This window comes from Setaria viridis, chromosome 9 (assembly GCF_005286985.2).
Source record: "Setaria viridis chromosome 9, Setaria_viridis_v4.0, whole genome shotgun sequence".
In the NCBI taxonomy this organism is placed as follows: domain Eukaryota; kingdom Viridiplantae; phylum Streptophyta; class Magnoliopsida; order Poales; family Poaceae; genus Setaria; species Setaria viridis.
In genome coordinates, this window is record NC_048271.2 from 44912086 (window position 1) to 44980296 (window position 68211).

Consider the following 68211-nt stretch of genomic DNA (forward strand, 5'->3'; position numbering starts at 1 on the left):
GAAGAGGAGAGAGAGGAAGAAGAGAGGAGAAAATAGAAGAGTATGACATGTGGGTCCGTTCACAAAGGGTAAAATAGACTATTCACAACAAGTGCTCATGTTTTTGGAGCTGGAGCACTGCCATCAGCCAAACACGTGCAGCAGCTCCATGTTTTTTTGGAGTTGGTGGAGTGGAGCTAGGAAAATGTGGAGCTGGTGGAGTGGAGCTGGTTTTTCTGGAGTGGAGTGCTCCCAAACAGGCCCTTAATCTTCAATTATCAACCACTTTGGACCAATAAGAGTATGCCACGTCATTCGTACAAGAGATATTAAACCCGAGTGACACTGCCATGTATTTCAATCAAAAGAAATGAACATAGCACATCTTAAAACTGACTGAAAAAGATATAGAAATCACTCAGATTTCTATCAACTTGGAATCCTTCCTTTCAGAAACAGAAGAGCTCACGTTTCTTCACTTGACCTTGTCTCTCAACCAAACAAAATCACATCTGCGTGACTTGGTGGAGAAGAACAACAGCAAAACCTTGAGAAATCATGCGCGCCTCGCGTCTGACCTTGCAGAGGGCAACGATGAAGATGAAGGGAAAAGCTAAAGCCAACCAGAATGCATGACCATCAGAAGAAGGAGAAGATCAACATGAATTGATCAAGGTACTGAGTACTGACATTTGATCTTGCTCTGTGATCTCTTTCTTATGAGAGAAGGAAAAATGTCTGCTGGTTGATCCTGGATAAAATAATGAAGAATTTAGAGTAAGATCTCTCTGGTGTTTGTTGCAGGCAGTCAAGATTGCATCAATTTTTGATTCAAATGTGAAGGCAACACCAAAGACATATCATGTCTTGAAGCGAAAGGCACCTTTTTGGTTCTGATAAAAAACTTGTTCTCTGAAAGTTATTCTAAACTCTAGATATCAGGGCTGTTTTGTCCTAAAATGATGCAAGAACATCATTATGCAAGAAATCTATCTAGCAGACAGTGTTATCTTGCCATCATTAGATTTCTGGAAAAAGAAAACAGAGAGAGAACAAAAATGCAGGGTTAGCTCTAGTCTTTGTATGTGCAAAATACTAGAGTTTTGGTGATGAGTAACTTACGCAATGTTAACTCTATCTTGCCATCTGAACCACTAATGAATAAAACAAAGAATACATATTCTTTACTGTTAGTGATGAGTAATTTTCAGAACATCATGCCTAATTGATAGTGCCTTTGGGCAATGACTCCAACATTCGATGAATATATGCATAATTGGAAAAGTAGACCAAACAGAGTCGATCCTAAGCCCAAACAGATAAATGGTGCAGCAGAACTAGCAGCATAGGAGTTGCCAACAAAAGAAAATCTATGAAAGCATCAACAAATTTAAAGATGTACCTTCTAGGAAACAAATGCTCAATGATCTACCATGAGAAATGGCAGACATGCTACAGATAAAATTGAACTTATTCAGGAAAAAAGATAAAAATTGAACTTACACATAATGCCACAGAGATCTTTCGCCGTGAATTTCACCATCTTGGGCTCTTGGCTGCCTTGGAATAGCACACTAAGCTAAACATGACAAGGCCTCTTTGGATGCCATCAGACTTGATGGCAGTGAAGGTGCACTCCATCTAGAACCACAGTAGAGGAAATTGTTATTAAGCTTGACACATTGAATAACTATGACCAGTTAGTTTCTAGGAAATCTTCAAGCCGTTATATGGTGGTTTTAGAAAAAAATAAAAAATAAAACACTCTGTATATTCAGAATTTACTGAAGACTCAATTAAAAAAAGAATTAATGAAGATTAATTCAGACCACTGAAACAAGAAAATAATGAATACACTTAGCATTAAATATTCGAAGAACAACAAACATTCAGAACATGGAACACTGAACACAGAAAATACAATACAAATAAAACAATAACTTCAAACTTAACAAAATACTAATGGAAGATTGAAATACTGAAGCAATGAGCCACAATTGGCTGGTGGTCATTGAAGCAACCAAGCAACATCATCCTCACATTTCCATCACAGTGTGCTCCAACAACTCCACCAACATGAACAGGAACTTGAGGACGTCACGTGCACCATCCTGAGTTCCTGACGGTGGCAAAGGCCTTGCTTTTGAAAATCGCCAGCACCGTATCCTAGAGGCATTTTGCCGTCTATTTTGGGAAGGAATACTGGAATAGCACACAGGGGCGGACCTTGTATAAGGACATAGGTGTACAGATGTACACCCAATATTTTTTTGCTAAACACTAGCAGTTTGTATGTATACAATACATATGCATACTCACAGCTTGTCCAGAACGTGTATATTTGAGCCCCAGCACTCGAAATAGCCCAGCAATATCCCAAACTCCCTCCACCCTCTCTTCTTTGTCTCTCGCATGCAACGATGGGCCGGGCCTGGTAGTATTGCCCACATCTGCAGTCTGCACAAAAGCCACCTCATTAAGCAGGGGAGCAAGCACGCGCTGTCCAGGCCAGATGCGAGCAGCAAGCGCCGAGGTAAGGGGTAGACCAACATCAGGGGGAGTGAGGAAACGCTGTCACGGATTGCTACACCGGCGGCCGGTCTTGCTGTAGTCTGTACACGATTACTATAGCTACTCAATAATAAAAACTGCTAGTTTCAATTGTACATCAATAAAAAAATAAATTTGAAAACCCCCTAATCTTCATCTGAAGTAGAGAAACTGGAATTGCAAGGACAAAGTGTTGGGTTGATGGGACAGCACGTGGTGTTGATAATTCATGAACATTAACATGACTAATAAGTTCTTGAAGATGATGGATAATTTATGATGTTGACAAGCTTTTGTATGACCATGGGGGAGATGAGTGCCATGTGCCATGTTAGGTTATGATGATGTCAAGACATATTGCATTAGCGCCTTGACAAGATACGATTTTCCAAGAGAAGTGTAAAATCGTGTAGCAAAGACAATCACCTAGACCTGAAGTATACTAGATTGTAGACTCCCCCCTTCTTTTATGGAGGTATAACGTTTGGAATCTCCGTACAGCTAATTCTAAAATCCTACGTCCGCCACTGATAGCACAGAGATCAAACAAAAGGATCCGAGAGATTGCTAGTGCGGGAAATGAAAGACAATGCTTTATCAAAACTGAGAACCTACCCACAACACAACTACCAATGCAGATATTGAAACCAAATCAACGCACGAAGAACAAACAAAATGAATATACGTGCGCTGAGCTCGCGGGGAGTGATGGAGTGGTGCCGGTAAAGAGGGGGTGACCGGGGACAAATCTTGCTATCACGCACACAAGGTGTTTGTGGTATTGTCTAGATGGGGCTTTGCAATTGTTCAATGTTCACAGTGGACATGGTAGCATTACGTGTATGGTCACGCATCCTCGAGTTCTGCGACCATGAGCGCGATATGTCAATGGACACTATGATCATTCACTATCGCTGAATTTTGGCCCTAGTCTAACCAAAAGCTGGGTCCGCCACTTATCGCAATCCAGCAAACCGCCGACGACGGTGTCTCTCATCGCCGGCGGTTCACGGGAGCCGACCTCTGAGAACATGAAAAACTGTCGAGTGAGCGGATAATAATAGCGAGCTACCGGGCCAACGGAACGAACGGGCCGACAAACACAACAAACAATGGCCCGTCAATTAGAACACAACTAACAGCAGCACAGATCTTGAAAGGATCGTGGCCGTTGAAATCCGAGTGATAAGAAGATATAAAAACACCCGATAGATGGTTAGAAATTCCGTTTTTTTTTTAAAAAAAAAGTGGAGGATGGCAGGGAATATGTACAAATGCACTGCACAGCACAGCCCAACGACCAAACCCATTTCTAGCAAATTTTGGTTAACCAGTTGTGGTCTGGACCAGGCCTGCTTTGATTCTTTCGCGTGCGCGCGGAACCCAAACCACGCACCTCACCAATCAACTGTCGGTGCGGCGGCCATGTCCGGCAAGGAGGGTTTTACGAACACTGTCGCGCTCGCGGAGGAAAGACTCGCCGCCTCTACAGTCTGGAGTATACCGAAAGCAAAGCACAGTGGCTGCGGCTCCCCTTTCCCGGAATCGGAACAAAAAATTGGGTGCATCCGGGATGCAAAACGCATCCTGTGCATACCGACGTTGTTGGGCGACGTGTGGATGCCGAGCCAATCCAACGGATCGCCTGCTCCGCCTGGTCTCGCATGCACTTCCGAGCTCCTGGCTCCTCCTCACAGACAATCTCGGCTCGGGTCCCTCCCAGCCTGGCGAGTGCGATGTGCAAGTCTCAGGTGAAGATCGATACTCAGTAGTTAATACGTACTACCTGTATGCTACTACTAGTCAAACAAACCAACACTAGTTCACATTGGTTCTAGCTATTTTGCACAGAAAGCTTATCGGAGAAGCCTGTTTGTTCGCTTGTTGTGTAAGGATGAGAATGAGATGGCGGCCGAATATACACTTGATACCACTTTGTAGTTTTCTTTTGTTATGTTGACATATGGATCTTACTGTGGCGTAATCATGAATTTTACTTTACATTATGTTGCAGCTGAATCAGATATTAACTTATATTACAAGGGAGAATGCTACTCATGATAATATATATGTGCACTGCTTCTTCAGTTTGCATCAAATTGTAGGATAGACCATAGAAAAATTTAGCATTCCAATAACTATGAAAACACCCCACATCGATGATGCAAACTGTAGATAGACCATAGAAAAATTTACAGCAATTTTCTTAAATTTATAGATGATCTCAATCCTCAATTGTCAATCATGTTACAAAATCAGCAATTTATAATTACAATTTGATATGCCATCCAGCGAGTGGGAGGAACGGATGGATGTTCTCAGGTAGCTCTATCCACAGTTTGTGCCGGATGCCAGCAGCTTCTCAGCTTGTTGCTTACATTTTATTAGACACATCCATTATATTTCAGATTTCCAAGCATCCATATGTATTTCAGAAAAAAGAGATACGATGTACATTGATCCTGTGAGACCATCTACAATACAAATAGGTCTGCACACATCATACATTGACACTTCATCCTGCCAATACAAAAAATCAATCTACACATGTAACTTCATCCCTACACTATTGCCTTGCGAGCACTGCTGGAGAAGGATGTGATGACGTTGAGACACATCAACATACATGACTTTCAACTAGGAGTCTGAAATAAAATTGATTTAGTGACTGCAGACATCTTGAACAACTTGACATATTAAAAAAAACCATCGTCTTCTAACTTGATTGTAGCACCTATGCAGCCATACTTGACACAAGAACAACAATAAGCATGTACTCAAAATACCCTAACCAAAAATGTCAAACTCAATCATAATTTGTGAGTTGTGACTCACTGTCCTGAAGCATTTGGATAAGCCACCATTCCGAACCCAAGTTCTCCGAAATTATCACAGTAACAAGATAAATCATAAAATAAAAACTCCTATGGAACCGCCTTGTCCGGAGCCGTCCCTCCCATCTGTTGGCCTCCCGCCTAGGCAGCATCCCTGACGCACCCCTTGTTCTTCACATCAATGGCCACTTCTACCTCCGCATGGTGTATCAGGTTCATCAATTGATGTTCTGTTCTACAGGGTACAGGCCAAATCAAGTAGCGTCAGAACTATCAGAAGTGGCACCAGAAGATCATCGTCCTTCCAGAGTGATGGCAGAATGTGAGGAACAAGGCTAATATATGTGAAGTGTGCCCAAGATTAATGTTGTTTTTTTATCACGTGAAGCTATCGAATTTGGCTAATAATCAAAGTGATCAAAGCTCAAAACAACATAACAACAGTAAGTGGAATGCGCTCCCCATGAGGCCCTGAATCCATTTTGCTCCATTTTGTGAACAATCCATTTTGCTCCCATTTACTGTTTGAGATCTTGCTGGATAGGTAGTAGCTGCTTGAGCAGGAGCAGCAAATTCTCTATTGGGTGCTAATATGACTATATGAGGAGGATACTTAAGTGTGATGCAGTATCTGTGATTTGGCGATTGTCAAGATTAAGAGACTTTAGCGAACTCAAGCTAAGAATCTTCTTCAAACAAATGCTAGTAATCAACATAAAAGAGAGATTTGTGCTTTCGGAAAATAACGCAGAACTGTAGAAACAGAACATCACAAGAACGGTTTTTCTTCTAAACTAAAATATTGTAACGATTTAAAATCATCCTAGCACGACACCTTAAAATTGGAAATCATTAGGTGTATGGCTACGAAGCATCTATTGAGAATAAAGGTCAATTTTATAAAGGACGGTAGAAACAACAGTGTAAATTAGCAAGCCAACACGGGATCTAAACTGCTCTATGCGCAGAGATTAAAAAGAAATGGGAAAAAAAATAACGCTACATACTCAACGCAACCTGCGCCATGACCTTTTGCAGCATGACCTGCAACACCACAGTCCTGGCTCCCTGGCGCCGCTGGCTCCACGGACCGGCGGACTGCATGAACCGAAGAATGCGGGATCCCTCCACTAACCGCAGGAACCAGAGAGCACGGGGAGAGCTTGTGCAGGACCTCCCCGGAACCGAGGAAGCTGGAGGGGGATGCGGCGGACGGCGGCGGCGGGGGCAGATAAGGGAAGCGGTGGTGACAGATAATGGAGGACATAATGGACCGGACGGCTTCACTGGTCTGTTTTTCAAATCATGTTGGAACATAATCAAAGGTGATGTAATAGTGGCTGTAAACGCCTTCTACAACGCTAGATGCAACAACCTCAATTTAGTCAACTCAGCCAACATCGTCCTAATACCCAAAAAGGAAGGAGCCGAAAGCATCAAGGATTTCAGACCGATAAGCCTCGTACACGCCATTGCAAAAATCATTAGCAAAATTCTGGCAACAAGACTCCAGCCATATCTAGAGAAATTGATATCACCAAGCCAAAGCACCTTCATAAAAGGAAGAAGCATACACGACAACTTCATGTACGTTCGGAATATGGCAAGAAGATTTCACAGACACAGAACGCCGACGCTGCTAATGAAGCTGGACATCTCAAAGGCCTTTGACTCTGTCCGATGGGATTACCTGCTCGAGCTGATGCAGCGCAGAGGCTTTCCCACGTGGTGGCGGGACTGGATAACTGCATTACTGGCCACATCAACTTCCAAAGTCCTGATAAATGAAATCCCATCTGATTCAATCGCACACGGGCGAGGACTACGACAAGGAGACCCGCTATCCCCCTTCCTCTTCATCCTTGCGATAGATCCGTTGTACCAACTAATACACAAGGCGACGGAAATGGGACTACTCAAAAAGCTCGGAGGGCGTACGCCACGCACCAGCATCTCCATGCATGTTGATGACGCGGTCATATTCATAAAACCGACACAAGCAGACGTCGCAAATGTAACAAAGCTATTGAATCTTTTCGGGGAGGCAACTGGGCTTAAAACAAACCTACAAAAGACAAATGTGGTCCCCATCAACTGCGACAACGTAGACCTCGAAGAAATCCTCTCAGAGTGGCCGATTGCTCGCACAGGCTTCCCATTAAGGTACCTCGGACTACCACTTGCGATAAGGCGCCTAAGGAAATTGGACTTTCAGCCCCTAATGGACAAAACAGCACAGAAGCTCTCCGGATGGCATAGTCGCAATCTCTCCCAAGCAGGACGGGTTTGCCTCACCAAAGCAGTGCTTTCAGCGCAGCCATTATACCTACTAACCGTCATAAAAGCACCAAACGAAGTACTAGACGAACTAGACAAAATAAGGAAATGATTCATCTGGGTCGGAGACACAACGCTTACAGGCGGCAAATGCAAGGTTAATTGGATCAAATCCTGCTTACCAAAAGAAAATGGGGGGTTAGGAGTGCTAAACCTACACAAATTCGCTAGAGCATTGAGACTGCGATGGATTTGGCACGAGTGGGAATCACCGCGGAAAACATGGATTGGAACGGAGAAAAACATGGATTGGAACGGAGATACCATGTGACGACTCCGATCAACGTTTGTTCGCGACTTGCACAACGATCACAGTGGGTAATGGACGCAAAACAAGCTTCTGGCATTCAGCCTGGGGACAAGGAACTAGGCCAAAGGACATTGCGCCCAACATATATATGCTATCCAGGGGGAAGCATAAAAAACTAGCAGAAACCTTATATAACAATAGCTGGGTGGCGGACATAAACATTCACGAAGGACTGACAACGCAACACCTCCAAGAATTTGTAACACTATGGCGTCTAGCAACAATGGTGCGGCTGCAAACACAACAGGAAGACACAATTCAATGGAAATTCATGTCTAACGGAAAATACTCAGCGGCATCGGCATACAAGGCGCAGTTCCTGGGATCCACTTATGCACCACACTACAAAACAATATGGCACTGCTGGGCGCCACCGAAATGCAAGTTTTTCGCATGGTTGATCCTCCAAAACCGCGTATGGACAGCCGATCGACTTGTGCGACGAGGATGGCCTCACTCCCCTGCATGCCCCTTGTGCCGTATACAACAAGAGACAGCACACCACCTAGTGGCTCAGTGCAGATACACCAAGCGAATATGGAGCCTCGTGGCCACTTGGGCATCGCAACCAAGCATACAACCCTCGGAATGGTCCCCAACCGACAACGCTCTGGAATGGTGGATGAATATGACTACAAGGACCGAAGCCCCTAGGAAGGGAACATGCTCTATGGTGCTGCTGATAATATGGGAAATCTGGAAGGAGCGGAATAGGCGAATTTTCAACCATCAAGAGATGGCAGCAACCTCATTGCTGGCCAAAATCAAGGAGGAAGCAGGCACATGGATTTTAGCAGGGGCAAAAGCTTTAGCAACCTTTTCATCTAGAGAGTAATCGCGTAAGAGTGACATATTATGAAACACTTCTATAATAATCTACTCTATCAATGAAATAGGCACCGTCACGTGCCCATTCGTTAAAAAAAAAAGACAGATAATGGAGGAGGCGGCGGGGATTTGGTGCTTTGGGTTTGCACTGGGGAGAGCCACGTTGCAACCCTCGCTCGCCTGGAGTTGAGCCGCGTCCTCGCATTGTGGTAGGCTGGCAGCCGAGTCCGCCCATAGACGTCGGATGGAAGGGGCGCCCACGATGTCGTTCATTCAGGGACGGTATGCACCGGATCTTTTCCCCAGAATCCCAGTTCATCACTCGCATTCGCAGGCGTCCCAGGAGTACATGTGTCATCGGTTGCTCAGCCCAGGGCCTCTAGGGTGTCAGGGACCGAGATAGTACAGGAAACACGAGATACATATCGAATTTAATGGCGCCACATGGGCATGCTGGCGATCGGCAAATCCTCAAGAGCTTCCGGATGCTCCAGCGTTTTGACCTACTCCGTGCATGCGCGGTCCAGGAAAGCACTCAGCACTCAGCAGCAAGCTGACAAATAAAGGGCCGAAAGGGGATTAACTAGCTGAAGGACTGCACTAAGAGATGTTTGGATACTATGTGCTAAACTTTAGCAGTGTCACATCAAATGTTTGGATGCTAATTAGGAGGACTAAACATGGGCTAATTATAAAACTAATTGCAGAACCTTGTGCTAATTCGCGAGACGAATCTATTAAGCCTAATTAATCCATTATTAGCAAATGGTTACTGTAGCACCATATTGTCAAATTATGGACTAATTAGGCTTAATAGATTCGTCTCGCGAATTAGACTCCATCTGTGCAATTAGTTTTGTAATTAGCCTATGTTTAATACTCCTAATTAACATCCAAACATTCGATGTGACAGATGCTAAACTTTAGCAGTGGTTATCCAAACGGGACCTAAGTATGAGACTAGGCTACCTCAGTCAAATTTTTTGATACAATGAGTATGAGACTAGCGTGGAGTGAAGAGCTAGTCTCTCTCACTTTTTGATGCAACTCTCTCACAACACGATCTTCAAAGCTGCCATGTACGTAAGATCCACATCAACTATGATCTATCAACTAACTTATACCATTGGAGACACGCTAACTTATGATTAGTTGTTGTTTAAGTGTAAGGACCTCAATCATCAACTATCATGGACACAGAGCACGCGTGAGGATGATAGGAAGATGGTAGGTCTTCGGCACAAAAGGATTGGGTAAATTGCACCCTGATTAATTAATCCATATTTGACCCCTATAATTGGCATCCAAATCCTATAGAAGTAAACAATATACTTGGATCCAAACGACTCCTCTGTTCAATAATGTACATATGGATATACAATTCCGCGCATGCATAGCATCTATGCCTTGGACTAACGTCCATAAGATTTTAATTTTTTGGGTACGTTCAAAGAAGATGCAAACCATATATAAATCCCTTGTTCTTTTGTCCTTATCTGTACCTTATTACGTCAGCTTTTTTTCAAAGCACAATACAGATTGACGTCTGTAGTTATTCGGCAAGGAGTCATAAGATGCAATTGCACCAGATGTGTTTGCTAATTTGAGAGCTCCATGCTAGTTGGCACATGCAAAATAAGGACATTTTTTTGTCGAAAAGAAAGACTTTTGTATCCTAAAAGATAAATATGACCAACAGCTTACGCAAAATCTTATTCAAAAACATGATTGAACCTTTTGAAATCAACACTGGATAGGCATGTAGTACACTCCGGGTTTCAATCGTGGCAGCGGCAGCGCGGCCCACCCGCTCGCAGGATACACATGACGTGTGGTAAGAGTGACGGCCCTCTTGCAACTCCTCCTTTTGGGAGCCTTTTTATGCCAAAGTTGGCATTTGGACTCTCGCACCTTCCCCTAGTAGTCCAGACTCCAGACCCCCTCTATATACACATACCACCACCTTGGCACCTTCAGCAAACACAACCAACCTGGCACTCTCTCATAGCTAGAGAGAGAGAGGCGTAGAGATAATCAGATCGTCAGTCAGAGAGAGGGGGAGCTATATATAGCCTGTATCATTGAGGAGGAGGAGGAGAGAGAGATGGAGCAGGTGGCCATGGCGGTGAAGGTGTTGCTGAGCCTGTGCTGCGTGGGGGCATGCGGCCTCGCCGTGTACCTCTACTACATCCTCTGGCTCGTGCCGCAGAGGGTCCTCGCCGAGTTCAGGCGGCAGGGCATCGGCGGGCCGCGGCCGTCGTTCCCTTACGGCAACCTCGCCGACATGCGGGAGGCGGTCGCAACCGCGAAGGCTGCGCGCGCGTCGGCGCGCCGCCCCGGCTGCTGCTGCGGCGGCGGCGGCATCGTGCACGACTACCGGCCGGCCGTGCTGCCCTACTACGAGAAATGGAGGAAAGAGCATGGTAAGTACGTGGCTTTCAGCTATGCTTTCGTGGCATTTGGTGCTTGGTCATGTGGCATGCACGCGTGGTTTTATTTCTTTGATGCCCAATTTGAGTGTGTGCTATGATTCTTGCTCTAATTTGCACTCGATCTGACGATTATTGCTGGGCTACTGCTGTTAATCTTAATTATGTTTCACTGCTCCATGGAGGGAGATCATGATTCATAAGCCAACGAATCATTAGAAGAAACAGAAACAAATCACACCTGAGATATGTAGTTAGGAGCTAGCAGAGACGTCCATTCATTCTAGCTTTTACACGCGTTCAGTGAATGTGTGTTCTGATATCAGTACGTATAGCCAGCCACCAATGCGAGAAGACAGTGAAAAAGACAAGGTTATTAAAAAACTAAACAATGTTGGTCCATTGAACCACTGGGTAGCAACTGGTGACAAGCTGCAGCAATGGAATCCAAGCCCCTATGTTTTGGTTAAAGAAACCAATGAGTCAGCAGAGGGGTGGCGCTACATGTTATCCCAATAATTGAGCCATCACTAGGCTGGCCACTCCACATGAAGAGACGACCATGTAGCAACAGAAATCCCACCACTACTTCTTTGCTCTTCTGTCACCGAGTGCCATCCTTTTCAAGGACCCGGCGGTACTGATGGCTGATGGGCGCACATCCAGTTGAGCGATACTAAACTACCAAAAATAACTCCGCCATCCCATGTCCATGCTGATCCTACGCTAATTGTAGCTGTTTCAACGCTAACAGCACAATCAACGGGGTCCATCATCTCACGCAGCGTAGGCTAGCTACTTTTGCTGTTGCTGTTACTGTTGTGCAGCAGGATGAATTAGGTGAGCTGGCCATCACGATGGGAAGCTCCCCTGGACGCTAGCGGCACGGAGAGACGTCACGAGAGAACAAACCTACAAAGATCTGAAACCAACAAATCGTAAAGAAAAGCTGGGGTGGGGTTGAGGCGATGATTTTGTTTTTAGATCATGTCCTGTAGTTTTGGCACGACGCAAAGGGGTCAGGGTTGGGGTCTTGGAACTGGGAGCTAGCCAAGTCGATGCTCCATGCTATGCTTCCCTGAAAGTAAAGCTGAGCATGAGTTGGGATAGTTGGGATATTTAGATATTATTCGCTAAACTTTAGCAGTGTCACATCGGATGTTTAAATACTAATTAGGAGGACTAAACATGAGTTAATTATAAAACTAATTTCAGAACCCTGCGCTAATTTGCGAGACGAATCTATTAAGCCTAATTAATCCATCATTAGCAAATGGTTACTATAGTACCACATTGTCAAATCATGGACTAATTAGGTTTAATAGATTCGTCTCGCGAATTAGACTCAATCTGTGCAATTAGTTTTGTAATTAGCCTATATTTAATACTCCTAGTTAGCATCCAAATATCCAATGTGATAGGTGCTAAACTTTAGCAGGGAGTATCCAAACGGGTCTAATTTTTGTTGTTTCTTTTTCCCCTTTTGAAATATATAGGTTTTTTTGTTGCCTCCCATTCCTCATAATTGAATGAATAGTAGTACACTAACCGAGTAACGTAAAACCGCAACGACGACCAATGGGTATCCACCCAAGGAAACATTTCACAATCAGGTCACGTCACGGCGGCATCACGGAGGAAGAGGACATTCCATTATTGTATGAAAATTGTATGGAAGCCAATGTATCGCCCGCAGGCCGCAGCATGGCCCCTGTCCTGACGCACGACACACGAGCCAGCGTATCACATCAGTAAAGATGAGGCGGCTCGCGTAGCTCCATCTCTGTTCCTGGGCTCGGTCGTGTAGCGCTTCCTCTCCAGATCACTCCCCGAGCGAGACCGGTCAGAGAGAGCTGAAAGGGAGGGCGTTGGCGTGATCGGCGCCGCGGCACGTCGGTGTCGCGGGTGCCGCCAGCACGGGGCGCGCGCGTGCGGCCCCTCTCGCAGCCCACGCGCGCGCAGGTGGAGCGGGGCCGCGCGGGCGCGTGCTTTTCATCGCTGGTTCTGCTTCACGCTGGCCTGCCCGCCTGGCCGATGGCCGATGACGCTTCGTCGTCCAGCCGTTGCGATGTGATCTCGCATCCCCGCTCGAGAGGGACGGCGGCCTGGTGGGAAAGGAACAACCGGGACGGCAGGCAGAGAGATCGGCCGTTCTGCTTCGGTTTGGTTGGCCGGCTGGCTGCCGAGCGTGGGTTGGCTCCTCCGGGCACGCGTGCTCCGCCCGCCTCCCGGCCGGTGGGAAGAAAAGTAGCGCGGTTACGGATGACGAAATGGGAAGCCGAGTACCGGACGACACTGTAGGGTGCCCACCGCCGTGTCGCATTCCCGGCGAGCGATCCCGCTGATATTTTCCCTTCCATGAATATCTCGTGAGCTGCCGGTGACCGGCAGGCCGATAGCCACCACGTGCCATGAAATTTGTCTTCCTGAAGCCAGATCCCACGACCCTTACGGAAAGAATGAGGCCAGGTGGGGCAACAGAAAAAAAAAAAAGTTACTCCCTGCATGACCATTGAACAGAAATTTGTCTTACAGAGTATACAGATCAGAGAACTGGATGTACCTGGACATAAAACTTTTTTTTGAAAGATCCCGGACATCAAGCCCTGGATGACCATTGAACAGGATCAGTAACTCTGCAGCTTCCTCAGTTTCTGCAGTACTAGTAAGTCGATAACAGTGCCATGAATGATGAATAGACTGTCATCAAATGTATTTTATTTTCCATAATTGAGCATATAATACAACCCCGTGGCTGGACCCCCGTCCACATCTATTTAGTACTTGATGAAGATCAATACCGGATTCCCATTAACCTACTAATTTGGCTGTGGCAGCTTATTCAGCAACTAGACAGTGACCGGTTGAGGAACAGGCCGAGCTGAAGCTGTCAGGTTTTTATTGAAATGCAGGCCCCATATTCACTTACTCCATGGGGAACGTCGTATTCCTTCACGTGAGCCGGCCGGACGTGGTCCGGGACATCAACCTCTGCGTGTCGCTGGACCTCGGCAAGAGCTCCTACCTCAAGGCCACGCACGAGCCGCTGTTCGGCGGGGGCATCCTCAAGTCCAACGGTGAGGCATGGCTGCACCAGAGGAAGATCATCGCCCCTGAGTTCTTCCTGGACAAGGTTAAGGTACGAGGCATCAAACTGTCCCAACGAATAAGTACAGGTAATTAACTGTTGTACCGTAAAAATATTGTATGTAAACAAAGCTACGCAAACATATCAATTATGAAAATTAAAACTTTGAGATGCTGCTCACTTGCCCGCTCAAGAGTTGGCAATCCTGAAATGCTTGCTCAAAGAGAGCTGTATTGCAGAAAAAGATTTAAAGGCCATCTGCCGATAAATTTCAGAGGTTTCAGATTGATACAAGAGCATTAAAAGCTGTGACCCGTGGGCCTCAGCAATTAAGCTGTGGGTCTATATGTGCCTGCTTATTTGCAAACGCAATTCAGAATGGCAGTTCAGTATGAGAGCTGGTATGAAAAACTGCAACATTCTGATCAAGATAGATAATGTGTGATAAATATTCTAACTAGGACAGCTCCCAACAGCAAAACTACGATGTTCTGATACAGCTAGATAATGTGGGGTGTGACTCCAGTCAGGAGTCAGGACCACTTCAGTAACTCTGCATTTTTTACTCAGCTCTTATTGCAGTCACTTAGTTCATTAGCTGGAGGCAGCAGACAGCCATGAATTTTGAAATTTTAGCCTAACCCTTACGCCTTCACATATTCAGGGCATGGTGGATCTCATGGTCGATTCTGCACAACCACTGCTCAAGTTGTGGGAAGAGAGAGTTGACAGAAATGGTGGGATCACAGACATTAAGATCGATGATGACATTAGGGCCTACTCTGCAGATGTGATCTCTAGAACATGCTTCGGAAGCAACTACATCAAAGGAAAGGAAATTTTTATAAAGATAAGAGAACTACAGCAGGCTGTGTCCAAGCCAAATGTGCTAGCTGAAATGACTGGCCTAAGGTTAGGGAAAAAATAACTGCTGGTTTAGAAACATAACACAAGTACATATTTGATTTTGCGCAGGAATAAAAAAATACATTGTTGTCAATTCAAAGCGACATATTGGTTAAAAATACCTAAGGGGCATATTTTAAATGCTTGCAGGTTCTTCCCTTCGACGAGGAACAAGCAGGCATGGGAGCTTCACAAAGAAGTCCACAAACTTATCCTAGAAATTGTAAAGGAAAGTGGAGAAGACAGGAACTTACTAAGTGCAATTCTTCACAGTGCAAGCTACAGCAGGGTGGGTATCGCCGAGGCAGAGAACTTTATAGTGGATAACTGCAAGAGCATATATTTTGCAGGATATGAGAGCACAGCTGTCACAGCTGCCTGGTGTCTAATGCTCCTTGGGCTGCACCCAGAATGGCAGGACCGGGTACGAGCAGAGGTGCATGAAGTCTGCAGAGGCCGGCCATTAGACTCCCAGTCACTTCAGAAAATGAAAAATGTATGCTCTTATCCTATCCCCAAGTGTTCAAAAAGGCACTGCTTTGATTTGCTGTAACATGCCACTAACTTCTGTTTGCCAATTTAGTTGACAATGGTGATCCAGGAGACCTTGCGCTTGTACCCAGCAGGGGCCTTTGTATCAAGGCAGGCCCTCCAGGACCTGAAGCTTGGAGGTGTACATATACCAAAAGGTGTCAACATCTACATCCCTGTCTCCACAATGCATCTTGACCCCAAGCTATGGGGCGCCGATGTGAAAGAGTTCAACCCAGAGCGCTTCTCTGATGTTAGACCCCAGCTACATTCATACTTGCCGTTTGGTGCTGGGGCACGGACCTGCCTAGGGCAGGGATTTGCTATGGCTGAGCTCAAGATCCTCATCTCTCTTATCATCTCCAAGTTTATTCTGAAGCTCTCACCACACTACGAGCATTCTCCAACACTTAAACTCATTGTTGAGCCAGAGCTTGGTGTGGACCTCACGTTAACAAAAGTGCAGTGTCTATAGACTAAGAGGAGGTCTGCAATTCAACACGATAACATTAGTCATACTATGTGATGGAAAGGAAACTATGATCTGATGAATGCAGCTACCAAGGAGGGAGGGGGGAGGGGGGGTGTTGTAATTTGTACAGAGATATCCCATGATATTTAGGCTTGATCTTTATCTTGTTCATGTTCGTAATAAGTCGATAGAGAAATGGTGCCAAATGAGGCAATCATTTGTGCCAACATTGTATGGGAAAACACTACAGCTATAGAATTAGTACCAAAAAGAATATATGTTGGAACATTATTAAGGTGTTCAATGCTCGAGCATGCCGATACAGATGTTGAATTGTTTGTTGAACAAAAGGGGTGCTGCGCTGCATACCTTACATATGAACATAACCTGAACCTCTCTGCAAGTTGCAACAGAAATGAGTGAATAGATAATTTTTCTTCTCCACTTGATCAGCATCTGTAGCATTGAAATGTACTGACAGCATTTCTGAATATCAAGGGAGCTGAACGTGAATTAGAATCAGATTGAACCCAGGGTAGTTTCCATAGAAAAGATCTGCAACTGGTAAACTGAGAGTGGAATATAGATAAGACTTACTTACACAAAAGGTTGGTTTGTATCACCACTCAGCCTAAGGTAGTAGACAAATGCCTTTAGCTGTAAAGCATTATCCAACTGCAAAATAACACTGACCCTGAGCACTAAAATAGGGGGAGGCAACCATAAAACATGCTCATAAACAACAAATGTGTCAGCAATTCATAAGTAAGAACAAAGGAAAGATAACCACGCGTAATGCATAAGACACATTTCAAACAAATTGATCACACTTGCACACAACACATACTTTGACAGTATAAATGCTGAAAAAACTGTCTTCTGACCAGAATTAATTTACCAGAACAATAACAGAAATCCACATTGGAGCCAACACAAACATATTTCCAGCAACTTTGAGTATAATTAACTTTTACATAATGCTGGAACTGATATTGATCCAACCCAACAGCCAAAACTATACAAGGAGGCTCAGCCTGACACCAACTTCACAACAATGATAAGAACATTAAGGGCTATCAAGGGCATCCTCAGAAATTGCGTGGCGTAGATAAGCCCCACGATCTGGCCCTTCAACGACTTTGTTTGCCCGTTTCCTGACACTTCAGACATGCTCCATCCCCTAGGAGCAAGAAAACGGTCTTCGTTCAGTATCGCCAACGCATTTGCGAGAAGCAAAAAACCCTCTAGCAACGTCCACAGTCCCATTCCTGCACACCATACTTCTGTCAGTTCCAAAAGATGTTCTTCTTTATGTACGCAGATCACTAAACACTCTAAACACCATAGTAAAGGTAACAGATTACTCCATATGCACGAATTCGACATAACAAAAGGCTGCAACATCCTGGTAACTAGACCAGATTAGAGCAACTCCAAAAGACCCCTCAAAACCTCCCGAAAACATGTTTTAGGGAGAAAAACGGAAAACTGCCGCTCCAACAGCTCCCCCTTCCTCGCCGAAAAAATACAGGGACTCTAATTCCGGCTTCCTCGCGACGCATTTTTGCGTGCAGCGTCTCTCCCCCAATCACCCCCGAGGCAATCCTTCCCGCGGAGGAACTCGTCTCATTTTGCCCGCTCACGCCAGTTCGTGGGAGGCGGCAAGGTCTGCGGCAGCGGCGGCGAGAGGGATGCAGATGCAGCCGCCACGGTCAACTGCTCCCGTCCGACCGGGGCAAGTACGGCGCGGCGGCGGGAAGATGCCCCAAGTGCTGTCCTTCAGGGCGAGGGGAGAAGCTGAAGGCCGGTGCTACCCTCAGCCTAGGCACGTACCTTACCGGAGCAAGTTCAGGGTCGGATGTGAGCCTGCGCAGGACGGACGGCATGGTGCCGTAGGAATCAGCGGCGAGGCGTGCGGTTGAGCAACCCCAAGGCCGAAGCGAAGGAGCGGCGAGACCGATTCGACGCGGCGGTGGGGCTGGAGCTGTGTGGAGATAGACGGTGCGGCAGCAGGGTCGTAGCAGCAGAGATGAGTGCGCGGAGGTGAGGCCGGAGCATCTCCTATGCGGAGAAGCCACAGCGCAGATGAGCAGCAGTTGCGGCGCAGCTCAAGCGTGCAGCGGTGGTGGAGCAACAGCAACAGCGGTGGCACAGATGCCGTATCGCCTGGGCAGCAACGGCGGCATACGGAAAAGATAAAGGAAGGGAGCGGATAAGAAAGAAAGAATGGCTGTGAATAAAAAAAACAGAGAGAACAAAATGAAAGAAGATAAAATTTGGCCGACTTTGGCATCAATTTTGGAAGTCAAGACATGATCAAATTTTATCATACAATCCGTTCATGTCATGTCCAAACATAGATCGATCCGTTTTGATCAAGATCTTTGTTATGTTTTTCCCCAAAAATTAAAGTTAGCAGCTCCAGAACTTGGGAGTTTTATCACACTAACCAGGGACTTAGATAGGATCCATGGTGGCAAGCTGGTCCACGCGTGCTGACGTGGCCAGTTTTAAATATTAAGGAATTTATTATTTGGGATCTGTCTGGAATGACATAATTTTGGGGGAAAAAAATTAGTAAAGCTCCCTACATAATTTTGGGGAAAAAAATTTTGGGAGACCCTTGAAGATGCTCCTGTAATCTTAAAAATACAGTGTTGTGTCAACCCCACCAGATAAGCCATTGTAATTGACGTGATATACCACAAAAGTTGTGTAAAAGTAAAAGCTACACACTAAGTAATGACTCTGATTCAGGACTCGGTTCAAGAGATCATAAACACCAGCTAGAATCGAGCCGAGAAAGCCCCTGATCCGCGAAGATCCTCAGCCTCGCGCCATCGCGGCACCAACACAGTAGCCATCCCTAATTCGTATCCCCCAAAGACGGGGAAACCGGGTTGAAACCCTAGCACGCAAGATCTGACGCGAGATGTCGAGGCCGGTGGCGAAACGCATCTCGAATCGGAAGCTAACCAGAGAGAGGGCATACCTTAAGAGCGAGAGCGGCCGCGGCGGCGGGACGAATGGCGAGCACCGGTGAGGCGACGCAAGCAGTCGTGGAAGGGCGGAGCGCCGGCTTGGCCAGAGGAGAGGGGAGCAAGGGCGACGACGACGGCCAACACGAAGATGCGCGTAGCCGGACGTTCCTTCGGCCAGTACGAGTTCCGTTCAAGTTTCATTTTCTCGTTTTTGGCGTTTGGAACTTTGGGATCGGTATTGTTCGGTAAAGTTATCCAGCCCAACTCAACCTCGGCAAGGAAACTAGATCAGCCCATTAGCACGCCTGAGTGCACCCATTCAATGGCCCAACCAATCCCACACCCAAGCCAACAACAATTTCAAAACTAAGATCGATGCAAAATTAAACCCATCATCCTGTCTTGAAAAAGATCCATCGTACAATACAACATCCCATTTTTTCGACCATAGACACAAACTTTGACGTACATACGTGGATGCGCACTCCTATAAACACATGCACGCGTACATTATACTTTTATAAACGCCTCTGCAAGACTATATCATGAGATAAACAAGATAACCACAAGCGTCTTTTTTTTAAGTACTTAACCACAAGTGTCTTAGTGTCGTCATTCACATGGTTTACTATCAAAAGAGCAATTAACCATTAATGCAGGCACTGGTGCTAGAGTCTCGAAATTAGGTAAATGGGTTCCGCTACAAGAGACCTAGCTCAATTCGCTACGATATCCTATCTCTTGAACACTAAACAATTTAGATGGAAATTTTTTTACATAATTTAGGGTGTTATCATGCATCTACCTTTTTTCAAACATATCTTGTATCTAACCGATGTATGTATAACTGTACAAATGATTTGGCTTTTTTTCACGCCACATGATACATAAAAGTTGTTTTTCTCGATAGTAATAGTATACTCAAGTTTAACACCAAACTTTATTGCGCTCTATTGATTAAACTTCTTGTAGTGGGACCTGTCTACAATGGTTTGGATTTCTGATTCGGTATGGGTGTTCATATATCTGGCAAATTATTCTTTTAACCAGTTGACACCATTTGTCAATCTCAATATAGTCTCCACTCTTTCAAATACTACATCTGTAGAGATAATGATGTGCGTATGTTATAAATTTTTTTCCATCTACGTTGAGCGTCTATTTTCTGACTTTTATGTGTTCCTAAAAAACATTTAAAAAATATATAGAATCATGTTCCTCTCTTGGTACCGGTGAGGCTGTAACAGGGAGAACAGCCTAACTGCCTTCAGCCACTACACCGACCCGCCGGCGCCGTAGGTGGATTCAGCCATCCAGGGGATCCATTTTGGTTGCACTTTTTGCCGTAGGAAACGTCTGCGGGGAGTTGATCCGCTTTGTAGTCGAGAAGTCGATGTGGTGCACCGCGACATCGAGCAGCGAGTGATAAACACGGGAATCCGAGCTACCGCGCCGCCGCGACACCAGGCGCCGCAGCACGCAACCGGGACAAGGCAGCGTGCGAACCGCGTCGACCCCGCGGGTGGTTAACGGCGCGGGCGCGTCCTCATAATGTGCTCGCCCACTTGGCGCTGGCGTTAGGTGATGGCACGCGACTGCTACCGGAGGCGCGACCGCGGCAACGCGTTCGTAGTCAAATCCACGCGCCCAGCGGCAGATATCCCGGTTGGGCGGCTCCCTGCCTCGGTGCCCGGCCTTTTTCTCTGCGGCCAACCGCGGCGCGGCGGTGCCCACATCGGCGACGAGGACGACGGCCCACGGCTGCTACACGCCACGCGGGAATCGTACGTACAGTACTCGTGATGGAGCGGTGGAGCCGCCCATGTCGCAGCAGAACCGTACTACAAGACTCCATGGGTCACCGGGGTCAGGTCATCAATCGGCTGGGGGGCCAGCATCGTCTCTTGAAGACGTGAGAACTTTGATGAGAATGGAAACCTGATCGAGCAGGAGGGTTTCCTACTTTCCTTTTTTCCTCGCCCGGTCGCTTCAGAATTATTTGGGGCTCCAACCAAATGCAGCAACGGCAGCAGTAGTGTGAAAAGCAGAGCAGCGCGAGAGCCATGAACGGAGCAGCTGTTACACGTCTCATCTCATCAGTGCGCCCCGAGATAAGGGATGAATGATGGCGCTGAGACGCAGACACTAGATTTGGTTATTCGGCGTCGTGATCGATCGACGTAGTTGGAAAGCACGCACATGCTCGCGCAGGGCGTTGGACCGGGCACTGGTAGCTAGCCAACCGACGGCGAGGAAGGAGGAGGTAGCCGCCGGCCGGCGTGGTGAGCACTACCGGCCGGCGGCTCAGCCCGCGCTGCCGAAGTGCCGAGCCGAGTCAGAATATTAACGGCAGCCGCGCACAGGGGCGCGGGGCAGGCCATGTGGCCTCACGTTCGCCGAGACGTCGACCCGCGTTTACTACCGCTACATGACCATCGCGGCGCGCGCGCGGACACACAGCGCGCGCCTTCGCGCGCGGTGGTCCCTCCGTCGATCCCCAGCGCCTCCAACTTTTCTCGCCAAATCTGCCGTACGCAGTCCAGGGTTTCAAAGCTTTGATCGCATCTGCTGCTCATTTCGCCCCTTTTGCCTGGGACATATGAACTCATGATCGGCGCCCGTCAAACTCAAAACTCCCCTGTCGCCGCTATGACACGCGACTTGGTGACATTTCTGCCGACGAAACGCAAAGACGGCCGCAGCATCTTGGCTCCGCTGATGGTGCCCTCTTTGCGGGCGATCTAGAAACGAAACGAACGCCTTTTTATGTAGCCGCGTGCTGTTCCAGCCGAATCAGACTTGAGCAGACTTGTCGTTAGCCATCTAGATGGCGAGACGGGTAGTGCGCTGTGCGCGCGCGGTCGTTGCGCGCCTTTCCGCCCTTCCGCGATGACTGGACGATGGGCAAAGACGCGGTGCCCTAGAAAATTGAAGGGAGTGGCCGGGCGCGCTCGTGGTTTACTTGCTCGGGGCAGACAGCTGCAGCGGGAGCGAAATGGCTATTGTTCTTTTTGGGTGCCTGATGAGACGAGACGAGGCGGTGGCCTGAGTCACGGGCACGTCGTCGATGCGGGGCCGTCGTGCTCGGCACTCGCGGAACCCGGGAACATGTTTGCCCCCGCTCTCACCGGTCCCGGAGCTCCGGCCGTCCGGCGTGCGCTCGAGGCCTCGAGTAGTTTACAGGGAAGCAGAGCAGAGCAGAGCAATGCGGCGATGGGATCGGAGCCGCGTCGTCGGCGCCCAATCGGCCTTTGATTATTCGTTCCGAGGGGAGGAGAGCTACCGGGACGTGATAATTGGAGACACGTGGGGAGGTGAGGTGGTCAACGACGGGCGGTAGATTGGAAGAACCGCACCGATCGATGAACTGATTGGGATCTCTTCAACTGACGGAAGGACATACTCAATGTTGACGAAGCAGGACCTCGCGCTCACAGGCCAGAAGGCCAGAACCGCGGACGCGTCCAAGCACCCAAGCCCCTGGTCTCACTGGATCAGAGTTTAATCAACGCAAACAAGTCGCCAGAGTGGAACGGTGGGGCTGGGATTAGTCAATGCCTATCTAGACGAACAATTAACTCGTATGTATAACGCCAATAATATAGTCAGCTTCTCCCATTTTTTGACTAAAAAAATGCGCATGACACTAAGTAGGCATCTTAATTACCGTGAGTCTGACAAATGTAGGTTATAGTTTGGTGATCCCATATTGACCATATGTCATTGAAAACATCCAAAAGCGGGACAAGTGGGAAGAAGGAGAAGATATTCATTTGGCGTTGGCCCTAAAAAAAAGAGGAGGAGAGTTCGTTTGGCCCGACCCGTGGCCCTGATTCCCCGCCGCGTTTTCTCTATAAAACCCGCCCCCGCAGCGACACCCAACGAACACCAGAAAAATCCACCCCTCGCATTTGCAACGCCCACAAACCGCCGAAGAAAGGAAGAGAAAGGGGCGCCGCGAGTCCACGCGACGATGGAGAACGCCGCTCCTCCTCCCGCCGCCGCGAAGCCGTCGCTGTCCAAGAAGCCCTCGCCGTCGTTCCGCCTCCGGAACGGCAGCCTCAACGCACTGCGTCTGCGCCGCGTGTTCGACCTCTTCGACCGCAACGGCGACGGCGAGATCACCCTCGACGAGATGGCCTCGGCGCTCGACGCGCTCGGCCTCGGCGCCGACCGCTCCGGCCTGGAGGCCGCCGTCGGGGGTTACATCCCGGCCGGCGCCGCGGGGCTCCGCTTCGACGACTTCGAGTCCCTCCACCGCGCGCTCGGGGACGCGCTGTTCGGCCCCATCCCGGAGGAGGTGCCCGAGGAGGACGACGAGGGGGACATGAAGGAGGCCTTCCGCGTGTTCGACGAGAACGGCGACGGCTACATCTCCGCCGCCGAGCTCCAGGCCGTGCTCAAGAAGCTCGGCCTGCCAGAGGCGCGGAACCTGGCCACGGTGCAGGAGATGATCTGCAACGTCGACGCCGACCGCGACGGCCGCGTCGACTTCAGCGAGTTCAAGAACATGATGCAGGGGATCACCGTGTGGGGCGCCTAGCTGCAGCACTCCTGCGTCGTGTTGCCATGTATGTATGTATCTAGGCAGCGCTTCTCTTCAACCCGGTGCTTCTTCTTCTTGATCGCGCAGTGGATTCGTCTTGTTCTTGATTTTGCTCCGTTTATGGTCGTAGTCTTCAGAATTTGGGGCAACAACAAAGCCCCACAGGCATTGTTTCCTGTTCTTGATTTATTTAACCACATTATATTACACATGTAAGAAGAACGTTGACCTTGACCGCTTCCCTCCAAGTTGATCTTCCTTCACTTTCTTGGTGCTTTCGCTCACCTATGCCTCTCCCTCACTCTATCGGCGTGTCTACATATTCAGATGCGTCACTTGAAAAGGTTCTTTTTAGAAAACATAGCAGTTTCGTCATTTGAAAGCGTTCCTTTTGTATATACTTTTGCCCCTCATTTTTCCGTGAATCAGTGTTTAAGTGAATGAATTAGCCAAAAAAATAAAATAAAATAAAAAGGCCTGGTTAATGAGCCATTTTAAAATGTCTACTTCTCCGGTCCTGCAAACATCTATAACTATGTCCATGACATGGTTTTTTTATTCATAAGCTACTACTTAGCAATAACACAACTCATTGCAAGGACTCTAAAGTTCTTTATATATTCATCATTGACATACCAGCATAACCCACATGCATGCGCAAAAATGGAGTCTTGGCAGCTCCACATGGGCCATGTCTTCCCATGGCTACCTACTGAGCACGTGAAGATCGCTACACCAACCAAGCAATTCTTTTCTTCAGTGCCAGCAAACTAACCGAATTTTCAAAGAAACCCACTTCAAGACTGCTGCACCAGCCAAGCAAATGTGTTTCTTAACCGGCAGCAAGCTAACAAAACACTCAAAGAAACCCACTTCTCCACATGCTTGCATCATTGCATGATGTGCAGCACTTCATGCCTGCACATCACTTTCTTCTATATTATGATTACCATTTTCAGCTTAATTTGCCATGAATCCTTGGGCATTAATTTCGTTTGATTCTGCAGGTTCTGGAGCATCTAAAGACTGGAGGAGCAACCACAAGATCAGTAACTTGTGCCAAGTTTTCAAGTACTATGGGTTGTGTTAGTTTGGTAGCTTGGGAATTAATCATGTGTGTATCGTCAGAATGCAGTTGATGACTCGTTATTTCAGTGTGTTCTAAGTTCTAACTGTTGTGGTTATCTCCCCCAATGATGTAGGTACTGCACTTCTGTCGTGCGTCCAATGCTCTAATAAGCTTTCTGAACATTAGACATCCAGTTTATCTATCAACTGAATTATTATGAACATGCTGATTTCTGCTATGATCTACTTTTCATCTTTCTTGGCATGACTAACTTCATACCATTACACGCTTTTAGCAACAAAGCGTACCTTCAATAATTATCAGCGTTTGGTATATCTATAAAACCAGTTAGTTGTATCTATGTGTGCCTATCTGCCTGAGCCCAATTCCATGGTGATTTAAAATTGACAAAATGGCAACAGATTTTCCTGTCGGTTTAGGCCTTGGATATGGCTATTAGTAGTGCCGTCATACTATGAGCGTTTACGTGGTTAGTCTTTCCTATTATGACCCCCCTACCCCCCAACCCACCCCCACAAAGAAAAGAAAAGAAAAGGAAAAAGAATACACCTCTATTTTTATTTCAGGACAGGAAGCAATGTGAATAAAATTTTACTTATTTGTGACTCAGAGGTATCTTTTTGGCCTGGTAGACTGAGCAAGTGGTCAGTGCCTTGTGTTATAACCTACACAGAAATGTGCATCTATCAAGAAAAGATGCCATCAGCCATAACAAAACCATGACTTTCTAAAAAAATTGGTGATTATTTGGTATTACCAAAGCTCTGCATCTAATTCAGCTAACTGTACTCGTACAACCTCAAGTGCTACATACTCATCATCAAAATTAAATTACATTCATCACTTACATGGAAGAAATCTTACATTCCTCGTACAGATTGCTGCTTATCTCTATGCCGTGCCATTGCTGGACTTTGGAGGCAAGAAGGGCTTCCACCATCCAAACTCATATTTAGGATATGGAGCTGTCCATTTCTCAGGCTTGTCAAATTTCAACTCAACAGGGTTAGAAGCCAATGCCTCTTCAACTGATTCTGCGTCGAACTGGCCTTGTAAGACCCTGTCTAGCCTTAACTTCATGAAACTGTGGAAGTGAAAGAAAGGAATGAAGAACATTAAGGGTTCAGTACTGCACGACTGCCACATCAGCTGAAAAAATGGACAGAAATAGACCAAAAGGTAACCTGCCATTGATCATCTCAGTGTGTCTTTAGCTTATGAATTATTTGTCTATGACTAGACATATCGATAGCAGCAGGACAAAGATGGTGGTGGCCACTGACATCATGTTAGGATGCACATAGTCACAGCCTCACAGATATCATAAGGTCAGCACATTCAAAGGTCACTTGCTGATGAGTGTGGACCGAACGTAACTATGTTGCAGGATTACCAAGGGCTAATGCTGTAGGTATACCCACATTTCAAGTGGTGCCATTGACTGTTGACAGTAAACATATTACAGCTAGATGGTAAGGTGCAATCAGATGCGAACCGCACACCAAAAGCCAATGCTGGCCATTGGAAGATGCTGATTGTCTGACAATTACAATCGCAGGCATTTTTTAGATTTGCAAGCTCTATGAGCATGACACTATGACAGTGGCATATTCACACGGCGCCATAATAAAGCGATCGCTGGCTTTGGAGAAACCACGAGGCAAGGCAAGCATATACATTTGGCCATTTGGGTGGTATTTAAGCAGGGCTTGTTGGATGCATAGACACTCACGTGATCCAGTTGCCGTCGTTGGAGACAAGCGCGACGGCGGGGCGCTTGAGGCGCTTAGTGATGTTGGGGAACCTGTCCAGGAACTTGGGCTCGATGACGAGCCAGAAGTCGCGCTCTATATCGCGCTCGGCGTAGTTGCGCAGCTTCTCGGCGAGCTGCTCCTGGAAGTGCTCCTCCTCGTCCAGCATGAACTTGGCGTTCGCCACCAGGAAGTAGTACGTCTTGGGCTTCTTCTCCTGTCCGCGAACGCCACGTCACAACAACTGAATTCTCCGCGCATATGCCATGGAGTGGTGTGCAACAAGAGGGAATCAGGGAATCATACCTGCTCGGGAGGCTCGTGGGAGCCTTGCTGCTCGGAGTCGACGGCGACGGCTCGGCGGAGACTACCAAAGTGCCGCGGCGGGTGGGAGACGGCGACGGAAGGGGACGGACGGGTGCCGGGCGCGAAGCAGGCGCGGGAGCGGGGCAGCGCGGTGCGGGGCGGCGCGGGGGCCGCGCAGGGGCGGAGGGAGAGCGTCGCGGGAGCCACCATTGGCTCCGGTCTCGGCTTGGCTCCGCGCGGCGCCGGCGGTGGAGTCGCGGTGTCGGACCGAGCTGAAGTGGACTGGGCGTCCCGGACCCGGAGAGGATAGGGGGAGGGTGCGGACTGCGGAGGCGGAAGGCCGGATGCCGGAAGCGGAGAGCCTTATCTGCAGCCTGCAGGGTGGGCGCAGCTTGGGGCACTTGGCGAGTGTAAAGATGGTTCCACGGACTCGTTTGGCTCCCGGTCACCTCCAATATTTATTTTTAGCATATGTCACCTCAAATATTTAGATACTAATTACGAGTATTAAACATAGAATATTTATGAAACTCATTATACATATGGAGGCTAAACGGTAAGATGAATCTATTAAGCCTAATTAGTTCATGATTTGACAATGTGCTGCTACATTAACTATTTGCTAATGATGGATTAATTAGACTTAACAGATTTGTCTCGCTGTTTAGCCTCCATCTGTGCAATTAGTTTTATAATTAACTTATGTTTAGTTCTCCTACTTAGCCTCCGAATATTTGATGTGACATAGACTAAACTTTAGCTCGAGAAACCAAACGCCCCATAAAGTAGTTCACGTCACATCGAATGTTTAGATACTGATCAATAGTATTAAATATAGATTAATTATAAAACTAATTGCACGGATGAGACTAATTCGCGAGACAAATATTAATTAGGCTTAATAGATTCGTCTCGCGAATTAGCCTCCATCTGTACAATTAGTTTTATAATTAACTCATGTTTAGTATTTTAATTAGCACCCGAAAATTTAATGTGATAAGGATCTCGATTATCCGAACACCCAACGATTGAAATGAATTGTAATGGGCCGATTCTGCAGGGTGGGCGCCTAGCTTGACCACTTTCATTTGGGCTATCTATCAGGCTTAAGGGCCGTAAGTACCGATCCATCAAGAAGAACTTTGGCCCAGATGTAAATCACTAATCACGCACGACGCAATATCCACCACATTCTCACGAACATGATTGACAGGAGGGAATTCTTTTCTTTTAGATTTTGTTTTAGCTGAAATTTTAAAGCGGCTCGCCAGTCGCAGCAGGAGTTAGCACACGCCAAAATGCTGCTAATTTCTCGCGAGTATGTACAGTGTACATCCATTCCCGGCAAGGCAAGCAGCGTGGCCACGACCTGCGATATTCCCTGCATGCCGGCACCTGTTTACCCACGTCATGATTCAGGTGTAAGCATCAGGAATGATGAATCATGATGTGCCTCCGGCTTGTCGTCCATGCGACCATGCCGTTCGGTGTTCACTGTCCACACAATGGCTTTGGCCTCTCGTTACCACCAAAATCTTGGTGTGGCCATGAGCCCATGACTTGATGACCCACCTCTTTTAATTCGCTCCTCGACAACGCATAACATGCCACCATCTCCTTCCTTGTACCAAGAAAAAAAAAATCCACAGGAGAGGATCAAAGACTATTCAAAAAAGGTGCGCACGGCCGCGTGTCCGTCTGCATGTAACTTGGCGGCTTGTTCATGAGACAAAAGGAAGTTAAAACAAGGGTGCGGCATCGCGCGAAAGCTTGCTTTGCTTGCATCGCCCCTGCTGCGCATTCCATGCGATCCGGCTTTGGTGGAGCGCATTACGCCCTCAGAATCACCATCATCACGTACACTGGCGGAGCTTAGTGAGGACCAAAGACGCCACCCCCCCCCCCCCCCCCCCTGATAAAATGCTAATCCGCCTCCTCTTCTTTGCATTTGATGTCTTATTGCCCCCTCTCTTTTCCTATCCTAGCTCCGCCACTGATCACGTATAGGCCGTGAGTGCCTTCTTTGGTTGGTCAGGCGCGCTGCCGCGCTCGCCTAGCTTGCGTCACGGTGAATTCCATCGTAGCCGAAGCCGATCGATTCGCTGATGCAAGTATTGCAAAACTTCCCTTGCACGCGAGTACACGGCTGCACATCATATCCATGCCCGGCAGCATCTGTCGGTCTGTCATGCACTCGCACGCAAGGCAACAGCAGTCGGCACTCAGCAGCAGCGACAGGCACGGCTCATGAGCAAGTGCATGGGCATGTGGCCACGGCGGCAGCACTACTGATGAGTGATCAGCGACTGACCTCGGCGGTGTCGCTAGCCAGGATCACGCTGGCCCCACGTGCAGGCGGACACGCACGGCCGCTGCTTCCTTATCGCCTACGCGTCAGTCCCGGCCCAACTGCCACCACTGCTGGAGTGCTGGAACGCTGGCTTTAGCCTTGGCCCTCGGTGCGTTGTGGCAGTTGGGCGGTGGCCGATCCATGCGTCCATGCCGCTCCCGCGGAAGCTAGCGTCACCGTGTTTGCCATTAACATGTGAGCCCGGTAGTAGATGGAGAACCCACAGATTTTAATTTCGGGGATTTTACTACTATAGGTCAGGGAACAGTTTTAATTAAATTATGTACGTGCATACAAATTTAATGGCAGTGCACGGCCTTTCGATGCGTGGAACCGTATCTTGAACAGCTTCGTGCCTTCAGCAAGCTTCTCTCCTCGTACTAGCTACTGTACTGCACATGCCATCATCGTAGTTGTTGCGAGTTGCGACTCTTTGAGTCTTAACACCACCTTTGTCTTTGTCATATGTGCTGTGCATCGAGCCATCACACATCGACCGCCGGCGCAAGCAAAGGCCAAAGGAGCTGGTAGTGGTAGTGGTAGCCTGCTGGTAGGAGCGAGCACGTTAATATGCCGCGTAGCCTGTCGGTGGAAGCAAAGCAACAAAGGATGCCATTAGCAGCGACCTTTTTGGCTTTTTCTCGCGCGCACCACGTCACCACCCCCCGCGGAGAAAAAAAGCGTGCCGCTTTGAGTAATCAATGGCCTGCTGGTGGCCGATCCGTCCCGAGTCATGCTACGACGACGCGGGTCGCGGGATGTTACGGACCGTCCGATCCGTGCATGGCAATAGCCAACAGCAACGTCTTAACGCTGCACACGCACACAACGGCCGCGGCCGTGGTCAATTGCTCCGGACCTGCAGTACCACTGGCTACTAGCACGGCACACCGTGCTGCCGTTTTCCATCACCTAATTCTAATCGAACCTGAAGCGGTCGAGCCCGGGGAATTACTCATGTTCTTGATTAATTGTGTGGAGGGTGTAGCAGAAGCTTGAAAAGCATATGGCTGCTGCTTGCACGGCATGGGCTAATTAATAAGGCGATAAGGCTACCTACGAGGCTGCTATCTCGTTTTTAAAGGCCACTCCATATCTTGACTGAAGCACAGTGAACGACTTTCTGAGTAAACAACGGAACGCTAAAGTGTAGACTCCACCAAATAAAGCGACTAGCAGTGATCTGACTACGACATCGAAGTGTGTTTGAGACACTAAACTAGCAAAGGTTACGTACATGTACATAACCTTTTTCTTCCAGTAAAGGCAGTAAATTACTCACCATGCACGCACCTAATCCAGGATTACCCAGGCTATTTTATACCTGTACAGAATCGTTGCTGCAGAGTGATGATGGCTTTCCAGGAGCGCAGCCCATGCATCCAAATACCTGCAGCATCCAGGCATGCAGCGGGTAGCAATCACAAAAGACGATACCCATTGCCGGGTGCTATTTTGCTCCAGGCAGCTACCTTCTGTCAATCCCCTCACATGGCGGCACATGAGGTAGGCCAACGCTTTCGAGGCCGGCTTTTCCAACCCTGCAGCTATAGCCTATAGGGGCGTTTCTTTCTCTGGGACTCAGAGGAGGCTCTAGATGAAAAGCTGGAACGGGTCATAAGTTCTTTTCACATGCATGTGCATTGCGCAACGTTCAGGTTCGACCTTATTACGGCCAGAGGGGCAAGATGCTCACAACTCGCTATCTTGATGAAACACGTTATTCTGACTTTAACTCGTTAACGCCATCAAGAAAAGAGAGGGCGGCGAGGATCTACTGCATGCCCATGACATTCTTCTACTGAATGCGCCGTGTCGAATAGTACAGCAGTGTCCATTGTTACATTTTGCACCCTATACCAATACTAAAAAGAACAACACTCTTCTATATCTGTCTGCCATTCTAATTAGTCAATTACATCTAAGCACATGTTTTTTTCTTTAAGAGAACACGTTTTTTCCATCCACCGCTTGTAGTTAATAAAAACTTCATTCTGGTAAACATGGTGGCAGAAAATAACCATCGCGTTAGCGAAGGAAAAATGGCTCAGCTTTCAGATGTGGCAGTGTTGCCGTAACGCAGGATAAGCTCAGTGACGACTGCAGTAGAGTGCAGTGCTAACTCGCGATAAGTAAAATTTATATCGTTGCCCATATTCCTGGCATCAGCTGGGCTCCCCGAAGTAAAGGAAGAGAGGCATCGGGCGCTCCAACAGTAAGGCTTCTCCCAATAAAACACCCGGCTCCGTGGACACGCGAGTATAAACAGAAGTCGAGGGGAGCAGCTAGCCAGACATGGCATGTGCGGCCGTGCGCACCGCAGCGGAGCGCAGCGCACGATTTCCGCAGTCCGTGTCCCAGCCCCCACCACGGCTTGTTGTGGCCGCGAGTTCTTCTCCCTGGCGGGCCGGCGGGGCCAGCTCCTCCACCGTTGCAGGAGGAGGATCCCGTTCCGGCCAGCAGCCGGAACACGGCATACGCTGTTGCTAAATTTCAAAACGGAGCCGTGCTGTTTATACGGCCATGATTAACGTTGTCTGAACGCAATTACGCCTAACAATGCCACGAACTACACCCTAGTGGGTATACGGCCAGGACGCCCTTGATGAGTTGATGCGCACTGCACACCTCACATCCCAGCGACGGAGGATCAAACGGTCACATTAGGTAGACGATCGCTGCGACGGGGACCCTCCCCGCGATCATTGCGGCCTGAGGTGTGTTTGACCTCGTGCCGCGCCGGTTTTCGTGTTCATGCAATCGTCGTCACATCACATAGTTAGGGCAGCCGAGACACGGATGAGCGAGCCCGCCTAAGACAACTTTTTTTTTACGGTCCGGGGGGTGTGTTTGTTGAAGGCTCCCCCACCTGAATTTGTCACTGCCTTTGGCCGAAAAACTTCGGCATAGTAGATATTACAGAAGTTCGGAGGGTTTTGTGGAGGGGATTTTTCACGTGGTTGTGATTACACGGGGGAGAGCAAATTACACCAGGATTCTACGATGGGAGCGTCCGCCCGCGGCAGGCGGGATGCCCATAGCCGTGCATCTTCTCTGCACGAACGTAGGATGTTGCTGAGGCACGGTTGTTGCTCGTTGAAGACGACGCCGTTTCTGTGTTTCCAGAGGTGCCAACAACAGAGGAAGGTACGGGTGCTGCTGCGGGAGGCTGCCGGGCAGAGGGGCGCGCCACATCTCTCGGACCGAGCTCTGCTCTGGCTGGGCGATTCCAACATGGGCCCCGAAAGCTGAAGACGTTGGACAGGCGAAGATGATGTGGTCCGCCGTTTTGTCAGGATGGCTGCACAGCTCGCACGTAGCCTCTTGAATGATGTTCTTCCTCCGCAGGTTGTGGCGGGATTGTATCCGGTCTTGGACAAGGAGCCAGATGAAGAACTGGACGCGCGGCGGGGCTCTGTTCTTCCACACGTAGGATGCGAAGGCGCATGTCTCCGGCTCGGCGGCGGCCATCAGTGTGCGGTACAGAAGCGAGGTGTTTAGCAGCCCCTGCGCTCCTTGCAGCGGGCAGGTACGGATGTTGTCTCCAGCGCTTAGGTGAGCTTCGGCCAGCAGTTCATGGAGCTTCTCCTTCTCCGCTGCCCCGGTGCGTGTGAGCCTTGGCCGGAGGAAGCCGTCGATGCCCACTTGGAGCACCGCTCTCAAGTCTCACCGACACGGCGGCAGTGGTGGCGTGGCTATAGAGCGTCGGCAGCCTTTCAGTTTCAGACAGGGGTCCTGTTGGGAGCTAGGAGTCGTCCCAGAACGACGTGCTAGCACCATCCCGGACCTGCACTGTGCTGATTGTGCGGTACGTCGGTAGGAGCTCCCGCAGGGAGTTCCAGTGGCTCCCCGCGACGTCGCCCTCCAGCGTGACGAGGTTGACATGCTGCCTCACCCAGCGCGCCCAGGCCGAGCTCGTTGTATGGAGCAGCCGATGCAGTAACTTGAGGAGGAGACATTGGTTTTGGAGTCCCAGATTTTTCAGTCCAAGTCCGCCGAGCTCTTTTGGAACGCAGGCATGCTCCCAGGTGACGAGACATTGTGCTTCGCTTGCCTTTTCTTCGCCTGTCCATAAGAACGCCCTGCGTTTCGTGTCGAGGGCCTCCGGAGCACCTTTCGGCAGCTCCATGGCGCACATAGCGTAGATCAGGAGATTGCCCAAAACGGTGTCCGCCAGCACCGCGCCCCTAAGACAATTAAACCGCTGAAGGCACGGCAACGTCCGCACAGCCGCACGGACCAAAAAATTTACGACCCCGGATTGTCAGGCAAGCGGAGCGCTCGGCTCGCACATGGACGGAGAGCCGTGCGGCGGCTGTGGAGTACTATGGACGGACGCGTGGTCTTCCTGATTTCCGCCGGAAATCAGGAATGGCGCGGCGAGAGGTGGTTTGTTTAGGCCCCGGCGGCACGTGGGCAGCAGGCAGCACGGCAGCAGAGCACCGCGCGCTGGGGCACACGTCCGCTTTGGCGACTGACGATGGGGAGAGGCCGAGGAGGGGAGCGTGTGGTGGCGTCGGATTGCTAGGCGGCGCGCGGCCGTGGACCGTTACGGAAGGCGACGGCGGCAGTACCTCTCTACCGGTCCTTGTCCGGGGGATGACAAATCATCGCTCATGCCTCATGGCGAGGAGAGACGGACGATAGGGGGGAGAGGACGGTCTTTACCGATCCGAGGCCGGGACCGCGCCGTGCGCGCCCGTGCTAGAACCTTCTCCAGTGTGAGCACTGGATTTTTTTTTTTGATAAAGTTGAGCACTGGACTGGTGGTGTGGTGTCATACCCCCTCACCACTGCTCCGTTTCATTCTTTTCCCAAAGGGTTTTGTCCCAGGTTTTACATTAATCCTGGTACGTTTGTGGCAAAACTGGAAGCAATTAAAACCAGAGTTTCATAGTATGCTTGGAACAAAAGGAATAGAAATAGGAAATAAAGGAAAGAAAAAAAAGAACAGACTAGGAATGGAGTGAGAAAACAGATAATGGAAAAACACCGAGAAAATGATATGGGGGATGTGCTTGGGATGCAGAAATCCGTACCACATGAATTAAACCCCCACATACCAAATGATGGGTTGAATCAGAAAATATATTCCTAATATGGTATAAGAAAAAAAAATGACATGTTAGTTTATCTAACTGACACTCGACCACATAGAGTCAAGCGCAAGCATTGCATGGAAATTCCCATGAGATTAGAGGTCTTTTTTTCTTCTTCCTGCAGCACATTCGAGCTTGCCGTTCTGCTGGAAAGGCCTTGTTCGATTCCTCTATTCCGAACGCATGCACGGCATTTTTCCAAATGGGGCCTCAGCTCTTGCCTCTTTTTATATGCAGAGCTCAACACTATTTACACTACTACCGTTTTAAACACAGAACTCCGTCCTTGTGATTTTTACAAATCTGTTGTGTGCTGGATCACCTCAAAATTCAAAGACAATCAATAACCCGGTAATCATTTGGTCCATACTGCTGCACGGAACGCCTCCCACCGACCGACGGCCCGCTTCCTTCCTACCGCACTCAAAACCCAGGGCGCACTCCACGGAACGGAGCACACGAAACAACACCAGTGGCAGGACAGTAAATATCTGCAAACCACAGTGTCAGTTTCCCACTCCATACCTCCGCCATTTAAACCCCTGCTTCCCCACTTGTCCCTTTTCCTCGCGTCCATTTCCACCCATCACTCCCCCCCCCCCCCCCCCCCCCCCGGCTCCCCGCTCTGCTCCGCTGCAACTCCCCAGAAAAAGAGCTCCGGGAAATTTCCTATTAGCATTTCGAATTCTCGATCTGGCTTGCGGCGGCACCGGACCGGATGCGGGAAGCCGGCGCTCGATCTGGTGAGGCACCTGTCTGCCGCAATTTTCTGGCGTTTTTCTGGGTGTTTTGTGCGGTTTCCGGGGGGCTTTGCTTCGGCTCGAAGCGTTGGGGGTGGGTCGGCGAGCGGCCGCTGTCGCCTCTGGATCCGATTCCTGTCGGCTGGAAGCTCGCAAATCGTGGCGGGTTGCGGCTGGATCTCTGGGGCTTTGGGTTTTTTGATTTTGGATTTTGTTGGTTTGGATTTGGGGTTTTGGATCCGGGAGGTCCCGTGGTGCCGAACAGCTTCCGATCAGTGAGGGATTTGGTTTTGTTTATGCAATGCGGCCGTTGCTTTATTTGGTACGACAGGTGGAAGATCTGAAGTTATGGTATTAGAATTTATCCTTTCGTTTTACCCTTTGTAGTTATTTCCTGGTTGTCTGATCTGTGCTCATGAGCTGAGTGCATGGACTGCGAGCATGGAGACAGAAGCTACAAGCATTTTGAATTTGGTTAAACTCGGCATTGGATAACTTGATCGTTTAGTAATTTGTCTGCGATTGTGATCCTGACAAAGGAGGCTGATGTTTTCAGTGGTTTTGGTATTTAGTTCAGTAACTGTCTTCTCTACTTGATTACTTATTCCACCCCTTCGTGTAGAAAATGACTGGTACAGATCTGATACTGGGAGCATATATGGTTATATGTTCTGGTACAATCGCCATCTGTGGCTTGGCATTGGTATTTCAATCGATTCATCTGGAACACGTTTCCTTGTGCCAGATTGCTGAGCTTTATCTGTCCTTCCTGTTGTTTGCAGGGCATTGAAGTCGGGGCAGGAACTGGCTGTGTTTGGATGAGTTGTAGTATTGAAAGTGGCAACTATTCACGGTTGTGAGCGAAATGGACAGGAAAGTTGCTAGCAACGTGGAGCTTGATTCTGCTGTCTTCCAAGTATCCTCGCCTGACAACAGGTGAACACAGGCTGGATTACATTGGTTGCCTATTTATGCAGCGCTTGATTACTGTTTCTCCAACATTTGCTTATAGGCCCCTGTTTGGAATGTACTTCTTAAGATTTTTCAGAAGGTGTCCTAACTCTTGTGATGCTCTAGCATTACATATACTCTTACCTTCCTTTCCCATGAGAGGGGTTCACATATCCTCGAAGTAATTGTGCTTCAGTTTTCATAGTTCCATCTAGTCAAGTGCAAGACTACTTTTCCCTGTTGTTATGCTAGGATATTGTGATTAACAATTGGGTATAAAGCTTAACTCTGCTCTCTTGTGGAATGTTTCATGTATAGGTATGAGGCAATTGCTTGCAGTAAGGGGAATACAGAATTGATAGCATCTGGTCCTTTCGATCAGTTAGTTCTGCACCTGGAAGATGCCAAAAAATTCCAATCTTGTACATCAAGTGGCACTTTTAAACTCTTATTGGCTGGGGATGGAAAAGGGTCTTCCTGGTTTACCAAGTCCACCTTACAGAGGTAATTTGCAGCCTTTCTAGTTGCTTATATTTCTGTAATTGTTAAGTATGACTAAATTTAGCTGCCCCACCAGATTCTTGCATATCATTAATTCATCTGATACCTCAAAATCGGTCAATGGGGTTTTAGACGAGATGTCACAGCTGGAGGAAACCAGAAAGTTTCATCAATCGCTCTATATTAAGGTATCACCTGTTTGACGAAATGAAATATTCCAGCTAACTTCACTTGAACATTTGAATGCACATGCCATTAATAATAGAAGTGCATTTGTTTTGCAGGAGCAACAAAATATTACTAGTGGTGCTTTAACAGGTACTTTCAATTAAGCATCTGGTTCTTTCATTGTTATTTGTTATTTGAAGACCATCACAACCTTTTAATAAATAACAGATGTGCATGCATTATAACCTCCCCCCCCCCCCCCCCCTCATTATATGAGTCAGTGAAGTGATATGCTTAGTTGCTTTAGGTTTATTTTACCATCTATGTATAATGTGGGTTGTGGGCTTCAATTTCCGTTTGCAGTGTAATTATATTCTTAGTTGATCTTGACAGTGGCGAATCATATCGTTTGCTGGTTGCTAATCTATTATAGACAATTAATCCTCCAAATAAGGTCTGAGAATAATTCTTCCTTGGAACAGATAGTAACCTGCAGTTCCAAAGTGCTCATCTACATCTTGATGGGTAAAATTCATGCTTTTCTCATGTATTACACACTGGCAAAATTGTTCTTAGCACATGCAATAAGACTTTTCGCAGATGCCTTATGCTTGAACTGTTGAGGTTCAACTACCTTACTTTAACCAAATATTGTATCAAGGTTCATTTGAATTTTTCATACTTCAAAATTTTGTGTATGTCCGCAAATACACGCAAAACCATCTGAAATATATGAGCACTAAAACTGGTAGATGAGCTTGTTTAAATGCTCTAGGGATACTTATTGCTCGTAATATCCAGACATGACAGCTTTATGTTGTTATTCTGTTTTTGCAGGAGGCTTGTTTGGTACTGGTGCCATAGCACAACAGGTAATTTCAACTCTTGCAATGTTTTAATTTTACATTGTTGTACTATTTCATGATCCATCTGCTTACATTTAATTTTTAAACTATCCACTTTTAGGAAAATGTTGGCCCAAATTCATCGGAGACTACAAAGTAAATTCCTTTCTTTTTGCCCGCTACTTTAGTTTGCTACCTCTTTTGGTTCACAATTTTCACTGGTAAAATATGCTAGGAATGAATTGCTTCGAGCACTGGATTTGAGATTGACCGCACTGAAGGAAGAGATCTTGGTCTTATTGAATCGAGCTGTTGGATCCAATTTGTCGACAAGAGAAATCTCTGATTTATCTGCTTTTGTTCAGCGATTTGGAACCTCAGAGTTTAGGTATGTTAAAATAGTATACTGTACTCAACATGGTCATTAAATTTTGTAACATCAGATGGTACAGATAATGCTAGTAAGCTACGATGGTGTCTTCTATTCATTCATTAGCTTGCCAGCTTGGTCAATTGGAATACAGTTTGCTTTGACATTTATATGTTATGTCCTATCTTTAGAACAGAGTCTTAATTGTTTAATTCAGTTGAGACAAGAAATTAACTGTTGGTCTTTCTCATTTGCTAGTTGGTTGATGCGGTGTATGTTGTTGATTGCGGATTGTCAACCCTCTGAGCTCCCTCCACAACAGGACTCTACAGCTGAGAAAATTGACATGGGCGACAATGCACATAAAACTCGTGATATCAGCCCTCAGACCAATCTCCAGAGGCCTATTGCCAACAATGTCTCTCCAGCAAAGCTTGCACAAATTGAGCGGGAAAGCTCGACAGAAAGTGATGATTCCTCTGAGTCCAGTGGTGAAGGTGAGGCTGTTGTTGAAAGGAGCCGGCCTCTTGTAAGATCTGCTTCACCTAGAAGATCTGCTTCTCCAATGCGGAGGGTTCAAATTGGGAGATCAGGATCACGTAGATCAACGGCAATTGCCATTAAGAGCCTCAGTTACTTCCCTCCTAGTCAGAGAATTCCTTTGGATAAAGATGATGAAAGCAATGGTGAAACTGACCAGCCACCAAGGAAATCTGACAATAATGTAAGAAGGATGAGTGTGCAGGATGCAATTAGCCTTTTCGAGAGCAAGCAGAAGGATCAGAATCCAGATTCTCAAAATAAGAAAGCTGGCTTGTTTACTACTAAGTCTGTCCTGAGAAGGTGGAGTGCTGGAATGGGTGATTCGTTGAATGATAAGTCAGAAGAAAGAATCTCAGATTCTACATCTGAGAGTAAACCGAACAACATGGCTTATGACACAGAGAAGGAAGGAGCTGAAATGAAGACTGAACCAGATGAAGCACCAAAGAATTTTATTACATCTGAGGTTGAAGGTTTAACTTTCCATGCTGATTCTCCTGACACTAGGGTGTCAGGAATGGAGAGTGCAGTTTCTAGTAATATTTGCGCAGAACAAACAAAGTCTGGACTGGAGGAAAGCAGTGATCGTGCAATGGCCTCAGCTGAGTGGAATCGACAGAAGGAAGCTGAGCTTAATCAGATGTTACTGAAAATGATGGAGGTCATGCCTGGAAAGTTTGCAGGTGCTAATGCAATTGCTGCTGGCCTCGATTCCACCAATCAGCAGAAAGGTGCAACTCACGGTCAGCACAAAGAGAAGCGAGACGCAAAGATTAGAACCGAGAAAGGCACAAGGCGGCCTACAAAGGAGGTGAGCTCCAAGCCCTTGAAGGATACATTTGGGCAGAAGAAATCAGCAATGACCCCCAAAACTGGCACTGTAACAGAAAAACGTATTTCACCAGTTCCACAAAGGGCACGGCGGAATTCCTCACCTCCGGTCCTACCCAAAGAAGTAGCTTCAAAGACACCAGTCAGAAAAAGCTTACCAAAACCATCACCATCACCCGCACCTGCGCCTACAACACGTAGTTCATGGTCAGGTGGTTCTTTGACAAAAGCAACTACAACACAAAGAACTAAAAATTCTCCTGGGACCGGAATGGCTTCGACGTCTACACCAACTAGCCGAAGGAGGACTCCGGCAACACCCCCATCGTCTCAGCTGGCTTCAAAAGTGGAAAGAACCATTCAACCAGTGAAGAACAAGAAGGAAACTGTGACTGCTACAAAGCCAGCTATAAAGGGACAAGAAGAGAAGAGGACAAAAACGGCAACAAAGACAAGCAGAATAACTAAAGTTTCACCTTCGTTAGAAGAAAAGTCGAGTGTAACAACGAAGCAAAGCTTGCACAAGGTTTCAAAGAAAAGCAGTGTTGTACCAGTGGAGTCCAAACCCTTAAAGAAAGCCACTGGGATTAGTCAAAGCGTTGGTTCCGGTACTGTGAAGAATAAGGTGCCCCAACTTGATGACTCCTCAAAAGATAGTGGAAGTGTTAACCAAGCTGAAGATAAGGAGCAATCTCCTATGACAACCGAGCCAACTACTAAGGTATTGGAGGCTGATCTTGCTCAACCAGCACATGATGTTGATGAAAATTTAGAAATTTCGCTCGATAATGACTTGAATATTGAAAAAACAGAGAAACCGGCCTCGAGTTTAACTGCAACAGAAATGGGCTCCAGTGACCAGGTTGAGCCCCCTACCAATGAGGCAGATGAGGCCATACAACCTCCAGACGAGGACATGGGTATCTCATCAGCTGCCTGGGTAGAAGTAGAGCATCAAGAGCAAGAAGTCACTGACCCGAGTGAAAATGTAGTGGCCGAGGATGTAACTTCCCCTGGAATTGCACCATTGCCATCATCAAGTCCAAGAGTCCGTCATTCCTTGTCACAAATGCTGCAAGCAGATAGCAATGAACCAGAAATTATTGAGTGGGGAAATGCTGAAAACCCACCTGCAATAGTTTTTCATAAGGATTCCCCAAAAGGATTCAAGAGGCTTCTAAAGTTTGCTCGGAAAAATAAGGGGGACAACAGTGCTAATGGCTGGGCAAGCCCATCGGTAGTTTCTGAAGGAGAAGATGAACTAGAAGAATCAAGAGGCACTAGTGACGGTGCAAATTCGAGCAGGAGAACTTTTGATGGTTCAAAGACTAATAGCATCTTATCAGGTACCTTTACCAACCATGGTCAGTCTAAATACCGATATAGTTAGTGTTTACTGGGGTCTTTTAATAGTTACATGCATCTTTTAAAAAATTATTATGCGGTTGTATCTTATACTGTCACCGAGTAGAGATGTTATGTCAGTATGTGTATACAGAAGTACATCTCCACAGCAACAGTACCCAATACCAGTAAGAACCTTTGTTGAGTGGTTCTGAAATAGGACAGCATGTCAGTCTTTCTATGCTTGATCAAATTAGTTCAAAAGTACACATTCCTATGTTTCAAGGTTATGCGTATATCTGAACCTATTCTTTTCAGCTCAATCAACCACCGGCAGCTTCAACTCTATGAATTCAGATAAGCAAAGGGAGAGGCCTGGAGCTGCCACATCAACAAAAGGTTAGCTTTTGCCCAGCAAAGTACCATGCTGTCTAAATACCCATTTCTAATCTATCTGTCACCTTGTACTTACAGCATCAAGGTCGTTCTTCTCCCTCTCAAACTTCCGGAGCAGCAGATCAAATGAGTCAAAGCTTCGATAGCATATGCATTTTGCCCTGCAGATACATGGATAGTTTTATCCCCCACTCCGTTCAGGAGGCCTACTAGATGTAAAAATGGTTTGCGATTTGATTGTTGGGACGGAGCCAGCTTGCCGTGTTTGGTTCTGGTTGCCTTCCATTTGATATAGCTTCTGCCTATGAGATGTCATACTTTGCTTTTCTGTACATTTCTATCTTCTACAGCGGTTGCGAGCTGATTGAGATGTCAGATATGTTTGCATGGCTCGCAAGAGACTTGCTTCTACCAAAATCGTTTTGCTGTACCAGTGGTTGGTATCGGAGGCTGTGTCATGAGAGCAGCAACGTCGGGAGTTATGTAAATCCACGTCATATAGTGGACCTATGATGCGCCCGAACGCGGCAAATCCAAGTACTGATGACTTCTCCAAACTACTCATGTAGTAACGCTCGAAGGTGACTACTCGGTTTCTCACATGTAGCTGTGTGACCATACAAGCATACAATTGCAATCTTATGTCGACCGAAACAGATACACAGGCCAGGAGCAAAGCCAAGCCAGAAGATGGACAGAAATGCGCCACGGCGAGAGAGATCCATTAGCCAAGGAACAGGATATCGAAAGTGAGCGCATACATCTCTCAGAGACAGATTGTCAACGTGCTGACACCCATAGTAGGGATCGATTAGAAGTCTGAAAACTGCAGCGGGACAACCACAAGCAACAAAACGGAAACCAAATTCCGTGACCGTGGGTATATACCAGTACACCACTCACACAAGCGGACGGAGGTGAATTATTGAGACTGGGAGTTGTGTGACTCATCACTTGTCCACGACTTCGATCAGTGTTGGCTCATAGTGATCAGGGGCTTCAAACCCATGAAGGTTCATGACGGTCGCCGCAACGTTGGCGAGGCCGGCGTTTGGGAGGTCCGTCCGGAACCTGACCCCAGGGGCAAGCCCAGGACCTCCTATGGCGATTGGAACCTGCAGATGGTTTTAGACTTTCAGCTTAGAGCACACTGACAGTGACAGGTCGGCACATATGGATTAACATAATCTGAGGCTTGAGAGCTCACTCACCGGATTCAGCGTGTGTGAAGTAAGGGTCTGGACCTTCCCGTCCTTGTCACGGAGCGGTTTTCCAGATTTATCTCTTTTCGCCATGTCCTCGGCGTTGCCATGGTCGGCGGTGAGTACGAAAATGCCACCCACTTGCTCAATGGCATCGAGGATGATCTACGAGATAGAATTTGCAGCCATCGTAAGAACCATAATCCAGAACAGTGGACACTGGAAAATGCATGCGCGAGAGTGCAATACTATGCACGATGATCTAGCAATCAATAGGGAATCTCAGAAAGAGAGAGGATTGCAAAGATGATACTCCCATGTACCTTAACAGCCTCATCAGCTGCCTTGCATCCAACTATAGTTGCCTCAATGTCTCCTGTATGACCAACCATATCTCCATTTGCAATGTTGACCCTTACCTACAAAATGTCCTTGTTAGTGTCTGAAATCCCTGCCTTAGCTATACGTTACTTTTGTGTTCTAAGCCAGTTTTTTAAGATGATCCTTAATCCATGAACTACCTGATCAAATTTTCGGCTCAGGATGGCATCCCTTGCCTTCTGTGCAATTTCCAAGGCCTTCATTTTCGGCTGATCATTGAAGGGGATGCCGATGTCGCTAGGAATTTCTTCATATTTTTCCAAACTTGGGTTGAAACAACCAGATCGGTTTCCATTCCAGAAAAAGGTGACATGACCAAACTTGACTGTCTCACTGCATTTTTTTTAACCAGAAAAAGATATGAGCAATGCACAGGTAATGATACATTCAGACTTCAGATCAAAGACTTCTCACAAGACAAAGCACAGTAATTTACCTGCAAGCATAGGTGCGAACACCATTCCGGGCTAAGTATTCTCCCGATGTTCTCTCTATCTCTGGGGGAGCAACAAGATAATGGCTCGGAAGTTTTAGCTCGCCGTCATACTGGAGCATACCAGCATAACGTATCTTGGGGAACCTGACTCGATCAAATTTGTCAAAGTTCTCATACTCCAATGCTTTTGCAAGCATCACCATCCGGTCAGCTCTGAAATTGAACGTCACAACAGCATCCCCGTCCTGTATCGGGCCGACCGGTTTTCCACTTTCATCAACTATAACGAAGGGTGGTAAATACTGGTCGTTGGCCTTTGGATCCTCCCTGAGCTTTTTCACAGCCTCAAGAGCGTTCTTGAACTTGTGTGGGGCTTCGCCAAGGACATGTGCATCCCAACCCCGCTTCACGACCTGCCAGTCATTCTGCAAAAAAAAGACAGGTACAAGTGGAAGTGGTATCACGAATCAACAAATGCAGAGTATTTGGCCTACACTCATTTGTTAAACTGATTTCTGGTTCTTATATGCTGCAGTACATCCTGACAAACCGTAGCAGTACCTCATAACGATCCATCGTGACGTACATCCTGCCTCCACCAGACGCGATTCTCGCGTCGACGCCCTTCTCCCGTAGCCTGGCGAGGTCCTCCTCCAGCATCTCCACGAACCTGATGCTGCTGCCGTCCAGCACGTCGCGGCCATCCGTGAGGACGTGGACGCGTACCCTCTTGGCCCCGTGCTCGCTTGCCCCTTTCAGGAGCAGCTGCAAGAGCCAGAAGAAGAAGAAGAAAAAACACGGCGGCAGACAGTAACCGTCAGCTGTCTCGACTCCCGACCAAATTTGTCGGCGTCTGAAATCAGTTAGGAGTAACAAGTGGTGGTAGCATCAACGGAACCTGCAGCTGATCGAACCTCGAGTGCACGCCGCCGTCGCTGAGCAGACCGATGAGGTGCAGGGTGCCGTTCTCGAAGGACTGCCGGATGTACTTGAAACCCTCCCCCTCGTATATCTTCCCGGATGCGAGCGCCAGATCGACCAGCTTTGCCCTGCGCGTTGAGGACGTCAACTGATCGCTTGTTATTTACCAATTTGGCGTGGGCTGAAACGGTTGCGTTCTGTAGCTTCTTCGGTGAAACAGCTTTTAGCTTCGACTTGTCTGGATGGAAAAACGTTTGGCAAAATAGCTTCTCGTAGCTGTGTAATATTGATAAAAATGATGAAATATCTATAATGCCCCGTCCTCCGCCCCGTCCTCCGCCTCGCGCCCGCGCCGCCGGCTGTCCTCCGCCCCCGCGCCCGCTGCCGCCACCTCCCTCGGCCCCCGCGCATCCACGCCGCCGCCGCTCACCCTCCACCCTCCCCGCACCAGCGCTCTGGCCTCCCTGCGACCGCGCCCGCACCATCCTCCGGCCCTGTGCGCCCATTATGGGGACTTTGACCCCACGAAGGACGAAGGTGGTTTTTTTTTTCCTCCTCTCCCTCCTAGCTCCTCTCAGACGAAACCGTAGAAGCCCAACCAGAGGAGGCCACAGTTTTGCCTCGGCCCGTTTGGCTTTCAGATGGCCTTGGCGAGCGCCGGGTGAACATAAGTTTTAACCAAAACCAGAGGGCAGAGCCAAAGAGTGGTGCTATTACCCCTGCGCGTATATCTGGCCCGCTCCGAGCGCATTGTGGCCGACCTCGCTGTTCCCCATGTCGTCATCCGTCGGGAGCCCCACCGCCGTGCCGTGCGCCTTGATCAGCCTCCACCTCTCCGGAGCCGCCTGTCACACTCACACATGCATGCGAGCAGAGTTCAGCGAACGGCAGCAGCGATCAGCGGATCACACATGACACGCCCCTCAGGACTCAGCGGCAGGGGGCCTCTTGCGCGTACCTTCTTGAGGGCGTCGAGCGTGGGCGTGTCGGCGGCGTGGATGCAGTTGAAGGGGTCGGGCGGCGCCTCGCCCCAGCCGTCCAGCACCACCACGCCCACCACCTTCCCCTTCGCCAGCCGCGGGTGCGCCGCCAGATCCCACGGCTTCCCCTCCGCCGGCGGCCTCGTCGCCATGCGATGATGCGATCGAACTGGCACGTCTTCCAGAAGCAACAAGGGTGACACGGATGGGTGCGCGAAAACGAGCGGAAATTTGTCCGGGTTCTGGCGTCTGCTCGGTGCTCCCTCATCGGGTTTTGTTTGGTGGTAGCCGTGGGCCGTAGCTCGGCTGGCCGGCTTCCTTTGCTCTGGAAGGGTCTCGGCGCGAACCGAAGTGGCAGTTCCGGAGGTGCACAGGTGTAAAGCCCGTTTTAATTTTCTCGTGAGGAGCCTTGTGGAACAGCTACGTGACAGGGTGACACCGACACATGGTCGCGTCTCGTTTTACATGTATGCTCGTCGGGGTCGGATCTACTACTGTATGAGTTATCCACCACGTACGTGACCCGCGGCGATTTGAATTTTTTTCTTTTGTTCCGGGGGACGGTGATGCGTGTAGAAGTGAAAGGTTCGAACATGTCAGTGCGACTCAGAAAGTCCTATACCGTGTAATCTTTGTATCTTATATTACCTAGATATTATTTGTAAGGATATATAATGAACATGCTAGTGCCCTTACGAGCTAAGCCGTTCCAATCAATCTTATATGGTATAAGAGCCACCTCCTTCGAGAATACGTCTAGTTACGTGTTTTTTTTCCGTCGACAACGTTCATAGCATCAACAAGCTCATGAACGTCAACAAGCTCGACGGCGGCTTCGATGTTCAACATTGCTATCTCGGAAAAACTCACTTGGGACAATTTTCTTGTGTGACGAGCACAAGTTCTTCCTGCCATCCGTGCAGCTCGCCTTATTGGCGTTTTGGATGTCTCGATGGTTCAGCCTCTTGCGATTCTTCGCGTTGAGAAGCCAGACAAAGCTGTCGAAGAAGTTGAGAACCCATCATATGTCATCTAGATTATTCAAGATCAGCAGCTCCTCTCGTATCTACTATCTTCCATGACCAAGAAATCCTGGTCCCAGTTTCTTCTCTGGAACATGTTGCTGATGTGTGGACGCCGTCACAGAGATGTTCTCGTCCCAATCTCGCTCCAAGATTTTGCAGCTCCGATCTCAGTTAGCTCGGGAGAAGAAAGGAGAATTGTCTGCCTCTGCCTATTACATCAAGATGAAGGCTATTGCCAATGATATGGCAACAATAGGAAAGAAAATTGATGATGAAGATCTCATTGCATCTACTCTTAATGGATTGGACTCGAATTATAATCCGTTTGTTTCTTTGGTATCTATTAAAGACAACATGTCCCTGAGCGATCTCTATGCACAACTTCTCTCCTATGAAGCTCGGCTGAATCAACAACGTGCAGATGAGGGACGCTTCTACTCATCGGCCAATGTTATGTCCCGTGGCCGTGGATGCGGTGGTGGTGCCCGGGGTCGCAGACGTGGCACCTTCTCTGGTCGTGGTGCTCCAGGGCCATATGGTGGTCGTCAAGGTTCCTCAGGCACTCCTGATTCTGATGAAGGGCCTCTCTGTCAGCTTTGTGAGAGATATGGGCACACAGTCCATGATTGTTGGTACAGATTTAACAAGAAGCATATTGCTCCTCATGATGGTGGTCAGAAACTAATTAAAGCCGGATCACAGAAGTCGGCCTCCTCTGTTGTTCCCTCGTATGGAGTTGACACAAATTGGTATTTTGTTTCTGGATCTACAGATCACATAACCAATAATCTTGAGAAGCTGACGGCAAGGGAGAAGTATAATGGATAGGACCAGATCCATGTAACCAATGGTAAAGGTATGAATATCAGTCATGTTGGTCAAACTATTTTTCATACCCAATCGTGATTTTTCCTTTAATAAAGTTCTTCATGTTCCTGTGATACAAAAGAATTTGATCTCTGTTCATCAATTTGCCACTGACAACGATATCTTTATTGAGTTTCATCCTTCTTTTTTTTTTGTTAAGGATCTGTCTACGAAGACCCCTCTTCTTCGTGGTAGTTGTCAAGATGACCTCTACCCTTTACCGCGTATCTCTGAAGCTCATTATGTTATTACTCCTACGGCCTCCAGGTGGCATTATCGTCTAGGACATCCTTCATCTTCCATTGTTAGTCGTATCCTTAGGGATCATAATTTGTCATTTTATGAAAACTCTAATGAGTCTATTTGTGATACTTGTCAACAAGCTAAGAGCCATCAGTTACCTTACCCAAGGTCTAATAGTGTCTAGTTTTCCTTTGCAATTAGTGTTCTCTTATGTCTGGGGCCCTGCACCCACGTCAGTTGGTCATTATCAATATTATATAAGTTTTATTGATGATTTCAGTAAATTTACATAGATTTTCCTCCTCAAAAATCGATCAGATGTATTTCAAGTGTTTATTAATTTCCAACAAAATGTTGAATGCTTGTATAATCATAAAATTTTGACCATACAAACTGATTAGGGTAGTGAATATCAAAGATTAAACTCCTTTCAAAAAGTTGGTATTACTCATCACGTGTCCTGTCCTCATGCCCATCAATAAAACGGTTCTGCTAAACGTAAACATAGGCATATCGTTGAGGTTGGCTTAGCTCTTTTAGCTCAAGCATCTATGCCACTTAAGTTTTGGGACGAAGCCTTTCTTACCGCCACGTATCTCATTAACTGAACCCCAAGTCGCGTCATTGATTTTTCCACCCCCTTGACACGTCTATCTAGTGATACACCTAATTATTCCTTTCTTCGTGTGTTCAGTTGTGCTTGTTGGTCTAACCTTCGTCCCTACAATAAGCACAAACTTTAATTTTGTTCCAAGCAATGCACTTTCCTTGGATATAGTAATCTTCACAAGGGCTATAAGTGCTTAGATATCTTGACGGGAAGGGTTTATATTTCACGTGATGTTGTTTTTGATGAAAGTAGCTTCCTATTTTCTCAGCTTCATCCTAATGCAGGAACTCATCTTCGACAGGAAATTCTCCTTTTACCTACTCATTTGCGTAATCATGATGGGGATGTGAATTATAGTTTTTCTAACATGACTAATACACTATTTGCACCATGTGAGTTTCCTTCTGATGATCCAGGTCCAGATTCTTCTCCTCCAGTGCATATTGCTACTGTTTCCGATTTCGGCTGCCTCTGGGAACGATTCTTTCTCTTCTGGGCTCGAAGACAACGTTGGCATGACTACTCAAGCTGATCCTGACACCAATCCCGGGGCTGATTCGCCCGTGCAAGCGCCGTCATCGACAGATTTGATGTTTGCCTCTACCTTGGTGCCACCTGTCCCTCCGCATGCGCCTCCATTTTCGCCTCTGCCCGCGTCTAACACGCTACTGGGATCTTCTATGATGCCTTTTTTGCTGTTGTCTGGGTCACATGGATCTGATATGCTGCCGTCAGGTTCTATTGTGCCTGATGCTTCTGCTGCCTCGTTTGGTGCTCGGTGTCTTCCCCCTCCTCTGCCTGGTCCAGCGAGACCAATTCATGGCCCCATCAGGGCCTCTCCGCAAAGACCTACAACTCACTTGCAAAATAATATTTGCAAGCCCAAAATCCCTACTGATGGAACTATTCGGTATGGGTTGTTTAGTGAGGTACATGAACCGGCCTCCCTACATGATACTCTTCAGTCTAATGATTGGAAAACTGCAATGGATATAGAATTTGATGCTCTTATGCGGAATCATACTTGGCACCTTGTTCCTCCGGATTTAGCTCACAATGTTGTTGATTGCAAATGGGTCTATAAGGTCAAACGTCATGCTAATGGTACGATTGATCGCTACAAAGCTCGCCTGGTTGCCAAAGGTTTTAAGCAACGGTATGGTTTGGATTATGGAGACACATTCAGTCCCGTTGTCAAGGCTACCACCATTCACCTTATTTTGCCTATGGTTGTGAGTAATAACTGGAGCATACGACAAGTAGACGTTCAGAATGCGTTTCTACATGGTGTTCTGGAGGAGGATGTTTACATGAAGCAACCTCCTGGTTATACAAATAAAAAATTTCCCACTTATGTGTGCAAACTTGACAAGTCTCTTTATGGTCTAAAACAGGCTCCAAGGGCCTGGTATTCTCGATTGAGCAATAAGTTGCAGTAACTTGGCTTTCATGCATCAAAGGCTAATACGTCTCTTTTCTTTTTTCGGCATGGCATGGACATTGTCTATTTTCTTGTCTATGTTGATGACATAATTGTGGTTAGCTCCGATGATTTGGCTATTGATCGGCTCCTGAACCATCTCTGGGATGATTTTGCTCTAAAAGATCTTGGCCCTCTGCATTATTTCTTGAGCATTGAGGTGACGGCTGGTTCTGATGAGCTCTTGTTAACACAGTTCAAGTATGCTAAAGATTTGATTTTTAAGGCTGGTCTAAAGGATTGTAAGCCGATGCATACTCCTATGGCAGTTTCCGAGAAACTTCAGGTTGATGCTGGTGATCCTCTAGATCCTTAGATCCTGAGACTGCTACTCGCTATAGAAGCATTGTTGGTGGCTTACAGTACCTTACCTTAACACAGCCAGATATCGCTTTTGCAGTTAATAAGGTTTGCCAGTATCTCCATTGTCCAACTTCAGTTCATTACTCTACAGTCAAGCATATTCTTCAGTATATTAGTGGGACTATCAGCTATGGTTGAAGTTTGTTTGGTCCTCCAATGTCATCAGTGCCTTCTCGAACGCTGATTGGGCTGGTTCCTCTGATGATCGCAAATCTGAGGTTTTGCAATGTTCCTTGGTGCTAATCTTATATCTTGGCAAGCGAAGAAGCACGCTATTGTCTCTAGGTCCAGTACTGAGGTTGAGTACAAAGCTTTAGCCAATACTACGACAGAAATTATATGGGTTCTATCTCTTCTTGATGAATTAGGAATATTACAGCACAAGGTGCCTATTCTTTAGTGTGATAACATTGGTGCAACCTATTTATCCGCTAATCCGATATTTCATGCTCGAACTAAGCATATTGAAGTAGATTACCATTTTGTGAGGGAATGAGTTGCTAAAAAGCAATTGGATATTTGTATTATTTCTTCCCATGATCAGGTTGCTGACGGCTTTACAAAGTCCATACCTATACGCCATCTTGTTGAGTTTCGTCGCAATCTCAACATTTCAAGTGGCTAACTTTTGCACGTTCAGATTGAGGGGGGATGTAGAAGTAAACATGTAATAGGTTCAGACTTGTCATTGTATGCATCTAGGACTTAGAGTCCTATACAATGTAATCCTTGCATCTTATCCTATCTGTACATTGTTTCCATGGATATATAATGAACATGCCGGTGCCCCTATGGGGTAAGCCGTTCCAATCAATCTTACAATGTGAGCATGTGACGTGTAGCTACGTGCAACTCCAAGTCTGCAACAGTAGAACTGGTTTTCCAAGGTCCGTCTTGGGCTCCCACGTGGCTTCCACAAGCTAGATAGTTATAGAGCTTAGGCCAAGTAGAAGCCCTCAACCTCTTCTTCCTCCTAGAATTAAACATGTCACTTCAACATTATATAAGAATAGATTCAACATTTTTCAAAATATAGTTCAATAATTCAAAATAGTGAATTCAACATTTTTAAACAATACTATATTCAGCATGTTTAATACTTATTTCAACGTCCTACCAAAATAGGTTCAATATTTTTCAACATAAGGATCAACATTTCAAGAGAAAAAAAATCTTCAACAACGGCGCATGGGGTGGGTCACCGGCACGTAGTGGTGATGAGAGAGACGGTCAAGCCGCACGCAAGGGTGGTGGCGGGGCTGAGCTAGGTGCAAGGATGGTGATCGGGCCCAGTAGCGGGCCGGCTGAGCTGCGCGCAGGGCGACAGCAGCTGCGGCCGAGCAGCGCGGAGGCCGATGGCGGGGAAGCCTGGTGGCACGGGAAGGCGAGGAGGAGGCGTGTGTGGTGATGTTGGGAGGTAGCGATGGGGAAGAGAAACTAGTGGTCAATAATCATCGTACGAATCTCAAAGCATCGGAAGTTATATAAGTGTTGACGCCAGATTTCGTCACTAGTAGAATCGGCGCCAAGAAGAGGGGGAATCGGAGAGGCACAGTTGGGAATCGGCCAAATGGTGCTACAGTGTGGGATCGGCCGGTAACTCCTGTCTCGCTTTGGGTCGAATATACCAGAATCCTAATCGGTAATCTTTTGCCGATAAGGAATCGGCCGATTAGAGGGATGGGCTAATTGGGCCTGAACGAGCTCGGAAAGGTATAGAAGGGTATGGTGGAAGTCAGCCCACGAAGTGTGGAGTAACCAACTTAGCACGAATTGTGCTTGTAGATATTCGTTTTCTGTTTGAATTAGGGATAGAATTCTAGTCGGTTAAGAAGTTATCTGTACGGGGCTATAAATAGCTACCTTTGTAAATCTGTAGTCATCAACCAATCAATACAACAAGCTACTTTTTTCCTCGTACTTACTTTCAAGCGACTTCGCTACTACTTTTCTCTTTTCCACGAGTTCGTACGGGTTGGCAGGGCTGCATCATCTCGATCTCCGGCCGATTCTGTAAGTTCCGTTTATCGAGTAACATCTAAGCTTTAACTCCGGGCGTATCGCTGTTGTTTTGTTTAGATTTATTCACTAGTTATCGATATTTGCTAGATTCATAGGTTTTTACCTATTTTTCTAGTTTATATCACCAGTTATCCAGCTAGGAATCGGTAGTATCGATTTTCTTTATTTTCTATCGTTAGATTCATCTATTGCCGATTAGATCTGTTCCTAGTGTTGTTATCATAAGCTTTGTACCGATCACTTTAGCGGTTTCCTGTCTACAAGGCTATAGAATCAGGCTGTCTTATAGCTGATTTCATTACCACAGTAAATCGGCTGATTCGCCGATAAACTCTCTCGATCGGAAACTTAGCCGATCGTAATTTCTGGACTTGACACGTGTTCTTCCTTGCCAATCAACAGGTCAGATTGGCTGGCACGCCGCGCGAACCGCACCAGGGCATTCACCCGAACAGGAGCAAAGCAGATTCTCCCGGGTCGTGTGTCGGTCGCTGGGATTCGGTTGACTGATTTCTAGCGCCAACAATAAGCAACTGGCTTGTGGAAGCCATACATGATGACTGGTCTGTCCAATCGTTTAGGGGACCCACCGAAATGAACGGACCTATGCAGGCTGCACACTAGCTGGGCTGTGACGGTTGTCTGTGCGGCATAAGAAGAGAAACTGAAAGGCAGGTCGTAAGTAAATTGGACTAGGAGCCTATGCCACAGGCCGGCCCCGGCCCCTCGGAATGAGCCACGAGCGCGCACAATCCTTGACGGTGCCACTGACGGCGGCGGCGGATTTCTGGGGCCCATTTCTCCTGCTGTCCGATGCCACCACCACCATGATAGGCACCACAAACGCAATTGAGTTGCAGTGTAGGGTTGCAAAGCCGTTAGCCTTGTACTGGCTTTATTATGTACCGACGTACGTATACTCCAGTGCGTGCCAGCGATTTTCCTCCCAGTGGTAGTGCGAGTGTGACGCACACTGCTGTGTAAACGAAGCAGATAATATTTTGATCTGCCCGGTGGCCAGTACAGCCAACAGATCTAGACCATCCATATCCACCACTTGCATTCCCATTCCCGTGCACTGCCGTGCGCACACAAGATTTCAGCCGAGTTCGAGCAAATCGATTGTGTGATCCTCCTCAGTACTGTATTCATCTATCTTGTGCTGCTTTCCCGTACCATGCTTACTTCCCATGGCACAATACATCGAGTGGCGGCGCACATGCCCGTACGACCGTCCATGGGGCCCCACCCATGAGACTGCAGACGACGAGCGCTGCACAAAGCGGAAAGAGGATAGCCATCGGTGTTTTCCTTTTGCTCATTCATTGCTGCAGAGCGAAAGGTTCGGATCCGCAGAGTGCTAGCAAGGGAGAATTGGAGAATGGAATTTAGGTAGGCAGCATGAAAGGGCATCGGCTTAGATTGGAACGAGGAAGGATTCACTTGCAAGCAAGCGTTTGTTTATACATTGATTGATACCCTTTATCTCCCCTCTTTGCCTTTCTTATCAGATGCAGGCGATAGGCAACTCACGCACGCCAACTCGCGGCTCACTCCTACTTTGGGCCGACGTACATCGCATTGGACCGTGGACTCGACTTCCCTTCCTCAGCCCACTCGGCCCAGTCTCTTTAGTCGTTGTCTGTGTTGTAGCTGGAACAGAGGCAGTACTAACACCTCCTTCCCTAAAGAGCCTGCTTGACCCAAGTAGGAGCTCGAGGAAAAACTTGTTGAATAGCTTCCAAATCCTCCCAAGTTGCCAACTCTCTTAACATGCCAGACCACTTGATCAACACCTGCTACACTGTAGAAGTTCCACGAGCCACCAAACGCTTTTGAAGCACAATCTCATGTACCTGAAGCTTGACTGTGCTAGAAGGGAGAGTTGGGGGTAACGCTTCAATGGTAGGCACAACCAACTTTAGCTGAGACACATGAAACACTGGATGAACAGAGGATGACTCAGGCAGTGCTAACTGTACGCAACAGCTCCAATCTTGCTGATGATCTAGAACGGCACGAAGAACTTGAAGGCGAGCTTCCGATGAGCCTTGTGAGCCAACGAAGATTGAACATACGGCTGTAATTTGACATAGACCTAAGTCCCTACTTCAAATTGCCTTTCAGAGCGATTTTTGTCAGCTTGATTTTTCATCCTCTGCCAAGCTCTAACCAAGTATTGATGAACTAAATCTCGCATGAGATCTTTGTCTTGGAGCTAGCTCTGTAAGCCAGTATTGTTGCAAGCAGAAGAGAAATCCACTCCCAAGCTTCTAGGCTTATACCCATACAATGCTTCAAAAGGAGCACAGCCCAATGCTGAATGAAAGCTAGTGTTGTACCAATATTCCTCAAGGGCAATCCAGTAGATCTACTGTGTTGGACAAGCATGGACAAAGCAGCGCAAGAACGTCTCTATGCATTGATTCACCCGCTTCGTCTGCATATTGGTTTGTGGATGATAAGCTGAGCTCATAGCTAACTCCACTCCTGCTAAACTGAACAACTTCTTCCAAAACGAACTTGTGAACATTCTATCCCGATCAGCCACAATAGATGAAGGCATGCCATGCAACTTGTACACTTCACTAAGGAAGATTTTGGCTACTGATTGGGCAGTAAAAGGGTGACATAATGGAATGAAATGGCTGAACTTAGTGAATCTATCCACCGCAACAAGAATAGCATTTTTGCCACCAGATTTTGGTAAACCTTCGACAAAGTCCATTGTAATCATTTGCCAAGCCACAGACGGAGTTGGAAGAGGTTGCAGAAGACCAAGATATTTGCTTCTATCAGGTTTAGTCTGCTGACATGTTGGACACGCAACAACATACTGATGCACCATCTTTTTCATGCTAGGCCAATAGAACAACTGCTTGAGACGCTGATAAGTCATAGGTACACCAGAATGCCCTCCAATAGCAGAATCATGCAAAGCAGCTAGCACCTTGGTCTGCAACTCTTTACTGAAACCCAACCAAATTTTTCTTTTTTATTTAAGAATACCATTATGAAATGTTGACCAGCAGTCATATCAAGAGCTAACTTGGAGAGAAGCTCCTGAGGTTTCTCATCAGATGCATAACTGAGTTGTAGTGCTTCCAGCTAGGCTGGAACAACAGAAGACATGGATAATACCTGAGCAGAAGAAGAGTGAGTCCTCCTTGATAGAGCATCTGCCACACCATTATCCACCCCTTTCTTATACACAATTTTATAATGAAGGCCCAACAACTTGGTAAACACCTTTTGTTGCCAGAAAGTATTCAGTCTTTGCTCATAAAGATGAATTAGAGATTTTTGGTTAGTGAAGATAATAAATTCTGCAAGCTATAAGTAGTGCCTCCACTGTTAAACTGCTAATGAAATTGCCAGGTACTCTTTTTCATAAGTAGAAAGCCCTTGAGTTTAGGGGGCCTAACTGATGAAAGCCAAGGGGTGACCTGCCTGTAACAATACTGCACCCACTCCTGATGCACAAGCATCAGTTTCAATACCAAAGGGTTTATCAAAATTAGGAATAGCCAGAACTTGTGCTGTACTAAGGGCAATCTTCAGTGTGTCAAAAGCCACATCATGATCAGAATTCCACACAAACAATGTTCCCTTTTTAATAAGATTAGTAAGGGGCTTAGCAATCACTTCATAATGTTGAACATAACTCCGATAATACCTAGAAGCCCAAAAAACTTCTCAATTCTTTGACATTGGATGGTTTTGGCCACTTAACAATTGCTTCAACCTTAGCAGGATCAATAGCAACTCCATGCTCACTTATAACATGGCCTATGTAAGTAATACTATTCTTGGCAAAGGAGCACTTAGACAATTTAACCTGCCAATGATCTTGTTCCAGCAGCTTGAAGACATCTTTTAAATGATCGAGATGCTCCTCAAAAGTGGCACTATACACCAGAATCTCATCAAAGAACACACACCTCCTCAACAATGGTGCCAATGTGGTATTCATTGCTCCCTGGAAAGTGGCAGGGGCTCTAGACAGCCCAAATGACATTATCTTGAACTCAAAGTGGCCATGGTGGGTCTGAAAAGCTGTCTTATACTCCTCCCCAACCTTCAACCTAATCTGATGATACCTAGAGGCTAGGTCTAGCGTGGAAAACCATTTGGCTCATCCATTAATTGGCCAAACACAGGAATTGGAAATTTGCTTTTAAGAGTTAAACCATTCAAATACTTGTAATCCACACAGAACCTTCATGACCATCCTTCTTCCTGACAAGCAGTACAGGTAGGAGAATTCACTAATAGTTGGCTGGATGATGCCCTTTGCTAATATTTCTACCACTTGTTTCTCAATGTTATCTTTTAAGGCAGGAGGATACCTATAAGCTCTGATTTGAACAAGTTTAGCTCTAGCTACTAAGGGAATGCTATGATCATTAGTTTTCTCTGGAGGTAGAGCTATAATAGGAGCAAATACCATAGCAAAGTCAGACAACAATTGAGTCAATTCCTCAGGCATAGAATCTACATCCTTAGACTTAACTTGCTAGTCAGCCATAGAGCATAACTGAATTACAAGCATTTTTGGCATTTGAGGCACAATACCCTGAATACAAGCAGTAGAACCTTGTAGGGTATCTTCATCCAGTTATGTGCCCAATGCACCTGCATGGGACTGAATTCCTCCAACCATTCCATGCCCACAATGAGATTATAAGTGTGCAAAGGTAGAACTCTCATATCAGTATTAAACTAAAACCTAGACACAGACCAAGCTGCAGCAGGGATGTGAGAAGTGCAAGATAAAATCCCACCATTAGCAACCTGCACCTTGATAGGGGAAAGAAGAGCTTGACAACCAGATAGCTTGCTAGCCAAAGACTCACTTATGAAAGTATGGGAGCTTCCAGAATCAGTGAGAACTAGAATGTCTTCATATTGAATCTTTCCCTTCAGCTTCATTGTTCTTGGACCTGATTTTCCTATCACAACATCCTTCGAGATAGCGATAAAAACATGCTCATCTCACTGGGAAGGAGCACACTCTTCAATAGAATCATTGTCCATATTAAAAAGAGCCAATAGTTCTTCCACTACATGCAACTGAACTGTTTGAGCACACGTATGGTCTCGACTCCATTTCTCAGCACATCGCATACACTGACCTTTAGCTCATTTATAAGCTCGGAGGGCTGACAATTTCTCCTCCACTGACTTGGTAGATTTAGTGATGCCCTTTTCGTCAACAGACAACGGTAGAGGACTCTTCTCCATCTTAGGTGGAGGAGGAAGAGGTAGCGGTCCTTTTGACAGTGAGTTCACCAAATAACCAGTTTCCAGCTTCCTGTACTCATGCCTGCGAGCAGGTTCAACCACTTCCACCTGGAAAATGGCAAGAGAACAAGCAGTATCCAAGTCGCGAGGCCTTTGTACAAGAACAATTGACTTGATGTCTTCGCATAAACCATCAATGAATCGCATAGTATAATAAAGAGGATCAGTAGTATGCCCGTAAGCTACTAATGATCAACTAACTCAGCAAATTTTTCAACGTACTCCGCTACTAAACCCAACTATTTTATACGGAACAGTTGCCTAATAAGCAATTCATGGTGTTGCTTGCTAAATCTTTCAGTTAACATAGAACAAAATTCAGACCAACTACACACTTTCAATTTCTTCTCTACAGCTAATAATCAACGATCAGCAGCACCATTGAAATGCATTGTAGCAACTTTAATCCAATGTTCAGGTTCAAGAGGACACATCTCAAAATAACTTTCATAGCGAGAGATCCATATCCGTGGATTATCTCCGTCAAAGGTAGGAAAATTCAGCTTATGTACTTTCCCCACAAATTGCCTTGAATGGAAAGAATTAGTAGTAAGATCCACCTCAGATCTCTTCATAGGAACAATAGCCTTAGATGAAGAATGAATTGTGTGTGAGGTACCCTTGACCGGGGGATGGAGCAGAGACGTAATAGACCCAAACCCATCCTCCCGGTGAAATTGCTCGTCGTGGTGCCCGCTGGGCCAGTCAGCTTGAGATCCGGCAGATGGGCGCCTGGCAGCCAACTCAGGTGGCGGAATCAAGCCAGATGTAGCTGATTCGCAATTCATCACTGCCTGATCCCAATGTTTGGCGAGCTTCTTCACCTCCAGCTTGATGCCGTCGACTGTGCCATCGATCTCTGGCCGCCAGTCCTCGAGAGCCAACGTCAGTTTCTCGACTTTCATCAAGCGTTCAACCTTCTGGCGCTCGAGGTCGGAGAAGCGCTGCTCCCACTTGATCTCGGATTCGAGAAACCGCTTGTCGAGACGACTATTCTGATCGGTGAAGAGCTTCTGAATCTGATCAAGGGGGAGCTTCGAATCGGGATTCATAGCACCAAGTTTCTTTTGGAGTCTGGTAAAGTGATCGTGGGAAGGAAGAGGATCCAGGATTGGTGTCTCTGACCAGATGTTAGCAAGGGAGAATTGGAGAACGGAATTTAGGTAGGTAGCAAGAAACGGGATTGACTTAGATCAGAACGAGGAAAGATTCACTTGCAAGCAAGTGTTTGTTCATACATTGATTGATACCCTTTCTCTTCCCTCTCTGCCTTTCTTATCGCACGCAGGCAACAGGCAACTCACTCACACCAACTCGCGGCTCACTCCCACTCTAGGCAACGTACATTGTATTGGGCTGACAGACTCGACTTCCCATCCTCGGCCCAGTCTTGTTAATCCCTGTCTGTGTTGTAGTCGGAACAGAGGCAGTGCTAACATAGAGCCGTTCCTTCCGACGATAGTAAGGTGCCGCACTTTGCGTGTCTCGTGTCCCAAGCAGCAGCTCGATTCGATTGCATTTTTAAAACAGAAGAACCTTCGATCTTCAAGTGGTTGTTTGTTCCATGCCTGAACAACTATCACATTAGCAGATGTGATGCTTATATCCCAAGAACAAGAAAAAGACAGAATGGGAGCGGCAACCGGACTATTTCCCTCTTTGCAGTTTTTTGAATTGTTGAATTTATCTAGCAGCAGGAAATGAGGCCACCAGCAACAAGCGCTTACTTTTCTTCGTCGTCGCTTACTTTGACCCCCACTCTGTCGCTTCTCTTTGGACGACGCTATCACGCTACGCTACGCACGCCAGTCCCGGCTGCAGTCGTGCGCCTCGCCGCCTCGGAAGCTGGGAAAGCGTGCCGGCTCCCGTGCTCTGCTCTGCCCTGCCCCATTTCGCATCCAGATGCGGCCACTGCCAACACCTGCAGCGCGTTATGGGCGCTGGGCCAGCCAGCCAAAGGGCAATCCATGGCCTCGTTTTGTTCAGGCCGAGCACAAATTGTTTACTTGTGGTTCCTGTCTTTGTGAAGCGGCAACACCAGCGGATATCATAGGATAAGCAGTGCGCGTATCTTGAGTGAACACGCTCTCAGTAGTTTCTTTGTCCATGGACCAGCGTCCTCGGCCTCGGCCCTCTCGGGCAGCTCGATCTCACATGCGGAGCACACGTACGCGGCGGCCTAGGCCGCTAGGCGTACCCGCTCCCAGCCTCCCGATGTTCTCGCTGTCGCACGCCGCGAGAATGATCAAGCCACCGCAGCACGCGCCTACGATGGCTCCGTTCTTGACACATGTCGGGCTGCTACTGGCTCCTTCGCTTTCGAGAGCCCAGCTGCTGTGTCGTCACCCATCACCTTCATGTGCTGGCTGTCTTCACCGACTCCGGCTATTATGTTCAGGCACTGCACGGCGGCAACGTGGGGCCGGGCTGACTCGTCTGATGGCAAACCTCTCGTGGGATAAAGAACGGAAGGGCGAATTGTGAGCTCCCGAACGATTTTCATCATCCCACCGGGATTTCGTGCAACCAGCACGGAGACGGAACGTGGTTTTCGGCGGGTGTAGAAGAACCGCCGCAGGGACGACGCACATGCGCGGTCTGGTCTGTCTTGTGCTTTCAGGTGGTCACGCTGCTCGCTGCGGCTCCCCGTACGAGGACCGCTTCCGGGGCCTGGTGGCGCAGGCACGGCTGGGGGCAGCGGAGGAGAGCCAAATCCGTGCGACGTCCTGGTTGGTTTCTTTTCTCCCACGGGGAGCGCAAGAAGCCCAGAACGGGGGGATCCGTCATCCGTTGGGGCTGGGGGCTCTCTGGGGCCGTGGGGCAGCAAGCGCAGAGCAGTTTCGCGTCCTTTTCGACGGAAAACCGTGTCCTCGTCGTCATCACGCAGCGCGAAGCACGGCGGTTGGGAGCCAACAGCTACTGGCGGAGAGGAGGGAGCCGTGGTGCAGGCCTACAGGGGGGCACGGATCTGTGCCCGCAAAAGTCACAGGTCTGGGGATCTACGTGCCTAGGTACCCCTTCCTGTACAATGATGACTGTACTGTTCTGTTTCTGGTTTTTTTCCCTCTAAGTCGCTATTCGGTTTTCCGTTTCAATGTCAGCAGTCCGCACTTGGGAGTAGTACCTGCCAACATTCTGATGCAGTGACGAATTTGCTTGGAATATCGTTACCGTTATCCAAAACGGATCATGGGAATGCTGTGTGTCTGAAAGTACGATGCGTTGATTCAGCTAAAAGGAAGTATGCGTTCATATGAGGAGAAACTTGATCTGGAAGCTTAGCTAAAGTAATGGTATGGCTGATTACTTTATCCTGGTAATAATTTTATCGGATGTCTCCGAACAGACTGATCCCGGAAAAATTGGGAAGCTCTCGACAGTAACGTAACGCTTCAAACAGGTCGACTGGGGGTGTTTGGGAGGAGGGGACTAAATTTTAGCACGTCATAAATGTTTGGACACTAATTAGGAGTACTAAACCTAAACTAATTACAAAACTAATTACACAACCCCTAGGCTAAATCGTGAGACGAATCTATTAAGCCTAATTAGTTCATGATTTGACAATGTGGTGCTACAGTAACCATTCACTAATGATGGATTAATTAGGCTTAATAGATTCATCTCGCGATTTAACCTAGGGGTTCTGCAATTAGTTTTGTAATTAGCTTATGTTTAGTTCTCCTAATTAGTATCCGAACATCCGACATGACAAAGGAGCCTGCTCTAATCGTCGTCCTGTGCAGTAACAATAACAGAACTCGCTAAACAATCAGACGTCGGAACCCGCACTAGGCAACGCACAAGTGACACCAAGTGAAACAGAGGAGCCTGCTCTAATCGTCGTCCTGTGCAGTGTTATCTTTCCGTGGAAGGATGATCTCTCCAGCTTAGGTCCACCAACAAAAGGAGCTCGATTGCTCGAACGCTTTGCACTTATCATACCAGTGAAGCATAAAAAAAAAACTCATATCTCCACACAAAGGGATGGCACCAATAGAGTCCGCCATTTTTAAGCATTGTCCTATATTACCTTGCCAGTGCCGTCCTTCTTAAGCCTGCGCCATCTTCTTAATTCTTAGCATTTCTGGTGCTTTCCAGAAAGCACTTGGCTTTTCTCGGCGCCTGAATCAAAAGCAAGAAAATAATGCATAAGTATTTTGGACTATAATAAAAAAAACCCTTCTTTTTGAAAAAAAGGCAGAATGCACAGATATTTTATTGGTTTCACCTCAAATCATGCCATGTTGCTTGGCGAGGGGAAAAAGGTGAAAAATTTGTCGGCCAAGATGTATATGTAGATCTAGTCCAGCTGAGGGATTTATGGTGGTGCTGACTGCTGAGTGTAGTGAATCTATTCTAGACTGGACATGTAGCTGTGCTTCATCTGGAAATTCTATGAACAGGGGGAAGGGAGGTGAAGATCCGTCGTCATCTCCAGTGACTTTACTCGGCTGTTTACCCTTGCGTGTCCTGTGCCAGTTTAGCCCGGAAAAGCAGCAGCACAATCAGGCCCGGCAACGCGCAGGAGCGGCAGGAAATTAGTGTCCGGTCAAGCTCTAGTTAACGTTGCCTATGAGCAGCATACTGGCATCCGATTGGAAGAAATACAAGAGCCGTCGCTGTCGTGAGATTTAAACGGGTCGGTGAGGCCATCAGAAGGGACTGCACCGGCGGTGAGGGCGCGACTTGATCCTCTGCGGCCGCATCGTGGATGGCTTCCGGTTTCATGGACGCCCAAAGCTTTAGAACGTGGATCAGGGCCTTGTTTAGTCCCCTTTTCCCAACTTTGCCACTATGCAAAAAGAAGATTTCTCATCACATCAAACTTGCAGTACATGCATGGAGTACTAAATGTAGACGAAATCAAAAACTAATTGCACAGTTTTGTTGTATTTTGCGAGATGAATCTTTTGAGCCTAATTAGTCAATGTTTGGACAATAATTCACAAATACAAACGAAATGCTACAGTTGCGCATTTATGGCAAAATGCAAACTTTGCCGCTTCCAATTTAGGAACTAAACAAGGCTCGGATCAGCTCCATCCTTAAAGATGCTTCCGGTTTTTATGTTCGAGATTGCTGGACGAGTTGATGGAAGCTATGAATGTAGGAACAGTAAGGAAATAGTAGGAAAAAGATATTTGTCATTATTACATTGATATCACGTCAATTTTCATCTCAAAACATTCTCAAATATGGGATCTTTAGTTATCATCATGTTTTTCAAGCAAATTACGTGAAGCATGTAAATTTGTGTAAAAAATTAAATGCTGCTAGGTGATCTATTGTGCGGAATATTTGGAAAGAGCGTAATCGGCATATCTTCGACAACAAATTCCTAACAGTTCCGCATGTGATAATAAAAGCGAAGAAGATTATCACCCAAGGAAAAAATGGATTCCGAGCACCAATGCATAAGAATTTGTGTTGAGGTTTTGTTTCAGTATTACTTAGGTTGATGAGCCTATAAGTACAAGCTGATTGCACATGTTGAGCTTAGCTATTGATAGGTTATTTTTCTTGTGTTGAGCTTATCTGCTTCATGCCTATATTAGAGTTCCTATTTTTTATTTTTAAAAAGGGAAGAAAAGAAACATTTGGTGGTAGGTGTCATGCTCCTTAACAACGTGGAGACAGTTGTTGTTGACTTTGTCAATATGAAGATGTGCTAACCAAGTCTTTTGAAATGCTTATAAGATAGGATATGCACTTATACGAAGGAGTGCGCATGTGTCTATACCTTGTTTCAAAGAAAAAAAGAACCGCGAATCATCCTCTTAATCCACCCGTAACATATTGTCATATGATTTGTCAATATGAAGATGTGCTAACCAAGTCGTTTGAAATGCTCATAAGATAGGATGTGCATTTATAGGAGCGAGTGCGCATGTGTTTATACCTTGTTTCAAAGAAAAAGAGAACCGTGAAGCACATCATCCTTTTAATCCACTCTCAACGTACAGCATCAGCATATGATTTTGATGTACGGCTGATTAATTATCAATATAAGCTTTGTGCATATGCATCTATGCCTTTTTTCTAGTAATATATATATATTATCATAAATTATTTCTTATGTATAGATAACATTAAGATGTACTTCTTTTACATTGCTGAAATTTTTTTCTTCGTTTAGTCCGAAAAATGTGACCAACGAAGGAGGATACAGATCTAACATGAAAATTGGAATGGGTTATAGTACCGAAACGAACCCTTCTCACAAGTTCCATAGAGATGAGCGGCCGCAGCAGATCCGTGCTGTCCCACCAACGCTGATCTCATAATTTGCGAGTCGGCAGCCGGAGTTAAATTAACCAGCAAAGCAAATCCAAATGCGTGCCGTGAAGTTTGTACCCAAAGCACGGGAAAAAGAGGCCACGAAATTGAAACACAAAAGCGAGAGAAAAAAAAACAGAGAGAAGATACGCAGCCGATGGCGCATTCCGCAAAAACGTTTTATTCCTTCACACCCCCCGCACACATACACACACTCGCCCCTTCCCTTCCCCTCTGCCTCCAATCTTCCCTCCTCCCTTCGACGCTCCCCCCTTGCTTCTCGCGCACACTAACCAATCCGAGCACCCGACGCCGCGGCCCCCGATCGAATCCACCGGAGCCGCCCGCGCCGGGCCCGCCCGCGCCATTGCCCGAATCGGGAGGCGTTCGTTCGTCCGCCCGCGCTGCTGCCCCCGCACCCCCGCGCCGTGGCGGTGGCGTTGGCGGCATGTATCATCGCTAGAGGGGGTGGTGGAGGAGGAGGCGCCGGCGGCGGGGATTAGGGAGGCAGTGGTGCCGGTGCCAGGAGGAGGAGGCGTAGCCGATGAAGGCGACTGCTCCGCCGGCGAAGCGGCGGAGAGGCCCGCGGCTGGCGGTGCTGGCGCTCGTCTTCTGCTCGCTGCTCGTGCCGATCGCCTTCCTCTTCAACCGCTTCCCCGCCGGTGAGTCGTCCGCCTTGTCCCCGCCACGGCCCCGCACCCGAGGAGGCCCTGGATTCGGGAAATGCGGGCGGCGGCGCGGATCGGATCGGCGCCGTGCGCCCGTGCCCCGCGGATCTATTCCGGGGGGCGCTGTTCCGTCTGTTGTCGTCTAGCGTGGCGTACTGGCGATTTTGTTGTTGCGCTGTTCTGTTACGTTGGGATTTTCTGGAGGTTCAGTTTCTGATTGGTTCGATCATCTTCTTTTTTGCAGTGTATGTGACGGATGAGCGCCCCCAGCAGGTAACTGCAAATTTTTTTCCTCATCATCGTAAAATAATGTACGTAAATTTTCGTCTGTTCTCATGGATGTGTTTAACTCTGTTTGTGTTTAATATAGGAGATTGACTTGCCTTCACATGCGGGGTTTGAAAGTGTTGGCTCTGTAGTAAAGCGGGACAGTGCTGGTGTTATTGGTGTTAATGTGGAGGCACAGGTTAGTGCCTTTGTAATCTTCTGTTATGTTATGATAGCGATTACTTTATTTAACCATCTTTTTCTACCTGGGTGGATGCTGACATGATCATGCAATGTAGGATTGTCTGTATTTGTTCTGCAGCTCCCGTTTGGTTTTAGCTATTGTTACTATTTGCTCCGTATTAATGTCAACATAGGTCATATTTATAGAGAACTGTTAGCACTAGTGGAACTGAAACCAAGGTATTTCCAAAGATGATAATTCCAGATATGATAATATATCTCAAATGGCAAATTTCAGCTTTGAACTGCATTTTCAATGTGTTGGCTAAGACCAAATGTCCGTAAATCGTAATAAACATCATTAGGTCTACAAAGTTAACTGATGAGAGCTCAAGTTGGGTGCACATTCTGTTCTCTCATATTACTTAAAGTAACTCTACAGCCCAGAGAATTCTGATGACGCGACTTAGGAAGCTAGCCCTACTTAATGGGGGCCACTTAGCCCCCACCCCACCCCACCCCAAGAGAAAAAAAAGGATAGGTTCCTTGTAGGTTGTGGCTATTGCTCCATTTTCTCCCACCTCCTAATATTGTGTTTCCATCTAATTGATTTTTCTTATTCTTTTTAAATTCAGAAGGTAGCATAGCAAAACAGATGTTCTTAACTCTCAGATAAATTTTGGGGAAAAATCAGCAACTGTTCTGTAGCTTTTTTTGGATGTTACCGGAGGTGAGCACATTCAAGTTGGAGTGTAAAATTTTTGTCAGCTTCAATAGATTTTTTAGCATTAAAAACCGTTGTGCTTGTTGTTGGCTCTTGGGACTAAGTTGTACGAAAGTGCATACAAAAACAATTTGGGACACGAAATCCAATAGCTACAAACCATCCTGCATAAACATATATTGAATATCTCCTTTGACCTAGTTTCATTTTCTATGATGTCTCGGTAAAAAAATATACTCTGAATTAGTAAATACATTATTTTCTTTTTTTGTCAATAATTGTTACATCCAGTAACATCTCCCAGATTTATATTGAAATCCCTAACCCTTCTCTTCCTGCTTTTCAGGATTCATCTGAGAAGATTTCCAGGAGCAGTGAAGACTCCCACAATGGTATTGATACCGACTCTTCCAGCATTAGCACTGAACCAAAAGGTATAATTTTGGTACAACAGAACATCATCAAATGAAGTTTAATCAAAACTATGTGAATCCGACATTCAATGCTTGCAGAAAATGTAAAATATAACCTTGATATATACATATAAAAAGTGATGTAGAAAACAATGATTTGGGGCTTGTGTGCTTTATAGGATTATTAGTTGGCCTTTAACTCTACTTTTTTTTTCCATATCTCAGTATCTACTTTGTACTTATTGCAATATTTACGCTCATGTATACAACGGTACTATACATTTCACTACAAATAAGTTCGGCAAATCAGTAAATTTGAAACGAATGTCTGTATCTTTACCTAGGATATAATGATCATTAGGCATAAGTGGCCGTTCACGTTAACTTTTATTCCACTTCATTTTGCCTCTTATGATATACTGAGCCTTCACCTTGGCGTGTGTGCTGAAGCGAAATTTGGCTCTATATGCAGCTCTCCCCCCTCCGAAAATTGAACAACCAGTTCTCCCCCCTCCAAAAGTTGAACAACCAAAACCAGAAGTGAAGCCAGTACCAGTTCCAGTTCAACAAAAAGTATGTATGCCTCTCAGCTTGTTTTTTTTTTCTCAAATAATTTTTGAATCTTAAATTCATTTTATTATCAATCTGTAATTCTGTACACTTGCTTCCTCTAACCTTAGTGTGAATGAGAAGCGTATTGATACATTCTTTTGTTTAAACATATGTTGCTTCCAGGGTGACGATAGGTGGATTAGGCCTCCCAGAGTTCAAAATGCTGATGAAGTGGAAAAGGCTAAGGCTTGTCAACTTGAATTTGGGAGTTACTGTCTCTGGTCCATAGAGCACAAAGAAGTTATGAGGGATACCATCGTGAAAAGGCTGAAAGATCAGCTATTTGTAGCTCGATCATACTACCCAAGCATTGCGAAACTTAAAGGAAAGGAGGCACTGACTCGTGAATTGAAGCAAAATATTCAAGAACATGAGAGGGTTCTCAGTGAATCCATTGTTGATGCTGATCTACCATCCTTGTGAGTATTTAGCATGTGTGAATGTCGTCTCACGTCTTTAATGCATTTCACGGTTGATCTTGTCAATTGCAACTGTTATCATTTGCTTAGCCATGCATTACATATTTTGATCATGTATTCCAGTACTCTACTTTCAGATGTTCTTTTAACTGTACATGTTTTGTGAGTGTAATTTTAAAATACACACCCTTAAGCCTTGTTCGGTTTGGTGGGAATTGAGGAGGATTGGAGTGGATTGAGAGGGATTAAGTCTCCCTTTCTCTCCCCTCTGAATCCTGTTAAAAAGACCTTTAAAAGATGTGAAATTTTCCCATCACGGAGCTGTTCTGATTTTTGACATCTGGGTAATTCTTGACATATTCTTTTCAGTATAAAAAAGAAGATAGAGATAATGGACCAATCAATAGCAAGAGCCAAATCGTGCACTGTGGATTGTAACAATGTCGACAGAAAGCTTCGTCAAATTCTTCATATGACAGAGGATGAAGCTCATTTTCATATGAAGCAGAGCGCATACCTGTACAACCTTGGTGTTCACACCATGCCCAAAAGTCATCATTGCCTTAATATGAGGTTGACAGTAGAATATTTTAAATCCACACCATTGGATCCAGATGACTCTCCTGCCCATAAGTTCAACATTCCAGACCACAGGCACTATGTTATATTATCTAAAAATGTTCTTGCAGCTTCTGTTGTCATCAACTCAACTGTTAGTAGCTGTGAGGTACATAGAAAGTTTATTCTTTATCTTTTTAAACTGTTCAGTGCATCTTCTGGGTTCGGCATTGCTGACATCCCTTTTACCCTTTGCAGGATACTGAAAATGTAGTCTTTCATGTACTAACCGATGCTCAAAATTTCTATGCCATGAAGCACTGGTTTGCAAGAAATTCCTACAGGGAATCAGCTGTCGATGTCATAAACTATGAACAAATTATTTTCGAGAATTTCCCTGAGTTCGGAACCCAGCCATTGTATTTGCCTGAGGAATTTCGTGTCTTCATCAGTAGCCTTGAGCGGCCTACTGAAAAGAGCAGAATGGAGTATTTATCAGTGTTCAGTCATTCACATTTCTTTATTGCGGAAATATTCAAAGATTTAAAGAAGGTAATTATATTGGATGATGATGTGGTTGTTCAACGTGATCTCTCTTTCTTGTGGAATCTTGATATGGGAGACAAGGTCAATGGTGCTGTCAGATTTTGTGGTTTGAAACTTGGCCAATTGAGGAACCTTCTGGGTAGGACAATGTATGATCCACAGTCATGTGCATGGATGTCTGGGGTGAACATCATCGATTTGGACAAATGGAGAGAGCATAATGTTACCGAGAATTACCTGCAACTCCTGAGAAAGGTTGGTGTCTTTCTAATCCAATCCTTGTTTAAATTCTAGTTGCTTTATTCAATAATTTTAGCTAGCATGTGTTCTTAGTACCATGAAGTCATGACTTATCGGCTATCTATGAAACTGGATTGATTCATAATTAATTTCGGTATCAGCTTCTGGAAAATATGACTTTTCCTCACCAAATCATATAAACTTATCAGCTAATACCTTTTTTTTCACTCTTATGTTATAGTTTGGAAACCATGATGACGAGGCCTCACTGCGGGCTGCAGCTTTGCCTATTAGTTTATTGTCCTTCCAGCATCTTCTATATCCACTTGATGAGAGATTCACCTTATCTGGACTCGGGTATGACTATGGTATTAAAGAGGAAGTTGCCCAGA

The 68211-nt window shown here is 46.8% G+C and overlaps 7 protein-coding genes, 1 long non-coding RNA gene and 1 other non-coding gene across 14 annotated transcripts in view; 5 read left to right on the plus strand and 4 right to left on the minus strand.

The window, feature by feature from the left end:
- Positions 1 to 5225: 5225 nt before the first annotated feature.
- On the minus strand, positions 5226 to 6812 carry LOC117836342 (uncharacterized). 2 transcript variants are annotated; one of them, XR_004636064.2, is made up of 2 exons: positions 6371 to 6812; positions 5226 to 5593 (listed from the first exon to the last, which is right to left on the minus strand). It is a non-coding gene; the product is annotated as an uncharacterized lncRNA (long non-coding RNA). The 2 variants fall into 2 exon arrangements; XR_011897062.1 differs by having other exon boundaries at positions 5226 to 5598.
- A 3923-nt stretch (positions 6813 to 10735) lies between these two features.
- Positions 10736 to 16568, plus strand: LOC117838669 (cytochrome P450 714B3). Its single transcript, XM_034718793.1, has 5 exons — positions 10736 to 11261; positions 14180 to 14406; positions 15020 to 15267; positions 15412 to 15757; positions 15845 to 16568. The coding sequence occupies exons 1-5, from the start codon at positions 10943 to 10945 to the stop codon at positions 16265 to 16267; spliced, it is 1563 nt and encodes a 520-aa protein (XP_034574684.1). The 5' UTR covers positions 10736 to 10942; the 3' UTR covers positions 16268 to 16568.
- A 557-nt stretch (positions 16569 to 17125) lies between these two features.
- On the minus strand, positions 17126 to 19449 carry LOC117838670 (protein transport protein yos1-like). The gene is made up of 2 exons (XM_072290867.1): positions 19257 to 19449; positions 17126 to 17532 (listed from the first exon to the last, which is right to left on the minus strand). The coding sequence occupies exon 2, from the start codon at positions 17528 to 17530 to the stop codon at positions 17294 to 17296; it is 237 nt and encodes a 78-aa protein (XP_072146968.1). The 5' UTR covers positions 17531 to 17532; positions 19257 to 19449; the 3' UTR covers positions 17126 to 17293.
- Positions 19450 to 23111: 3662 nt separating this feature from the next.
- Positions 23112 to 25098, plus strand: LOC117838425 (probable calcium-binding protein CML27). 2 transcript variants are annotated; one of them, XM_034718452.2, is made up of 2 exons: positions 23112 to 23820; positions 24799 to 25098. In XM_034718452.2, exon 1 carries the CDS (start codon positions 23219 to 23221, stop codon positions 23786 to 23788), a length of 570 nt encoding a protein of 189 aa, XP_034574343.1. In that variant the 5' UTR covers positions 23112 to 23218; the 3' UTR covers positions 23789 to 23820; positions 24799 to 25098. The 2 variants fall into 2 exon arrangements, with proteins under 2 accessions (XP_034574343.1, XP_034574344.1); XM_034718453.2 differs by having other exon boundaries at positions 23112 to 23816.
- A 492-nt stretch (positions 25099 to 25590) lies between these two features.
- LOC117838424 (protein YCF54, chloroplastic) lies at positions 25591 to 27321 on the minus strand. The gene is made up of 3 exons (XM_034718451.2): positions 26939 to 27321; positions 26614 to 26849; positions 25591 to 25965 (listed from the first exon to the last, which is right to left on the minus strand). Exons 1-3 carry the CDS (start codon positions 27146 to 27148, stop codon positions 25773 to 25775), a joined length of 639 nt encoding a protein of 212 aa, XP_034574342.1. The 5' UTR covers positions 27149 to 27321; the 3' UTR covers positions 25591 to 25772.
- Positions 27322 to 34995: 7674 nt separating this feature from the next.
- Positions 34996 to 41451, plus strand: LOC117837315 (uncharacterized). 2 transcript variants are annotated; one of them, XM_034716919.2, is made up of 11 exons: positions 34996 to 35130; positions 35910 to 36063; positions 36397 to 36582; positions 36656 to 36767; positions 36864 to 36897; positions 37585 to 37619; positions 37714 to 37748; positions 37828 to 37980; positions 38221 to 40682; positions 40999 to 41079; positions 41155 to 41451. In XM_034716919.2, exons 2-11 carry the CDS (start codon positions 35993 to 35995, stop codon positions 41220 to 41222), a joined length of 3237 nt encoding a protein of 1078 aa, XP_034572810.1. In that variant the 5' UTR covers positions 34996 to 35130; positions 35910 to 35992; the 3' UTR covers positions 41223 to 41451. The 2 variants fall into 2 exon arrangements, with proteins under 2 accessions (XP_034572810.1, XP_072146685.1); XM_072290584.1 differs by lacking the exons at positions 34996 to 35130; positions 35910 to 36063; positions 36397 to 36582; positions 36656 to 36767; positions 36864 to 36897 and adding an exon at positions 37034 to 37272.
- A 316-nt stretch (positions 41452 to 41767) lies between these two features.
- LOC117837316 (2,3-bisphosphoglycerate-independent phosphoglycerate mutase) lies at positions 41768 to 45314 on the minus strand. 2 transcript variants are annotated; one of them, XM_034716920.2, is made up of 9 exons: positions 44975 to 45314; positions 44734 to 44861; positions 43994 to 44144; positions 43657 to 43860; positions 43096 to 43520; positions 42800 to 42992; positions 42602 to 42697; positions 42288 to 42443; positions 41768 to 42191 (listed from the first exon to the last, which is right to left on the minus strand). In XM_034716920.2, exons 1-9 carry the CDS (start codon positions 45146 to 45148, stop codon positions 42027 to 42029), a joined length of 1692 nt encoding a protein of 563 aa, XP_034572811.1. In that variant the 5' UTR covers positions 45149 to 45314; the 3' UTR covers positions 41768 to 42026. The 2 variants fall into 2 exon arrangements, with proteins under 2 accessions (XP_034572811.1, XP_072146686.1); XM_072290585.1 differs by lacking the exons at positions 44734 to 44861; positions 44975 to 45314 and having other exon boundaries at positions 44010 to 44704.
- A 968-nt stretch (positions 45315 to 46282) lies between these two features.
- LOC117841164 (small nucleolar RNA Z247) lies at positions 46283 to 46415 on the plus strand. The gene has a single exon (XR_004637192.1). It is a non-coding gene; the product is annotated as a small nucleolar RNA Z247 (small nucleolar RNA).
- A 16973-nt stretch (positions 46416 to 63388) lies between these two features.
- The window catches only part of LOC117839375 (probable galacturonosyltransferase 7), a 5523-nt gene continuing 700 nt past the window's right edge, over positions 63389 to 68211 (plus strand). Inside the window, exons 1-9 of one of the 2 annotated variants that reach the window (XM_034719691.2) lie at positions 63389 to 63851; positions 64102 to 64130; positions 64228 to 64323; positions 65378 to 65465; positions 65917 to 66017; positions 66180 to 66475; positions 66845 to 67202; positions 67292 to 67834; positions 68061 to 68211. The exon at positions 68061 to 68211 is cut by the window's right edge and continues 700 nt beyond it. In XM_034719691.2, the coding sequence (XP_034575582.1) occupies positions 63734 to 63851; positions 64102 to 64130; positions 64228 to 64323; positions 65378 to 65465; positions 65917 to 66017; positions 66180 to 66475; positions 66845 to 67202; positions 67292 to 67834; positions 68061 to 68211 (1780 nt within the window). In that variant the 5' untranslated portion in view covers positions 63389 to 63733. The remainder of the gene's footprint in view (positions 63852 to 64101; positions 64131 to 64227; positions 64324 to 65377; positions 65466 to 65916; positions 66018 to 66179; positions 66476 to 66844; positions 67203 to 67291; positions 67835 to 68060) is intronic. The other variant, XM_034719692.2, reaches the window with a different exon arrangement.

What these genes read in the sequence shown, in the direction of transcription:
- LOC117838669 (XM_034718793.1), top strand. Translation starts at nt 10,943, where the DNA reads ATGGAGCAGGTGGCCATGGCGGTGAAGGTGTTGCTGAGCCTGTGCTGC. An exon ending in GAAATGGAGGAAAGAGCATG is followed by an intron (nt 11,262 to 14,179) that starts GTAAGTACGTGG and finishes ATTGAAATGCAG; the next exon opens with GCCCCATATTCACTTACTCC. An exon ending in CACTTCAGAAAATGAAAAAT is followed by an intron (nt 15,758 to 15,844) that starts GTATGCTCTTAT and finishes TTGCCAATTTAG; the next exon opens with TTGACAATGGTGATCCAGGA.
- LOC117838670 (XM_072290867.1), bottom strand. Translation starts at nt 17,530, where the DNA reads ATGGGACTGTGGACGTTGCTAGAGGGTTTTTTGCTTCTCGCAAATGCG.
- LOC117838425 (XM_034718452.2), top strand. Translation starts at nt 23,219, where the DNA reads ATGGAGAACGCCGCTCCTCCTCCCGCCGCCGCGAAGCCGTCGCTGTCC.
- LOC117838424 (XM_034718451.2), bottom strand. Translation starts at nt 27,148, where the DNA reads ATGGTGGCTCCCGCGACGCTCTCCCTCCGCCCCTGCGCGGCCCCCGCG. An exon ending in CCCACGAGCCTCCCGAGCAG is followed by an intron (nt 26,850 to 26,938) that starts GTATGATTCCCT and finishes GTTCGCGGACAG; the next exon opens with GAGAAGAAGCCCAAGACGTA. An exon ending in AACGACGGCAACTGGATCAC is followed by an intron (nt 25,966 to 26,613) that starts GTGAGTGTCTAT and finishes TCACTTCCACAG; the next exon opens with TTTCATGAAGTTAAGGCTAG.
- LOC117837315 (XM_034716919.2), top strand. Translation starts at nt 35,993, where the DNA reads ATGGACAGGAAAGTTGCTAGCAACGTGGAGCTTGATTCTGCTGTCTTC. An exon ending in TTTGGAACCTCAGAGTTTAG is followed by an intron (nt 37,981 to 38,220) that starts GTATGTTAAAAT and finishes CTCATTTGCTAG; the next exon opens with TTGGTTGATGCGGTGTATGT. An exon ending in GACTAATAGCATCTTATCAG is followed by an intron (nt 40,683 to 40,998) that starts GTACCTTTACCA and finishes TATTCTTTTCAG; the next exon opens with CTCAATCAACCACCGGCAGC.
- LOC117837316 (XM_072290585.1), bottom strand. Translation starts at nt 44,522, where the DNA reads ATGGGCGCACAGGGCCGGAGGATGGTGCGGGCGCGGTCGCAGGGAGGC. An exon ending in GTTCGCACCTATGCTTGCAG is followed by an intron (nt 42,993 to 43,095) that starts GTAAATTACTGT and finishes AAAAAAATGCAG; the next exon opens with TGAGACAGTCAAGTTTGGTC. An exon ending in TGAGCCGAAAATTTGATCAG is followed by an intron (nt 42,698 to 42,799) that starts GTAGTTCATGGA and finishes GACATTTTGTAG; the next exon opens with GTAAGGGTCAACATTGCAAA.